Source organism: Triturus cristatus, chromosome 4_2, assembly GCF_964204655.1.
Source record: "Triturus cristatus chromosome 4_2, aTriCri1.1, whole genome shotgun sequence".
Lineage (NCBI taxonomy): Eukaryota > Metazoa > Chordata > Amphibia > Caudata > Salamandridae > Triturus > Triturus cristatus.
The window spans coordinates 646761789-646833877 of NC_140586.1; the positions used below are offsets into that span (position 1 = coordinate 646761789).

Below are 72089 nucleotides of genomic sequence, written 5' to 3' on the forward strand. Positions count from 1 at the left end.
CGCTGGGGCCGTCACCTCCTGTGGATTAGGTAAGAGCGGAAGGATGGCGCATCGGCACCGGGTATAGATCAGCGGCGCAATTCATACATGCAGGGCACGTCCACTGCGGGAGATCCCTTCTGTCGTGACCAGCGAGGGGATGAGTGTCGTCGATCCCGGGGGGCATAATCCTACCGAGAGCTTCGGGGCAGACGAGTCGAGGCTCTATGCATCCTGGGAGAGAGATTCTGCAGGTAAGCGGCGTCAAGATCAGTTTTGTTGGGTTGAATGTCGATTGCAGTAAATATGTGATAACTGATGTCGGATGGCTATGATCGGGGAGTGGCTATACCGGCTTTGCGAAAGTACTATTGGGGGGCTCAGCTAACAGTGGATAACCACTGGGTGCATTACCCTCAGGATGACCCGGCCTATTAAATGGACCGCTATAACATGCAACCAGGAGGATACTTGAGAGCTATTTATGGGGGCGACAGAATAGAGTCCTTTCTTGAGCCAACCTCCACCACACTGCAGGTATGGAAAGAGGCACTCACAGCTCTTGGGTGGAACAGTAGACTCACACAGATGACACCATTGTGGGATTCTGCTTGCTTGGGACTCTTGGCAAAGCAAGGCGTTTTTTTCAGAAGTGGGCCTTGATCGGGCTCTCGTGGCTGGGAGACCTGTGGACTAAGGGAGATGTCAAATCATTTGCGACACTCCAAGAATATCAGCTAGCACCATCAGAAACCTTTAGGTACCTGCAAGTTAGACGTGCACGGAGGGCAGTATTGCCAAAGGGAGAGGAACTTCCCGACTCCTCGCCATTGGAAGACAGATTATTGGATGACAGTCTTGAAAAGAAGGCAATATCTTTGATCTATCGCAAGCTCATGAACAATTCACTAGATCCCTCCATGCCCGCTAAGAGCAAGGCCTAGGACAGACGGAGGACGAGGACTGGATGGCGGCATTAGCTTCACCCAAGGAGGTAGCCATACGATCATGGTTTCGGCTGGTACAATAAAAAATATTCCACAGATCATATATTGCCCGCACAACTCTGATAAAAATGGGCAGACTGGACTCCACAACCTGTATCCGGGGGAATGAACAGGAAGGCACCTTCCTTCACAGAATATGGTATTGTCCAGATATATAGACATATTGGGAGGGAGTTATTTCCTGCATGCGAGAGGTTAACTCTATAGCAACACAATGGTATCTCCTGAATATTTGGAGTGAAACTGACCTTATAAGCAAAGAGCGTATCTGGGTGGCACTGGGATTTATAGAGGCAAAACAGAACATTGCTAGATTATCGACTGCTCCAATGGCTCCTAGGCTGAATGAATGGGAAAGTGACATGGATTGGTGCATGGTGGCGGAAAAAACATATTTGAGAGCAGAAGCTGCCCAGACAAATGGACAAGAGTTTGGAGGAGATGCAATGAATATCGATGCATGATATGTGAGCCAATACCACCATCAAGGCAAAGAAATCAACCAGTAACAGCCTGATATATGGGGGGGGCTTGAGGATGTGGCCAACGAGGTCCTGAAAATGTATGATCCTTTACATTAACACTGCAGCTTGGTGCTGGTTTGGCAGCATGTAACATGATACTGAATATGCATTGATTTGCCGATTGTCTGTTTGTTTTTATTGTTTAAATGTCCTTTTTTCTTTAAATCACCATGCTTTAACTCGTTACGGCAAACGCTACAAGTCTTCTACTCCACCTGTCTGTTGAACATTTGCATGGGGCACATAACACACCACTACAAGGATAAAGGAGGTCCCCTTCATAGAAATACCATTGCTAGTTGAAAAACACACACATATTTTCTTTCCTACTAGGACCATAAATGTCAGTTATTGGAGATCTTACATTTCTGCCCACTGGCGTGCTCCATCCACCTTCCTTGCCACTGATGTTTCCATCATCCACTTGGCCGGGAAGCCTAGAAATTATGGAAGGACTAGACAATCAGCATTAAAGCCTCCGCAATAACAATTTTTAACGGTGCATTGCAGAACTAGTTGCACTTGCGAAGGAGAGGGAGTTATTTTATGATACACTTCTTGATGCTAACTTGCGATACATAACTCACAGTGGCAAGTATTTTTACTTAACAGCTGTCTAGCAATCTAATACATAAAATAGAGGAAAATAGAATGTTATTGACACTTCCAGGAATTTAGCAAAAAAGGTAAGCAAAGTTGTCCTTACACAAGTCAAACGATGTAATTTTTAAACTGAGGCTTCACTTTTGGCACCTGATTTGGAGCTATCAAAACTTCCTTTGCACTAGTGAAAGGCAGAATATACCTTGGAAGAAACTATTTAAAATGTGACCATTTAGCACTCCTTATTTTTGTGAGCAATATAATATTTTATAAGACAAAATATGTTTTTAAGGTAAGTAATTAAGAATAAGATGCAGCAAAAAAGACATTGGAGCACATGCATCAAGCATTTTTGTCTTCGCATATGGGCCGATTCACAGAATGGGCCCGTTTGCGAACGCAAAAAATGTTTTTCAAATGCAGTAAACCCCATTTTGCGAATCGGCTATTAGGAAGGGGCGTGTTTAGGGCGTCCCTTCCTAATTCCGAATTGCATTGGTATGTAGGAATGTTTTGTGACCCAAATGCGGTTGCAAAACATTCACATTTTACCACCTACTTTGGTGGTAACCCATTCGCAAAGGGGAAGGGATACCCAAAGGGACCTCTTCCCGTTTGTGAATGTTTATTACTGCGTTTAAGAGCAGGTATTGGTCCCACGGACGACTGCCTACTCTTAAATAATGAAAAGAAAACTTTTCATTTTTGTGCTAGAAAAGCATCCCGTTTTCCTTTAAGGTTGCATTTTTAAAAAAGGCTTTATTTAAAAGCAATCACAGACATGGTGGTCTGCTGTGATTTTTGCGATTCTTAGGGGGTCGCAAATCGCGACCTACCTCATTAATATTCATGAGGTAGGTCAATTGCAACCCCCTAGGAATCACAAAAAGTGTTCACCACACTTTCATGCATGCCGTTTTGCGATTTTCTGATTGCGAATCGCAAAGATTCGCAGTTAGGAAATCGCAAAAGGTTTTTTCATGCATCTGGCCCATTGTTATATTCTTACACAATGACACGATGAAAATCTGCAAAAAAGGGATTCAAAATGTTGGCCTGAGATGTGACAAACAATTGGACTTTTACAGGGAGACTGCCGACTACCCAAGGCACCAGTAGTTTGGAAACAATGCTGGCAATTGAGTGAAGCTAAAAAGTAGGAACAAACTTTGAACCATTTTGAAAAGTTTAAAACCAGGTTAATTAAAAAAATTACAAAAACGGCAAAAACACTTTACATGTAGTATTCAGAAGTGCATTGGTAACAGATTTAAAATACGATTTTGGACTGGTTGCCTCCTTTATTGTCATAGCAACAACCCACTAAAATCTCTGGGTGCTTTCAATAGCTTTATTGGTAGTAAAGCATTTAAAAGCTTTAAGACTTTACTCTGTGAAGCCATTGAGGGTCAGATGAACCAAGTCACAGCTCCTAATGAGATTTAGGAAGCTGACTCATACTTGCTTTTGATTATGACATTTCACTGTGGCTGCATCTGGTAAAGGTGTGCAAGTAAGAGGAGTAGAACTGGGTACCACTGAAGAATTACCAAGGGTACAATCTTGCTCTGTAAAATCTGTAAGCTGAGAGAAGGATTTTCTTTGATTTTTTACAAATTAGATGGTGCAATACACAAAACTGTTGAGGGAATTAAATGAATTTGGTGATGTTCTCAAACATAGTAAATGTCATTGCAGGTTCAAGCTGGGTACCACGACAATGAAACAACATTTGAGAACATTTTATTTTCAACACCTTGCATATGAAATCCACAAAACTCAACAGGAGGAGAAAGACAATTGTGTGGTTTTAACCTTTATGGGTGTCAATAAACTACAAATCTGTATTCCTCTGAGGGGAATCAAAATACTTTCATCAAGGTCTCCTTCATATGTTGATAGGACTCGGCCACATCCTCACTAAGGGTCAGAAGTCGGTCTCTGCCCTTCACCCCAACAGTAGCGAGCCCCAGTGCTGGTGACCAATCCTCCTCATTTTGCAGGCATTCTCAAAGACTACAAACCATTTGCCAATATCATCACCATCACTAAACTTTGGGACAATCCCTTTAGGGATGTTAGGGTCAAAAGTTTCCTATTTTTCCCTATTACAATTAGCAAGTTCATCTTGACCCTTCTTTCCTCAAGGGCTAGTCTCTTTTCGTCAAGTTCAAACTTCTTTGGTGATAAAGCTTTTTCTCAAGGTTTACTACCACCTTACCAGTAGAGGGTCCGCTATAGTGAGTTCTAATAAGGGGATCTGGGAAAGGGTGGAGAGTCTTGGTCCAGCGGTGCCCTTTAAATCATAGATTTAGGGGTGTTAGGAGTGTGGGTGCAAGTAGCCAATGGGCTACTAGCCCCACCAGCTTATCTGCCACGAGGTGCACCTTTTTTACTCAGAATCCTTTATTCTCCCATTTTTTTTTTAAATGGCAGAAACCTTCCTGGTACAGACCAGGTAGTCCACCTTAGGGGTGTACATCTCCTGCTATCATATTTACCCGCCTGCTTGGGTGCATATGTGCCTGGGGGATGGCAGTTTCCTTCTTTGGGAGGCAGCCTGGATGCATATCATAGGTGGTGTAAGCTTTGAAGATCACCGCCTTGAAGTTCCGCTTCACTAGCCATGCCATCCTGCCAGGCAATTATTTCTTACTCCTGGGAGAGTTCACACCTCCTGGCAGGGGGTCAGATTCCTGTCTTGGCGGCAGTAGGTGTGGGCTGTCAGCCAAAGCACAGGAAAAGCTGGGGCAACCAGGTGGATAACCTCTAAGGTAGCCACCTGAATGTATGCCACATTGACTCTGACATGGGAATCATGTCAGGGATGAGGAGGCAAATAGTTTGATTCCAAACATGTCATAATTCAGTCATACCATAATGGAGCTGGCAACCTTGGGGTTCACGGTTGCCAGCCCATGTTATCCTACGGCCCTCTGATCACTTACAGTAGCCCTTAATGTAAAGTGCCCTCATTACCAGCTGTCTGGACTACGTCAACACACTAACTGCAGGCACCACCAGCGAACTCATGAGAAGACTCCAGACGATACACAGCATAGCAACCAGGCTGATTCTCAACCTACCTATAAGGACCCACATCACCCAGCACCTGCGAAACCTCCACTGGCTCCCCATCCAGAAAAGATGCCAGTATAAACTACTGACCCACGTCTACAAAGCCCTCCACAACCAAGGACCTGCATACATGAACCACCACCTGAACTTCCACCAACCATCCAGAAACCTCCAATTCGCCCACCTCACCCTCGCACAGACACCACGCATCTGCCAATGCAGCCTCGGAGGATGCTCCTTCTCCCACCTTGCTGCCAAGTCCTGGAATGCCTGCCGCCTCCACCTCCGAACATCACCCTCACTGACAAACTTCAGGAAGAGACTCAAGACCTGGCTCGTTGACGGGAACCCACAGCCCAGTGCCTGGATACCCTCACGGGTGGGAAGCTTTGCTATAGAAATACTGATTGATTGACTGAAAGGTGCTATTATAGGACATACCAGCTTGCACTTATATATCCACACCTTTAATATAATGCACTCTGCCTCCTGGGCTCAGGAGGCCTTCCTTAGGGGTGATTGGTATATAGTAAAACTAGTGCTTTGACCTTTCCAAACACAGTGAGGGCAAAGTCGAGTTGGAGCAGTTTGCACTTCCCCAGCAGTCTGCAATAGCAGACCTGCTGCCATCTGTTTATTTGAGTTGCTCGGTGTGACACAAACAGTGCTTCCGGCATTTAACTCCCACACCCTGGGTACCACTACTACCACTTACCAGGGACTTATATGAGGGTAAAAGCCCTTGCCAATTGGGGTTACCAATTTATATGGATAAGTTTAGGGAGAGAGCACTGGTACTGGGTCTGGTTAGCACGCTCCAGTGCAATTTCAGAGTTGTAAACCAGAATCTACTAACCTAAATGGTGGCAAAAAGAAGGGGGGGGGGGGAACTCCTGCAAAAAGCCTCTTTTCTTGCAATATTCGATTTGCAGTTCTGTGTAAGGTAATGAGAGGTTTAACTGTTAAGGTCCTGGGTAAGGCATCACCACCTCACACAGTGTGTGGGATCAGGGCATACAGAACCTGTCTAACCATTGCCTGAAACTCCAATCATGTTGGAGAAATCACAGTGGCACAAATTACATATTACAACACAATAAGGCCCTTTCTCCATGAGAAATTGGAACTCTTAACTCTCTGAATGAAGAACACCAACACATGCTGTCAGAGCAATCCATCAATGCCCCTCAAGAAAACAATCCAGGGAAAAACTAACAAAAGCCTGGTTATATACCTAGATGTTTTCACCCTGTGGGAGATCTGTAAGCTAAACTGGCATTCAGTGGCACAGACTGAGACTGGATTCATTGGCACAGGACAATCCAAATTCACTGCGCCGCAAGGTACAGCTCGGCAGATTGCTCCGCAGAATGATCCTATAAAGGATGGAGGCTACCGTAGAGCAGTAGATACAAATTCAGTCTACCAATAGACTCCGCCCATTTCCTAATTCAAGACCCATTGTGTACAAATGTGCTTTACCAAAGGAAGATTACTTTCTGTTAGAAAGTCTTGGCATTAGTGAAGGGCCTATGCTCTTAAAAGGTCTTTAGAAAAGGAGGCTTTTAAGAGAATAATAAAGATCGACCATGAACACGCTTTATGGCTAAGTGTTCATTTTCACCCATATTGGCAGAATGGTCTCGAAACTATACATGAGCTGTAGCGCATGTTATCAACTGTGGCACTGGATCAAGTAAACAATTCTTCCTAGATTGGGTCTCTAGCACTGGAGTACAACTTTAAAAAATGTATCGTCATTTGAACACATTTAATAAAGCAGTTGAGGCTATGAGCGAAGCAAAGTCAGCATAGGCGAACCTCATGGCAGCAGATAATGGTGAGATACGCGCATTAAGAGGTGAAGACAAAACAAAGATTAGACTTCTTGATCCTGGGAACTTATGTCATAGGCCAGTCCAAAAGTGTAATAAAAGAAAGGCAATATGAGGAACTTATAAGCAGACAACAAAATACAAGATATGGCAGTGCTTGGCTGGAACAAAAAGAAAAAACAGTAGAAAAGATGTCACTTAGGGGTCTATTAGGATGGCGGTCGGATGACCGCCGCCGGCCGGCGGTGGTCATCCGCCGGGCCGGCGGCAGTCATCCACATGCGATCACAACCCAGAAAACCGTCGGGCCCATTAGCATGGTGGTGACGACCGCGGTGGTGAGATTTACCGCCCGCCACTTTTCCGCTGGTAGCAGTGGGCACGCTTGCCTGGCAGGCGGAGCTGGACCGCTAAAATGAGGCCGGTACAGGGTCATGCTCGCCGGCATGTATATGATGCCAGCGGTAGCCAGCCTTTCCGTGGCGGTGGAACCGTCATGGAAAGGCATGCGGAGAATGTCTCCGGGGCCCATTGCAGGCCCCCAATGTGTTTGGGGGGGGGGGAGAGGGGGGGAGTGTGGGTGCATTGGGTGTCCCTGTACCAAGTGGCAGGCACTGTGCAGTGCCTGCCACGCAGTGCAGGGATAAGCTGGACATGCTTTTTTGGACATTGCAGCGGTGCTGCTGGCAGCAGCAACCGCCGCAATGTTAAATGCCACGATCGTACCGCCGCGGTCGGATTTCGACTGCGGAGCATACTAATTGGACCGGCGGTAATGCCGCGGTCCTAGCGGGTGGCGTTTTCGCTACCATAGCGGTCGGAGTGATTTTCCGACTGCCATCCTAATAGACCCCTTAGTATCTGAAAAGAAGAAATTTATGACGTTAACATAAGTCAGTGGTTCAAAGACTGCATGAAAAATATGTGGTGTATCGTGACAAACATTGTAAACAGTTTGAGCACAATTCACAAAGACACTACAGTGGAATACCTTTGTAGTACTCCTGAATATTTCCAAATTGCAGGAGTAAACAGTGAGCTGTCCAGGAACATTCCTAAATTACTCCTCTTGCAGTTTAGGATTAAGCCGGGTGTGCAACAAAATTACACGACTCCCACTCATCAAAATCTTTGTAATTCAGGCCTCTTGTGATTGGACTGCTGGTCCCATTAAAATGTGGAGCAAGACTCAGAAGAGCGGGCATAGGCAAAAAGTAGGATTAGGAGTAGGATCTGACAACCACAAACAGTCCAATTTTAAGTCCAATGTAGACAAAAGAATAACAACAATGATCTGGAGTTCATGGCACCACTGCTATTTATATATATTTTAATATAATCTCATTTTGAAAGACAAAATAGATTTTCATCTTAAAAACCATCAAAATCAACAATTCATAACAAAATTACAATTTGGTATACATAATCAGATTAATGTCACAATAGTTCAAGAGGTGTAGTTAAAGTGAATAAGTATATGATGATAGTTAGCGTTAAATAGTGAATTAAATACTTTTAAAAGTGGTACAAGTTGCATTCTGCACCATTTCTGAAAACTTTCCTAATGGTCAATTGTGGTTACGACACTTTCTTTAGTGGTGCAAGCTTAGGTAAGTACACTCTGATAATGAATCCATGGACAGTTTATAGTCAGGATATTATACCTTGCTATTGGTTCTTAATTTGTTTTCTGATGTAACAATTTACAACAGATGAAAGAATCATAGAACTATTCTCACCATGTACTATCCCTTACTGTTTACTGCAAATTGCTACAGGCTTAGATGAAAGTGCTTAGGTTCTATGATTTTAAATCATTAACCAGTTTGCTGCCCTTTAAAATGCGATGCACGTTCTGCAAACAGACGTTTTGGGTCTTCAGCGTGGTAGTCTCTGGTAGTAAAACGTAATATTTTCAGTTCTGTACATCATACTTAGTACAAAAATTTAAATCACCATGAGCAATTACGAAGTAGTGCAAACAGTGTATTTAACAAATTCAGGTAAAGTTTTAACAAAATGTATTTCTTTTATGGAAATGTATACATTGAACTGGAATTAGACTTCACAGAGACTTGTGGTATGATTACTTTTTTCTCAGCAATGGCAGGAATTCTAAACAATTCCCTGTCGCCATTATTTAAAGTGTTTTCAATAAAGGCAACTCATAGATGTAAACAAAATGTGTGTTCAAGAAGCTGAAAGCTTAGGAAAGCACAGAATCAGCCGTCTGTAAACCAGCCTCAAATAACAATAATTTTCTCAACCTATTTCATTTACTGTACTCCATTGATATATACTATGACATTCAAAAATATACATTTTCTGCTTGAACTGCCGCCCAAGAGGCAAGAATATTATGCAGCCGATTAATTAAAAAAAAATTCAATTACAATACACGTGTCTTTGATAAAGCTGTGTGAAAGGTGCATTATTCACATTATACGTATTATTTTATATAGCATACGCACATTCTTGTTAGCAAGTGAAATTGGCACTATGCTGAGAAATTGAATCAGTACAATAGCTCAATTGAGATTTCTACATGTATGTGTCATCAATTACAACTTCTACCACAATGCATCCATGAAATAAAACTTGTAAGGCTGTATGTTCAACTCGTTATTGGTCCTTAGACTGCATAAATTGGAAAGGTAACTTTTTCTTCAGATCATTGACATTTTAAAGCCACACTTTACTTGCTCATTTCACTTAACTCCCGATTATACCGTGTTGCTAAATTACCCTCCATGAGGCTTTACTCAAGTCCCAACTCCACAGGATGTTCCAGAAAATTAAAATAGATTTAAAAAGCAAAGAGTAGGCTTACATGCAGTCTGAAATGGGTAGATTACACCTAATCGTGTAACTTAGGTAGAAAACAGTACAAAATACATAACATACATAACCAAAATGAGCTACATAAAGCTAACTTAAAAAAAGCTTCAAAATTAATGGTTTTCTAGGAAAAAAGTAGATGCTGGTAGAACGTGGATTATTGTCTTTTAGATCCTTTGTTCAATAAAAGCTGAAAACGTCACATGTATTTTCAGTAGAAACACACCCATGCTAACAAAACACAATCATGTTAAAATACATTCAGGCATTTTGAAACTGTAGAGAATCCTCTCCAAATGTAGGTATAAACTGGTTGCAGAACATAATTACACTCAAAACCTCAGTATTTATACTCTCTTCGTATAAAACGAGCTGCAAGGTGCTGAATAATGTTGCCCTATTCCCATACTGCGCAAGCTCTACCATTGTTCCCAGCTAAATTCATCCCCCTTATCAAAGACGAGAAAAAAGCCTAGGATAGTTAGGAAAAGAACAGCGTTTCCTGCCAAGACGAGGCCACAGGCTCCCCATTGGATCTAAAACACAAGAAAAAAAGGCATTCATTACTTACGATGTGATGACTTATTGAGAGGTTCAATGCAATGTGTTATAGGTTTCTTATTTGGCTTGGCTATATATTGTGAAAGGAAATGAGCCAAAGCTTTAGGTCAGATAAATCTTGGGGACTGACTAAATTTTCATGTTAGTAACAAAGATTAGGGAAGTCCATATTAATTTCCAGTTTAATGAAAAACCAATTATGACAGCAATCTGGTGAATGATCTGGCTGGTTTAAGTGATCATTTTGGGATGCTCTAAAGTTCTCATTCGGAAGGGGAAAAAAGACAGTCACCTCTCGAACTGTAAATCTCCCAAATTAAGGTTGCCACTGCAGAAATAACAAGCAATTTACCTGTAAAATACAATTTCTTTGCAATAGTTTTTGAGCGCAATACAATTTTATGGTCACATTTTTTGCATTATTCTGACATGTGGTAGTTATTGGGACAGAAAAAAAAATCTTGAGGAAAGAAAATCATTTTGTGGACTAACCACAGACAATCAGTATGACTCCTTATGACGTCAGCCGTAAACCACATAATCCTACTATGTGACCAACATCTTCAGATTCTGTTTTCCAGAAAAGTGATGTGCAAGGACAGGATGCAACTTTTATTTGGTATGGAACTATCTACATTTTAATTTGTTCATGGGAACTACTCTTCATGTAGGAAGCAATAAGTTGTCTTGTGAATCTGGAATGCCTCAATTCATATTAACCACCTATAGTTACATCTGTAGTAGAATCTATTATTTTCATACTCGGACCCACCACACACACACACCGTTTTCCCCCAGCTCCCATATGGATAGTCAACTGCTAGGCCATGTTCCCTCAGAACAAGAACACAGGCATAAACTCCATGAGGCGAAGCGTAGGATGAAGGATTTTTATTATGATTTAGGTGAAATTAATAGTAATTTACAAATGCAAAAGACCTATGAGGAGAGTGAATACACAGGAAAGCTGTTGGCCTGGCAATCTAAAGAAAAGCAGGTGCGTAATAGAATAGACCAGTTAATAGACCCCATTACTAAAACACAAGTCAAGACCACCCCTTCCATTGGCGAGTTGTTTTTAAAACATTACGAGGGGATTTATCAAGCAACTGAAGGGGCTACACCTGACTCCATCACAAAATTTTTACAGACACTTGCAATACCTAAAATAGATGCTGAGGGAAAGAATTACCTTACACAGGATTTTACTTTATTAGAATTAGATGAAGTGATAGAGTCCTTCCCCAATTGCAAGGCTAACGGCGAGGATGGCCTCCCCATTGAATTTTTTAAAAAATTTGGGGGAATATTACGAAAGGAATTTTTGAAATTAATTAATAATCTACTTCAAGGGAGCCCCCCGCCGGATTCTTTCCATACAGCGGTGGTGGTCAGTATTTTAAAAAAGGGAAAAGATAAGGAAAATATAAACTCATATAGACCGATTAGCCTTTTAAATACAGACTACAAAATTTTTACAAAACTTTTAGCAAATCGATTAAATAAAATTGTAGGATCTCTGATAGCTCATGACCAGTGCGGCTTTATTGCGGGCAGACATCTCAATTCCAATACTACATTTTTATTAGAGGCACTAGATTATTTTAATACGAATAAGGTGGAGGCTCAAATTTGGTTTTTGGATGCGGAGAAAGCCTTCGATCTAGTGTCTTGGGATTGTCTGTTTGCAATTCTGAGTAGTTTTAATTTCCCGAAGGTTTTTATTTGTATTTTACAAAATTTGTACAAAAATTCTAGGGCACAAATCATCATCAATAACACCAATATTGGCTCCTGTGCGGTTACTAGAGGTACGCGACAAGGATGCCCCTTGTCGCCAATTTTGTTTGCATTATTTATTGAACCTCTGGCGATCGCAATCAGGAATATTAAAGCCGACACTGCCCCAATTTTAGGTATGACAAATATAAAATTATATGCAGATGATATTGCCCTTTTTATTGACTCTAAACCCTCAAGCCAATTTAAGATTTTGAAAATCTTCTCTGATTTTCAAAAGCTAGGGGGCTATAAAATTAATGTAAACAAAACGGAAATTATTCTACTTAACTGCACTATAGACACCTTAGCTCCTGAGTTCAGGAAGATATATAACACGGATCCAAAGAGATATCTTGGAATACTCATATCCGCCAGCCCAGATGATCTTTTTTCACTTAATTTTGTACCTTTATTAAATAAGGTGGGCTCTCTTCTAGACCGCTGGAATTTACTTCCCCTGTCTCTTCTGGGGCGGGCATCGCTAATTCGAATGTCGGTGTTACCCCTTTTCAATTTCCTCTTTAGTGCAATTCCCTGCGCAATCCAGGCCTCTTATTTTAAAAAAATAGAAGCTTTGATCTCCTCTTTTCTATGGGCAAAAAAATCTCCCAGATTAGCACTGAGCACTTTATATTTATCATCTGCACAAGGAGGACTGTCCCTCCCAAATTTCAGAGAATACTACTTCGCGTCTTTTGCACATTATAGTCACAGGTTTTTTTTTCTAGACTCCCATGAGACAGATAATTTTTTTATGAAAAGGATGTTGTTTGAATTGAAAATCTACAATCCGGTTAGAGCCACGAAAGATCCCAAAAAAGTTCGCTATAAATCCCTTCAGTGGATCTTCAAGGTGAAAACGCAGTTTTTTAAATTTTATGACTTGCCTATTTTTAGCAATAAGACAAATTTAATAAATCTTATTTTGGGAGATGCTCGCTGCTTGGACCAAAATGTATTAACTATTTGGAAAGAGAATGGTTTTGAGAAAATTGAAGATTTCCTCCTGGGAAATAGATGGAAATCTTGGGACGAAATACACACCCAGTTAACTCATTCGCACTTAATGCTGAACTGGTCCTTTATTAGAATAAATCTAAAACTCAGAGAACTTAATATAGCAAATTTATCCAATAAAGAAAATATTTCCACTATCTTTAATAACACAATTCAAAAGAAAAGGAGTATCTGGGTAAAAATTTTAAAAGAAAGCAAGGCCCAGGACCCTTACAGCAAGTTTTCTGAAAGATGGAAAAAGAGGGAAGATATTACAATCAGTCATCAGGTATGGGACAAAATAAATAAATTCAATAAAACCATTTTTCGCGGAGCAAATTTTAAACGTATGCAATTCTTCAACAAATGGTTAATATATAGAACCCCTTCCTTCCTACATAATATTTTCCCCCAAGTAGCCAACAAATGTTTCCGATGTGATGAAAAAGGCACTTGGAAACACATTGTCTGGGAGTGCCCAAAGATCCAGGTTTTATGGAAGGAAATAGAAAAATATCTTTCAATTATTCTTAAAATTAATATCGTATTTGATGACCTTATTCCCCTTCTAGGCTGCTCTCCTATTCACACCCAACATGATGAGTCCCTCTTTATAGCTTCCTTAATAGCTAAATCCCTCATATTACAGTCCTGGAAAACAGATTCTGTTCCATCCTTCCAGGCATGGAAGTTCAAACTATTTCAAATCCAAGCTAGGGAAAGAAGTTATTCTTTTAGATCAGTGGCTCTCAAAAAATATGATAAAAATTGGAGTGTGTTCGATTCTTAAAATTGTCTTGCTATTACTTTAAGGGATGTATACTGTTGCGAGAACATCTTTTAGCTTATATGTCTAGTGTGTTCATCTGGACTTCGCACGTGTCACTTTATACATTAGTAATTTCAACTGAGAAGACGTCCACTGTATTTAAATGCTGCATACTGTTTTCATTCTATCAAAATCTTTTGATTATTAATGGCAGTTTTTTTTTTTTTTGTTTTTTTTTACAATTTAAATGTTAAAATGATAATTTGTAAGAATATTGCTGCTACTTCTTTTCTCATACTGTATTAATTGGTCTTCACGGCATCTTATTTTCAGTTTCTCTGTATCGTTATATTTGAACTCTCAATAAAAAAATAATAATAAAAAAAAAGAACAAGAACACAGGCAACACCATGTGCAACTTGAGGCTTGTGCAAAATTAGGAACTCTGAATATGGACAATGATTCAAAATAGCAAAACGTAACTATAGCTGGATAACAATGAAGAACAGGGATGCTTTTCACCAACGAGTTCTGAATGACATCAAATACAGAATTAGAGTGAAGCTTAAATTGTCTACCATGTCACCTAGTGCCTTAAGGTTAAAATCATCCTCGTTATTCACTTCTTACCCAACTATACCTGCATGTTATGAATTGCCCACTCAAAGAATATGCCTCTTTCTGACTGATCACCCCGAATGTTTGGACTGATGCTGCAGTTTTTTTTTAATATTTGTTGCACTAGGTGTCCAGCTAAGCAGATCCCAGTACATGCGCTCTGACCCCTAAAACAGGTTTACAATTGGTTAAGGTCTAGTTAACTTACCTGAAAACCCCTAGTATATTGTATCCTGTGTATCTAGGGTTTGTAAGTTAAATGTCACTAGTGAACTGCAACACTTAATGAGCCACCACTGAAGAGACAAGCGAAAACATGACTCAGGCCTGTCACAGCAGTCTTTCCAGACAGTTGTAAACTGACATTTCAACTCCTTAGAATCACCCTTTTAACAGCCCTATACCTTCCTTTTAAACAGCAGTATTTCACCCCTAAAGTAGGCCTTCCCAACCCTAAGGCAGGGTCCATAGCTTTAAAGAGTAGGACATATGTGTTTATTGTTTTCACATGTCCTTACAGTGAAAAAAGCCTCAAACTCGTTTTTTACTGTAGCATAGCTAGCTGGGCCATCGGAAACACTACGTTACTGTATTACACTTAATCAATCTAACTTCAAATTGGCACTAGCCAGAAAAATACTTCAAACACACGATTTATATATATATTTTTTAAATAATGCGAAAGTCAAAATATGTTGAACATTTGCAGACACAGTGACTTTACAAAGTCACTATTTTCCTGCCTCATGCCTCTGGTACCCTTTTTAGAGTTAATCTGACTGTCACCTGTCAGCCTTCTGGCCCCTTGCAACAAAGTGTGAATGGCTCCCACAAAAAGGAGCAAAAGGGCCTTGGGTAAAAGGAGGAGTGACCTCCTCCTGACAGGATGGCCTGGGAGATGTGGCCAGCAGTTGCACAAGCTTCATCCATGGTCCAGGTGGTCAGCCTAGCACCAATCCCAGTGGAGGAAAAACCTGTTACGTAACTGGAATGCAAGGGGGGGGGGGTTACATTTCCCTAGACACACCTCAGGGGTGTGCCCAGAGCTCTGCCCAGGGGAGGAAAGGTTCTGCCATGTTAGAGTTTGGCATAACAGTGCACTATTGGAGCCAAACCCCCAGGACATTATGTCAAAGTGGGTAGGGTTGCCCCTGGGAAGTTTTTCTATTTGTCAGGGAGTCTACCCCATCCACAAGCTAGTTCTAGGCATAAATATGGCACCCCTGGATACCTTTATTGGACCACATCTGGACCTGTGGTAGACAGAAGGGCAGCACCTACTTTTGAACCTGTGAAGAGAGACCCCCAACACCTGGACCGGCTCCCACTTGTATCCAGAACAAAAAAGTGGACTCCAAGGGTCAATTGGCTGACTTTCTGTTAAGCTAAAGAGCCACAAAACCTGCAAGAATTATACATTTTGAAGGAACCCCTTTTGACCAGATCCAAATGGATTTGCCCTGGGCCATGCTGGTGGCTTCTATGAGATGGAGTCCTAACCCCCAAGTGGTACCCACAAGTTCAAGGACCCTTTGCTAGTGTTAAAATATAGTCCTCAGACCCTAAAATCTGCAAAACAGGACACTTAGAAAAAAAAAAAAAACAGACCTCTTCTGCCAGAGAAGCAATGGATACCAGGCCCAACAACGAAGCCGCAGTTCGGTAAATCAAATCGCCAGTCAGATTTCCTGCTCAAAGGATTTCAACTTCCAGAAAGAAAGTAGAGTGGCTTCACCATGGGCCAAGTAAAACAGCATCTGACCGCCGACGAGACCTTCCAGGGCACATATACCCAACTTAGCCTGCTCCGAGCTTTCCTGCCATCAACGGCGAATGCACCAAGTTTCATGCCAGAACAGAGGCTCACACAGAGGACCTGTGCTTCACCAGGTCACAGTTGTTGAGCCCTCTTCTAAGTCAGTTGTAAACTTTCCACATGGACAAACCTAGTCCCTGTACCTGACCAGCAGATTGTGGTGTGCCTTACTTTTTTACTTGGACCCGCTCTAGGACAACCAGATTACCGCGAGTGGTGCGCTGTGCGTTTAGGCACTATTTTGACTTAAAACCTCTAAATATCATACCCCTGTTTCTCTACATCAGATTATTGTTGTTTTGGTATCTATTTGTTCATTAAATAGTGCATTATTCTTTTTTTAAACTGGAGTGTGATTTTTTATTGTATTTTCAACTTTTTAACTGTTTTGGTACTGATAAATGCTGTACACATTTCTCCTAAGTTAAGCCTGTCTGCTTTGTGCTACAGAAAAACTACCAAACTCAATCACACCAAATTTGGCAGGAAGCTAGAACTTGTTCTGCAGAATGTGCTTTTTAGGTCTCGGCTCGAAGGCTGCGCTTGCGCAGTCTCGATCCGAGATTGAATGACTTGGAGAAGAGGGGCTTGAACCCGCCCCTCTTCTCCCCTGTTCTCCATTGGCTGGCCTCTTGAATGCTGGCCAGCCATTGGAGAAGAGGTCCGTCACTCCGATCAGGCCCCGTCCTTTTCGGATTCGGGGGCGTGTTTTTTTCAACAAATCTAATTATCTCCTCCTGCCAATGGCAAGAGGAGAACACGCCCCCGAATCCGAAACCGCCGCTGCCTTTCTCCGAGGCATTTCTGCTTCGCCTCGGAGAAAGGCGGCGGCGTTTTCTCTCCACTCACTACATAATCCCTACATAATCTCTAAGTAACGCAGGGTCAGGTGTCGGGCCCGCTTGTGTGTTTGAATGTTAGTGTAGTCCTTACTGTTTCTCCATTATAACCAGAGTTCCACGTTCCGGGTTCTAATGTCGGCAGTTGCTGTTTCTTTCTGTTGACCGCCTGACGGTTGATGCGTGGACTCTAGATCAACAAAGCTCAAATAAGACTTTTGGAGTTTGAATTCATCTGTGACAGTAAGAGTCGTCTTTCTTCTATTGCCGTTATTCCCCTTTGTTGTGTGTTTCGTCGCACGCTGCCTTTAACTCGATTTTGATTGGCTTGCAGCATATTTTGCCTCGGGATGTTGTCGTCACTTCCTTTTGCGCCCATGGTGCTCTGAGGCTGGTAGCAGATGTATGTGAGTGAAGCAGGAGGAGGCGGTAAAGTCAGGAGCTGTGGAGACGATTCTACCGGTAACCTAACCAGCGCCCTTAGTCGGCACTATGTCCTCCTTGTTGAAAGTGGACCAGGAGCTAAAGAAGAAGGTAGGAGCTAGAACCAGTTTGGTGATACCCGTGGGTCTGGTTCAGTAGACCGCTAGCTAGAGGCCGGATGAAGCATTGAGGGGCATAGAACCAGACGGGTGATGTAACCCCCAGGACACCGAGTTAATAAGGGGTGAATGGTTTGCACCGGTTGTTTAGAACTACGCTTAACAAGGGACTCGGTGGGTGAGAGCTCGCGTAGTGGTAACAGGTAGCCGACTACGGTGATTGGTTATGAAGGTGAAACGGTAACACGATGCGAGACGGGGAACCCTTAAAACTGTGTGGAATTAGTTAAATATTGTTGCTGATAGCAGTCTGAGGGAAGGATATAAAAACCAGAACGTCTTGGTGGAATGGGATGTATGTAGTTAACGGGGACGGAATCGACGTGGTTCTTTTATCTTCGAATGCAAAATTTCCTCGAGGGCAATTTGAAAGGCTTCGGGGAGCGGGTGGCTGGAACTGGTCTGTAGGTTTCGGATTTATGTTGACTTAGTCCAAGGTGGACTCGTTCTTGATTGTATGCCCACAAAAACGGAGTTTCGCATACCACGGTTGTAAATAAAAGTTTTTGGGGGTGTATGTTCTGTTTCACCTAAGCCCCTACGATTGTAGTGGATGTTATGTTTCAGTCTGGCATCTCCAAATAATCTTGTAACGTGTTCCGGTAGAGATTCTAACACCAAACTTGCACTTGAGCACACATCTCGTTGCAGGTGAAAATGCCACCCCGAGTGTGAAACACTCTTTTTAACAGACTAATTATTTCTGATCTGTGCCATAATCCACCGTTTAGATGCTTGCTCTACTTTACATTTCGTACTTCTCTTCTGTGGTTCCTGTTAAACTACTTTAGGTGGTGATGAAAAGCATTCACAGGTATGCATTGTGAATCAGATGACATGGTAACATAATGACAATACGGTTACGCCCAGCAGGCATTTCCTTGGCAGCTGCTTATCGTGTTTCATGCATACCGGTGGCCTTGTGTGTTTGAATGAGTTTTCAGCTGGTACCATTAAATATCACCAATACGAATCGTCGCAGGGCAACTTGACAAGGACGCAGAATTAGCCTTGAGCGCTGTCCGCGTACTATCGTGCGTGGAATATGAGGAAGAAGACCAGAGCCATCAACAAGCATGCAGTCAGCACACAGGTTCAGATCTAGCTTCTATCAGGCTTTCAAATAACAGTTCAGATTGGTAGATTGCCGTTAAAGAGCGATTCCTTAGCGGTGATATCTGTTTAAACTGGTAGGTTTAACATCACGCAGCCGAGCAAAACGCATTTGTTTAATGAAAAATAGTTTATTACTCCGAGTCTTGTGCTGTCACTTGGTTAACTGTATTTTCTGTTGCAGAATCATCCCATGTTTAGATTTGTATGCCATGCGGCAATACCAGTTACAAACATGTCATAACGAACTGTTTTTCGCATAGCATCCTCCTTACCCCTCTCTGGTCATGTTCCACCCCCTACTGCATGTTAGTGGTACATATCCTTCAAATAAAGGTATTTTCAGGGGCATAGCCAGAGTTTTTGAGAATTTAAGGGTAAAAAGAATTCTATATCTGGACGGTTGGGTCCACGAGAGACGTGAGCACCAATAGGAAATTAGAGCGCTTTGACTAACCCAGGGAAGTTTTGTTTTTTTTCCCCCTTGGGCTATCCCACTCGAGTCAGCCCACGTTGGATCGAGCACTCAGACTGGCTGCCAGCGACATCAGAAATAAGTTGCTGGCAGCCATTGCAGGAATGAAAAGAAAAAATATTATATATATATATATATATATATATGGGCTGGTGGGAGGAGCTGGTCCTCGCTAGACATTACCCTATACAACTAAAAAACAACATTGTCAAATGGATCAGATACATTGACGATCTGTTTATTATCTGGCGTGGTGACATTAATGAAGCAAATGTATTTGTGGAAAACCTTAATCAGAACAATCTGAACCTCAATTTTACAGCAGATATCAGTCCGATATCAGTTAATTTCTTAGACGTACAAGTCTATATCAATGAAGGTCAGATACATACCACACTACATAGGAAATCAACAGCTGGTAATTCGATACTTCATGCCAGCAGCGCACACCCGCAACACCTTATAAACAGTATTCCTTATGGAGAGATGCTGCGTCTTAAACGCATATGCAGCAATCCCACTGATCTCAAACTAGTGCAAGATTCCAGCAAAAAAAGATTTCTGGCGAGGGGATACTCTCCGAAGATTATTGATAATGCCATCGGGAAGAGCAACAACTTAGATAAAGTAACTCTGTTTCAAAACAAAGAAAAACCTAAAACAACGGAGGACCAATTTAGATTCATTTTGAATTTCAGCAGAGAGGGCAAAACCCTCAAAAATATAATCAATAAAAATTGGCCTATTATACTAGGCGATCCAATTATTGGTCATCTACTCCCCAAAAGAGCTGCTATAACATTTAGCAGAGCTCCATCTATGCGTGATGCTCTAGTCAGAAATGACTTGGAAAATCAACCACAAGTCACTTGGCTCAGCCAAAGAAAGGGATTTCATAGGTGTAAATCATGTAAATCATGCCAACAGGGCACCAATACCACCGCATTCAGAACACCTTTCAACCAAAATGAAATCCCTATTTCCAAACACTTAACTTGCAAAACGGATCATGCCATCTATGTGCTGGAGTGCCCCTGTGGACTCAGATATGTAGGAAGTACCATCCTCCAGGGACACAAGAGGGTACTTCAGCACATGAGAGCAATCAAAAACAAGGATCCGTCTTATCCTGTTGCAAGACACTTTGAGGATTGCCACAAATCTGACCCCACTCTTCTAAAATATTTTCTGATAGACAATATCCCTCACAAGAAAAGAGGAGGAGATCGAGTGAAAGCACTTAGGCAATTAGAGACCAGGTACATCCTAAACTTGGATACTAAGCATCCTAACGGCCTAAATCAAACTGAAGACCTATACACCTGCCAATGAAACCTTACCGGGTCTCCTTGCCTCTCCCTCTTTCATTTTGACTTTAAGGCAACCATAGCTTTACTTACACTTTGTTATACGTTAAACATGTAAATTTACATACTCTACATGGGAAAACTTAAAAAGCATAGAATATTTGATGGAATACTATGTCCATATTCTGTATTCCCATATGCCGCTTTGTATATATTTTATTCTCAATCCATTCACATACACCTCGGGTTTTTTAGAAATTTCTCAAAATTTTGGAACAAGGAAGTATCCATTTGCACTAAGCACTTTAACAAAAAAAAAAATTTCACTTGCACAATTCTACATGCACTTATCGAGTCAAACGTTGGCAGACACAGCTCTATAAAACTGCATTGAATCCACTGCAACGTCTATAACAATTAACCTATTGAGACTCAATAACAGGGTATTTACACCTGGATGTTGCATCTGACAGATGTCAGTATAAGGTTTCCTTTTAACAAATCAGAGATATTTATTGGTTAATTTTAATCTTATTTATTGAAATGAGGTTGTTTTTTTTTAATCATGTCTGATCGCTAGGGGACAACATGTATATACTTCACATCAATGTATATATATCAATTGGTTGTAAATATAATTTAGCATTGTAAAACAATTTTTAACATTGGCTATTTTGCACATTTATGTAATAATAATGTGAAACCGGTCAACATTTTAAGGTTTCATCTGTGACTATAACCCAACTGAATTTTTGCGTGCATGTCACTTTAAGTTAAAAGTAAAAAAATGCAATATAAAGTACCGTGAGATGTATGGGCGCGTCATGTGATCAAGGTCCTTCTGGGATCGAAACGCGTCATGCCGACTGTGTTTGCCGTGGCTGATTAAATCTTGGATGGTAACACGATTCTTGTGGTCTGCACTCTGGTTTGTGACAGCGAAAACGACGACTGTTTACGGAGACAAGGCGATATATATATATATATATATATATATATATATATATATATATCCCCATCCAAGAATGAATACGCACTCAACAAATGAAGAATTCTTCTGAATTCTTTATTTTAAAAGCCAAATCTGCATTTGCATTCAGTTGTACTTTTTACACGTTTCAGAGGACCAGCTCCCTGATCACAGGCTTGAATGCAACTTCACAGCAAAACTGAAACGGCACCCTCCTCTGCATACTAATTGCTTATATTGCGCTCCATAGGGCCTTACAGGCGAGTGTAACACTTCATGCATGCTGGGATTTGTGGTGCCGCTTTAGTCCAAACTTTTCCCTTCGGTGGGTTCTGCTACGTGACATTTGCATTCTCTATTGTTCACAGACCTACAGTGGGCCTCTGAAATACAAGATGCTAGGTTAATTTAAATTTTCTCCCCTTGTATTCTGTTCCGTTGTTGGGCTATGGACAGTGCCAACCTCTGCAGCCTCACATCTTCCTTCCGTGGTGGTGCAGCCTTTCTGGCAGGACTGCCAGCAAATTCATTTCCAAGGTGTCCAAGAATGGTGCTCCGAAACGCATAAGGCAGAGGTACATCCGAATGAAAATGCCAGTTTTGCTTTTAAAATAAAGAATCCAGGAGAATTTGTCATCAGTTGAGAGTGATTATATATATGTGTGTGTTTACAAAACTCATGTGCTTCTAATGCATCATAGATGTGTAGAGGTATTGAACATGTTACAAATCTTTGTATTGAAGTGTAATTCTGTGTGCAGACGACGACTTGTGCCTAGTATGTTCCACACATGTTTTTTGCAGTAGGGCAACATTCCACATAGTAGATACCAAGTATTTTAAGTAGCATAGTTATTAGACAGAATCACCGTAGCAGGACAATTTCTAAATACCATAACCTGTGCAGCAGGTACTAACCCATGAACATGTGCTTGTGAAGGCTGTAGATAGTATCATCTTTAGTACCTTCAAACCATGTTATTTTAAGGCAATAGTGTCTTTATTGACAAGTGCCGCATAGAGCGTACACTGTTCTAAATAGATCCTTTTTAATACTCTGGTGTATTTCTCATGAGAGTTTCACTGTCTGCAAACAGTGTGCTACAGAGTAAACTCGCTCCACAGAGTAAACCCTGTTTACAGTACCCACTTTTCTACTCATATCCACTTCATTTCTCAATGTAGGTCGATGTCTGAGGGGTATGCTACAGGTAAAAACGATCCTTAATCGAGTTTTCATTTTGGAACAGATATTGAGTATCTTGAGGAACTTGTCTTTCTCTGAACAGTTGTATACATATTGAACACCATGTGTAATGAGAATTTCCCATATATCTGTGGTTGATTGTTAATGCGAGCTAGGCTTCCTGTGAAGTGTATGGTATAGGGTCAATGTTGTACAAACGTGTGTTAAGGAAGTTGTATTTGTGATGGCATTAATGATGCTTCATATTTTGAGCTATTTTGTGCTTACTTTCAGGCCCCAATGCCATGCAAGTTTATAGAGCAATGTGAAAACACAAAGCTTGGATGATGTAATCAGTGAAGTCATAGAACATGTGATATGTGAGGTCATGAGAAGGCATGGTGGGGGCACAAGCAATAGTTCGCCATAACTAGTGAATTTCTGTAGTTTTCAGAGTTCAAAACGTTAATGTCACTGACATTTCCCCCTAGGACATTACTTTAACCTATGGTGATGGATATATATATATATATATATATATATATATATATATATATATATATATATATATATATATATATAAACACCACAAGATGGAAGACTTCCACTTGGAGGCTGCAGCCGTGAAAAGCATATAATGGAGAAGTAAAAGCATGGAGAAGTAAAAGCACATAATGGAGAAGAACAAGTGGGTATGACAGGCCTGCAAACTTGAGTCAATATAGCGCTTTGGTGAAAAGATTAAATAATTAACAGTGAAAGCAGCGTCAGTAACATAACATAATGTGTGTATTTGTAAGGCGCACGTTCACCACTACGGGTGTCTTGGCGCTGATTAACAGATGTTTGTTGTTACCCAACTCAATGGTACTCAATTTATCGACCTCAGATGGGTGAAAGGCGACCTCAGATGGGTGAAAGGCTTAGTGGACCCGCCGGGATTTGAACCAGTGACCATGAGGTCAAACACAGGCCCCTGCAGTAGACGCATTAGTCCACTGAGTACATTGGACTTGAACTTAAAACACGCTGTTCTCTGAAACGGAAATGTCTGTACTTTTACCATGCATTCTAATGGAGAATATGACTGCGGTCTTTAAAACACGTGGTCAATTTAAAAACACTCGTGATCAAGGCTCAGTCAGAGCAGAAAGGCGTTGGGTTAGTGAGCTGCCTGTCGCATATCTTCCATGTGGATAAAGTGCTGGAAACGTGTGCAGTTGGCATACGTCTTTAAAGGTGAATATATATATCGCTCTTAATGCCTTCCCGCATCCTCCCCTCCCTAAGCAATGTGCTATGCTCTCCGTCAGAGCAGCCTGGAATTCCATTACACTACAACTTTTGTTTCCAATTGTCGCCACATTAGACTATGGTATTCATGCTAGCATGGCTCAGTGAGCGACACACAACAAACGTTTTTCGGTAAATGAATTATTTGCAAAGACTGAAATGAACCATGCAGCTATTAATGTGGAATGAATGAGTGGCGAGTGCTTGCAACCGGCCCGAATCCGGTTTAGGCCTTGCTTTAATGATGCTTCTTTGACTTTAATAGCGCACTAGCAATTTTCAAATGACAAGTGAATATCTGTTGTAAACATGATCAACAAATAAATGGGTGAGAAGGAATGTAAACGAAAGGCATTTCATTGACCAAATGCATCTTGGACTTCTGACTGATGGTACTGAATGTTGCAACTATGTGCGTCACCCACACAGATGTAATCAACGACCGTTATACAGTATTTTTAGGCAACTGTAAAATTATTGCGTTGTACCACGATGTCACCAATATTTTTTTTGTTATACGACTCACCTTGCGATGTTTTTATTACGGAGACATCACAATAAATAACATGTATACTTTTCGGCTGTGTTAAATCGGCACAATACCTTCACGTTTTCATAACTGGGTTTTTAATCGGTAAATGTGTTTATAAAGCTGCAGCGCCCTCTGGTGGATTATTAGAATAAATAAACAAGTGAATAGAACTGTAAAACAAAATAGATAGGCCTTGTGAAATACAGAACTCACCAATCCAGCCCGTGCAAGAACAATAGCAAACCCAAAGGCAGAAACGACAATTCCCGTTGTGAAGAAAGAAGCCAGCTCGCTGCAGGCACTGCTGGAAGCATCCGTATCGCCATTTATCCTCTTGGAAATGAAATATGGAATTGGGCTGATGACGTAGAAGAGCAGAACAAACATCGGCCAGTATACTCTATGGAGTGAAAGAACCACATATACAACACAATTAAACATACAGCTTTTTACATTTTGTTTTCTTTTTTTATCTTCAATTTCACCGTCAGTAATAAAGCCACATTAGCTATGTCGTCTATTTGCGCCCCACCAGACTGATATACGCAGTGGTCGAAGTGGGTAGAAAAAAAGTAGGGGAACTGTGGGCGGAGAATCAGAGGGCGGGAATAACCGGAGGATCGGATCAGTGGGCGGAGTTAGAGGTGTGGCCAGGATTGACAAAACATCCCAATCTTTAGTATTTGTTTGGCATTTCACTGACCCGTTACATCTTGTTGTTATGTAATTCAACCAATGGATACACATGATTATTTAACGATTAATATGAGTTATTGACATTAAAATAAATTCACAAAGTGGGATATGTTTCTAATCACAGAATGTCCCAAATATGCTTAAAAGTGGAAGCACGAGCCATTTGTTTCTGAGCTATGGATTTTCTGTTGTCAGAAATACACACAGAGAATCAATTTTACGTGTGTAAATCACTGTATGGGAAATGTTACATAAGACAAAGGAATACAAGGTGTAGGAGTCACAGGACAACCATATTAGTAGGCAGTATAGTTTAATAGTGATTGATCTGGAGAAACACAAACTCAGAATTCAAAACTTAATACCATGATTGGGGGTTCACTTTAATAATCATTATTGATTTGTATCCAAATGAACACTTTTTGCAACATTAGGATACTCAAAGGCTTAGGGGGAAAAAAATAAAGCTCTAGTTTATACCTTGCAGTTTGTATACAGCTCTAAGATGAAAGTTAATAGCTCACTGTTCTTTGTTAGGATTTTAACTTATAAACTGCAAGTAGCAAAAGGATCTTACTGACAAAAGCAGTAACCCACTGACCTATTTACAATATGTGCACTTTGTGATGGGCATGGTACATGTTCTTAGCAGCAGGCACATTAACCCTCTGCACCATCTTTCCAGGAGTCAAAACTTCAACTAGACAAAACTCTGATCTCGCTCTAGTAAGACGTTTACTCACCGGAGTTATCATGACATTTTTATTATTGCCGAAAATTGCTGTAGGCCAGGAAGGAGGCAGCAAGTGCTTTTAAAACCATAATTTACAATGCCCCCACTGAAAGTCAGCACCCGTTGCGGTCACACCGGTCGCACCACCCTAGAGCCAGATCTTCTCAGGGGTCCTGTGACCTCACTGTTGCTCTAGGGTCTGCTACTTCGTAGGCCTGCCTGCAAGACTGGAGGTGATCTTCAGTATGGATTGTGGTGGGCAGGCCTTCAAGGTGAACCCGCATTTGCCACTGCTAGGGTCCGCCTGCTGGTGTTAAGACACCAGGGCTTTTCCGGTTTTGCGGGGCCTTCTAAGGTCTAGCATGGGAATGTGCTCCCTCAGGAGAGTGGTCTGGGGAACTGGTCATGAAGGCTGAACCTGGTTGCCCAGTTCCTAAATTCGGCAGCTCTGCCCCCAGTGCTACATCCGCTCCCCCGCTGAACATCATACTGCCCCACTGAGAGAAATTCACACTGCCTTCAACTACAATCCAATTTGACCTGCTATAAACAACTGGATGCGACTCAATTCAAATAAAGCACTAGGCAAGAGAAATATGCTCCCAAAAGGAAAAAGTAACGACATCCTGGAAAAAGCAAACACTCATTGGGAATGAAAGATTAAATAAAGCTTGTGAAATATCAGCAGGAACAACATGGTGAACTTAACGCTTTTACACTGACTATTCAGAAATCAGTGAGTGCTTCTGCCTGAAAACTACAGGGTACAGAAAGGACCCATTTCAACGTCCACTGCTTATTTGCTTACAAAACGTAAGCAGTATGGTTTAAAAAGACCACATTCGTGAACACAAAGCCGCCGTACGCATTTTGTTTTCCAATCTACCCATCAACCAGGTATTGCAGTACCTCCAGGTTTGGCGCACTTCCCCACCGGGGGAAAACAGCGCTTCACTGGCAAATTCAGTAAAGTAACGCTAATGTTTTTGGGGTTTGAATAAAACCGATCTGGCCACTTTAAGAACACTCCGTCTTGCTTTATTTTGTTATTGATTTTTCATATTTTGAACCTTTTATTTCTGTGGCTGCACTTTGGAATAGAAAAATGTCAAAACGGCATGTCCAGCAAAAGTGGTTTTCTTTTTTGCATCCATTGCACAGGGGAACAAATGAACGACAGGAAGAAAGAGAGGGTGAGAACCATTTCTTGAGTCACGGTTTTCGGTAAGTGAGGAAGAGTTAGACAGACAGAGAGGGAATAAGGGTAAGAAAGCGGGGGGGCAGCTGCCAACGGCAGAGCAGAAGTGGACACCTTCCTTGTCTTGTCTTGGCAGGAAGCAGGAGATGAGACCTTTTCCCTTCTCTGCTCCCCTCCCGTCCCCGAACAGCCACTAATGCCAGCCTTCTTTGCAGGCCTTGGATATTTCTTACGCCCAGGGACGCATGTTCTAAATAAAAAAGTAGTGGAACGGAATCTATATAATTAAAGAAGTAGGGGCATGCCGTGCCCTGCTGTTCCCGCCCACTTCGACCACTGGATATACGTATTAATGAACGGATGCTACCACCCTCGGTGCAACAGTGGTGTAATCATTGTATATTGGCCCACATTTTGAGTCAGGAGGCTCGCCCTGAGTTTCCGCTCTCCTCCGGCTAACTTCTACGTCCATCTGGGAGCCCGATTTTACTGCACTAGCCCAGGGGGCCCCACAAGGAGGGTCTGCAATACAGATTTCTTACCAATTTCCCTGCGCGTTAGCAAGACCAGGTAAAAGAGCAGCTGCCTGTCTGGTTTATTTAGTCTCCCACCAAGCTCTGGATCAATGCCAAATAGAATTAGGGTATCCGTTACCTTCACCTGCTGCTGGAAGACCACAGACAAAAAATGACTGACATACTGCCAGAATAAAGAGAGCTTTGGGCATGTGCTAAAATGAGGCTCACCATCCCCTTCAGGAAACTTACACTTTGAACATTTTCGTATTTGTTTGGCAATTTTGGCCACCTTTTTTGACGACCAGTAGTCTATGCTGCGTGAAGAAATTAATGTGCTTTAGGTAAGCAGTTTTAACTATTTATTCAATACTTTGAGAGATTCAAGCCAAAGATCTTCAAGAAGTGGGAGATATGGTTCATATCTGCCCAGATTAGATAGGGTTGTCCAACATTGGCATTCTCTGCGTCAATTCATTCCCAATACCAGTGTGCTACTTCTTTCCCGCATGGTGACTTGGAGACCATATCATCCTCAATTTCCTCACTCTTCTGTCCTCCCCATACTGGAGCTGACCACCATGAAGCAATTTGCAAATATTTAAACCTAGAAAGTGAGCCCCTTGTTTTATCGAAAATCTCCTGCTAGGACATTAACAGCAATCCAGCTCTGAGATCTCCTCCAAGTTCAAAGGCCAGCCACCCTAAGGATAGTGAGGCTATCTTTCATACATTCAGGTGTTCTAAGGGAGTCCCAGATCGGTGAGCTATTATACTAATAGGGTACTCCAAAGATTATGCTTAAGCAACATCATACATACAGAGAGGGCCGTTGTAAGTAACTTTAACCTAACTTTTTTGAAAAACTTGGGTTTCCAATATTGCAACAGAAAATCTTCCTGTCCATGATTTATATAACATAGCTGAACAGAGACACCCTAAAGTCGAATACTTTGGGACTGAGCTTAGCATGCAGAAATGATTACACTAAAAGGCATAAGCGTACACTAGTAAGTCCGGTAATGCAAAGCCACCACTCTTTCAATTGTTCCTATGTTTTTACCACAAAAGTCTAAGTATCTTATACCCCCAGATAAAGGAGCTCACTACCCCCTGCAATCTGTTTATAATTTTCTTAGGGAAAATTAATGGTATACAATTAAAACAAAAAGGTCAGTTTTCGGAGAATCACCATCTTTAAAGATGTACTCGACCATATAGCTTTAGAAGGAGGTTCCTGCACTTCTGCAACAGTAGGCTGATTTCTTTAACCACTCTAGTGTCATCAAACCTCAGGGTTGTGACCCCTAAGTATCTGATTTGATGTTTCAAATTACATGCATAACCTCCTTTACATGATGACATAACCTCTGTTTTATCCTGGTTAATTTGGCATCCCGAGAGCCATAAAGCCTAAGAATTGTGATATGTGGACCTGCCAAATATATAAGGATATCATCCACATATAGAGCCAGTTCTATGGCAAAAGACTGTGATATAAAGGGAGTGATTATAGAATCCATTTGGATCATCTGTGCAAAGGGTTCAATGTAGAACGCAAAGGAGTGGGGAAAGCAGGCGCCCCTGTTGTGTACCAATACTTTCAGTGATTGGTAGGGATAACTTCCGTTAGAGAAAACCCTGGTCGTTGGCGAGTGATATAGCTTTTGAATTACACTAATCATAATTTCAGAGAATTTAAAGCATCTGAGGACCTCCCATAGAAAAGTCCAGTTGACCCAGTCAAATGCTTTGGCCGCATCTAAAGTGACATTTGTAAGTGGATGATCTAAAGTTGTGGCCATATCCATGGCACCTGTTAACAGGTGGGTTAGTTCATTCAGTCACCTTCCCCGAATAAACCCTTTATGGTCATTATGTATTATTTCCTGCATGAGGTTGGCTATCTTTCCTGCAAGATTTTGTAGTCTCTCTTCAGCAATGATCTAGGCCTGTATATAGGCCTGTATGAACCCGCTCAGTAACTTTCTTGGTTTTAGTATCACAACAACTGTTGCCTCAGCCCGAAAGCAGGCGGCCGATGGCCATCTAGATAGATGTGGTTGAACAGGAACAACATAAAAGGAGCAAGATCTGAAACAAATATTCGGTAATACTCTGCAAGTAATGCATCCGGTCCCATTGCTTTTCCATGGGACAGTTTTTTTTCGGCAAGCCAACTTTCGATATGTAGGTGATCCGGCTGTAGATTTTTGTAGTATACCAAGCTCAGGCTATTAGCTAATTCCTCCACGATCTCTGCTGTTGTGTAGAGCAATACTGCTGTTCCCGCCTGCTCAACTGAGTAAAGTAAATACTAACATTGTCAGATCTTGTTTTCCACACCAGGAGCTTCCAACAGTTTTCCCCATTGTCAATTTTTTTTTAGCTTTCTCGCTTTCCATTTAACTAGGCATTTCTTATAGAAATATGTCTTGCATTCATAGTATACCTGCTCAAGCTCACACCTTAGTACCTAGAGTTACCAGCAGAGAGGGTAATATTTTCTTGTAGTCCCCTAGTTTTTAAAGCCTAGGTTGGCAGGAACTCCTCCTCCTGAATGCGTGCTTTCCCATGGTTAAATTCTGCAACTTTTATGAGACCCCCTCATGCATGCCTGTGGACCCCAAGTTTTCTTTAAAGTACTGCTGGGTCTGCAATGATAAATCATGGGTTATCTCTTGATACTTTAACAGAGTTCTATCCAGAGTCCACCATGGTCTTGGCCTCTGTGTCAGAAAGGCCACTGATAGGGTGACTGCTGCATGGTCAGATATAGAGGCCGAATGATAGCCCGCGGCTTATACTTGATCTAAAAAGATATTGTCTTTGAGGAAGTAATCAATATGGGACTTGGAACCATACTTTTTGCTATGAAAGGTAAATACTTTGTGTGCCAGGGACATTTCAACCAATATCCGTGAAACCAAGCTTCTTCTTCATATAAAGGATTTTTTATCTCATTTTCTTGATCAAGCTCCCCTTACATTGAGACCTTCTATCCAAGGCCTCCTTAAGAACAACACTGAAGTCACCCCCTATTACCACTGCTTCAAAGACTCTTTGTTCCATGGGTCGATACCGGACTCCCTAAAAGCCGGTCAAGTCATCCCCATCTTAATAAAATCTACGCTGAAGCCTGCCTCTCTAAACAACTTTAGGCCTATATTCAATATCCCACTCCTACCTAAAGTTCTGGAGAAATGTGTGCAACTTCAACTGAGCCAACACATCACCAACTTCAACGTGCTGGACGATTTCCAATCCGGGTTCAGGCCGGTGCACAGCACTGAAACCACCATTCTCCATATCACGGATGATGCCCTCCAAGCCCTTGACCAAGGCAAAACCTGTCTCCTAATCCTTTTTGATCTATCCTCGGCTTTCGATACGGTCAACCACGAAAAACTTCTCGAACGCCTCAAACTGTGGATGGGACTGGATGGCTTTGTGCTCGAATGGTTTAGACCCTTCCTCCAGAACCGCTCCCAGAGATTCTTAATCAACGGTAACCTTTCCGCTCCCTCTCCGATTACGGTCGGAGTCCCCCAAGGATCAACCATGTCCCCTACCCTCTTCAATCTTTACCTTGAACCGCTATCAGAAGTACTACGCAGCGCCAATATCTCCTACCACATGTATGCTGATGACACCCAGATCTACACCAAAATCTCTTCTCCGAAAGAGATTTTTTTCCCCTGAATGAGGCCTTGATGTGGACTTTTCAGTGGCTCACCTCTAACCAGCTCAAACTAAACGCTCAAAAAACAGAATTCCTTCTAATCTGCCTACCCAAAACCAACCCTGACATTCTGGCATTGACTAAGTCGATCACAGCCCTAAACTGCCCACCGACCATAGTGGCCTCTGCCAAATCCTTTGGAATATCCCTGGACAGCAGCTTGAATATGCGTGGCCACATCAACTCGATGGCCAAAACCGAAAGGTTTCAACTGAGCTATCTAAGAAAACTAAAACCTTTCCTTGACATTCCCGACCTAAAAATGGCCGTCCAGGCACTAGTCATCTCCAGACTCGAATATGGATGCTCTACCCGTTCTGGCCTACCCAAGATCTCCCTGGCCCCCTTAAAAGCCTACCTCAACGCTGCCGCCAGACTCCTGACGGGTTCTAAAAAATTCAACCACATCTCACCACATCTGAAGGCTTCCTCTTGAAGCCAGAATCCAACTTAAACTGGCATGTATCACTCACAAGGCTCTATACACTTAGGGCCATATGTAGGTAGGGACACATTTACCACTTCATAAATACCGAATTTTACCGATTCGGTATTTATGAAGTGGTAAATGATATGTAGGTAATTGGTCGGTAAATATTACCGATTCGGAATAATTCGGTAATTACCGAATCGGTATTTACCGATTCGGTAATGAGGCATACCTTCTGGGAAGGTATGCCTCATTACCGAATCGGTAAATACCGATTCGGTAATGGGGGGGAACACATGCAAGGGTGGCAGGGTGTCACATTGACACCCTGTTGCACCCCTGAAACGGCCATGTGTGCACATGTGGCACACATACATGCCCTAAGGGCATGTATGTCTGCCACATTGCACACTTCTAAGCGCTTTAAAACGCTTAAACACATCCATTCATTATTTACCACCAACTAATAGTTGGTGGTAAATACCGACTCCAAAACACACCCACACACTCCCCCTACATCTCATTTCTGTATTCGGAATTTACCGAATCGGTAAAATTACCGATTCGGTAATTTTACCGATTCGGTAAATTACCGAATGCAGAAATGAGCCCCCTACATCTCAAAAGCCAAAATACCGGTCGGTAACGGTATTATTACCGAAAATCGGCCGTTACCGACCGGTATTAGGCTACCTACATGAGGCCCTAAATCCCCTGCATTTCTCGCCCAGAAACTAGTGTTATTCGGAGGAGCCAGAAACTCCCGGTCCTCCAGAGACCTCTTGCTCCAGCCTCCGCGCTTTCGAAAGGGAAAAAATCCTACAATCGTGCGTTCTCTGGGGCAAAACCAAAAATAAGGAACTCATTCCCGTCCGCCATTAGAAGAATTCCATCTCTGGCAAGTTTTATAAAGGAAGCCAAAACCTTCCTAATGGGCACATTCCTTTCCTAATTCTTGCATTGCAATCACCTCAGCGACCTTGTTTCTATTCTATTACTACTACACCTTGGACTGAACAGATGCTATCCACCCGGCACTCCACCCTTATAATCTTGGACCTTCGTTCTTGTAAAATGTATGTACTTGTTTTTATCCCAAATGTTCAATCCCCTACCCAAGTCTTATGTGTAGACAACCTGTAAACCCTGTAAAGCGCTCCGATACACTAACGGGTCAAGTCCGCGCTCTATAAAACACAAATATATATATATATATATATATATATATATATATATATATTTTTTTTTTTAATCAAATATAGGGGGATCTTCAATGAGTGGGCCCTAATAGCCACAACGGAGAAAATCTAGGCTACCAACTACCAATTTTGCAAGTAGCCATCTCCCCATTGTATATGTCCAATAATCCAACAGTTTCAGAACTGTTTTTTTATAATAACTGCTACACCCTTTGGAGCTCCAAGCTGTCCTAAGTGATGACATCCTGAACCCAAGAAAGTTGAGAAAAACAATCCCAACATTCTCCTCTCTCAAGTGGGTCTCCTGTAAAATAATTGTCTGAGCAGTCATGTCCTTAATGCACTGGATACCAGTCATCCACTTCCTCTTTAATATTCCATGATAGGATTGTTACTGTATTATATCCATAGGATCTATACCTCTCGCTATCAGGGCGAATCCTGAGACCCCCCCACGCTATGTGGTGATGATATAGGATGCAATTTGGTGAATTGAGGATTCTTTTTTCCACACATGCTCCCCACCCGAGCGCACCCTCCCTGAAGAACCCAACCCTTTAGCGATATCTTCTCGCCGTTAAAATGGTTGAGCAGAAGGAGAGATTAATGAAACATGAAAGTGAAATTATTATAATAAGAAAAAATAGACAAAGGAAGCAGGAGTGAAGCACAAAAATTCAAACCTGCCTGAAGAGCTTCATACAAGCGAGGTTACCTCACATATTACATTAGAGAACGTTAGACAACCCTCTGACCTCCGAGCAATATGTATTTGTTTAGAAAAAAGGAACATTACCCTACCAAGGACAGAACCCCCCAAATTACCCTATGGTGAAAAGAAATTGCAGGAGAAATGGTGCTTAGGGATTCAATCTTCCCGATCAGCTTGTCTACCTCCTCTACCCCTCCTATGCATCTCGTTACCCCACATTACTTTCAGCACTGCAGGTAACAAATTAAACAGAGACACCCAACCCCCACAAATCAGCCATTTTGCCCCCCAGCACCCGCGATCTCTGTGCTGTGGGTCGCCCAGCATCAGACCTGAACAGATAATTGAAGTGACCATACTGAATAATCTTCTTCTTTAAGGCTGCACTGAGTATTCTTTCTGTTAGCGTATACGTATGGAGATTAAATGGTATCTGATGGGGGGGGTAGTCGTACATGTGGTGCTTCACCTAAATGAATGTAAATGCAGTCACATCTTACAGATTCACAATTAGGAGCATTTGATAACCACATTTAATGAAACAGTGTACAAACAAATTTAAGAAAGATTGCTCCTGTCAGGCATGAATTGGCAGGCTATTCTACAACTTGAGCCTCATGACCGGAAATATTCCATAATACTATCACATTAGATTTACCTGAAGACCCAGTGGCTTTACTGAACTCCGATCACTAATTATTTTTCACAAGGCTGGAAACATATCGCTTAGCACACACCAGCCAACATGATTTTCTGGTGGGCAGATTTAGCAGTAAAATGGGACTTGGTTCAACTCCAATCAGAACAACAGGAATAGTCCAGCCTGAACCACCAAGCCAGGTTCCCACTAGAAGAGAATGCAAGCAGGATTAACTCTGATGTGCTGACTGATGGTCGTTCCGGACATGAGTCGCACAGTATGCAAAAAAAAGATAAGCTATGGACTGAAATGATGCTCTGGCAATTCATTCATTGTGACACTGGTGAACATTTCACTGAAACCAAAAGTTAACAACGACAATCAATCAACCCTCACAGGCTTTGTACCATTTCGCTGCATTCCCCCAAAACCTGAAAGTACTTCTCTCACCAGATAAGAGTATTTCTAGATAAAATTGACATAAGAATTAAACGGTTTACTCAAGCAATTAGCACCTGCCCGCCTGCCCCGTCCTTTGCCCCCTTCAGATTGTTTTCAAAGTTCCTAAGATTGATTTCAGGTTCAAATTCTTTCCAACCTATCAAGTAATATAAATGTCCCCTTGATACTTGTAAATGAAAGGTTTCTTCTACCCCAAATTCAGCGGCTCCCCCACTTTTTCAATGGACCATGGGTAAAGCAATTAGAGCGAACGCTGTGGGGAGATGTCTTAAAAGTGGAGCAATGGAAGACAGGATGAAACTACTGAAACACAAGCACTGCTAGTTTCACTGCCTAAAGGCCAATAAAACATGATCAGAACAAAAAGAGCTATTTTTATAGGACCCTAGAATCTAAAGATTATTAGTAGATTTCAATCTCCAAACATAAATGTGAGCTGATGGTCTGCAGGAATATGTATTATCCCTTTAATTTTATTTTGCAGACTGCAGCCGTTTAGAAACAAGCTCTTGCAATTGCTGCAAATAGTTCTGGCGAACCGCACTGGGCACTTTGGGATACGGATGGGTTGACGTTGGAGATGATATAAACACAGTAATGGTAATACCACTTTAGACACATGTGGAGCACTAGTATGACTTGCTGTTGGCATGGAGGCAATGATGCCCGCTAGCAGAAAATTACTAATGAACTATTATGGCAGTAAGAAACGGTGAAGTTACTGTCAATTGTGTTAAATATTACTTGATGTTGCTGTCACTGCAAATGTATTATGTTGAAACGAGTGCTTAAAAAGCACAAAACTATCTGTGACATCAGAAAAGTCCTGCATGGGCAGTCAGCGGCACCAAATGTTTTCTAGGAACTCACTGCCATACTCTCAAACCTTCATTGGTGCTCATTATAAAGTACTAGCTGAGAGAGGGAAAACGAACAAAAACTACTACAAAGTGGTGTTTGGACATCCTTTGTAGGCACCTATTATTAAATATTTGCAAACCTAAAATAATACCATTCCTGTGCAGCACTATATGATATTTTGGGTTTCAGACATTTATTTTTTACTCTGCATCTACATGATGTAGAGCAGACTGATGAAGTTAATTCAATGCAGTACTGTGATAGGTATACTGTCCCTTTGGCGAAGTGTTATGATGGCACGCTAAGCATTCGCAAAGTAAATATATTTCAGTTTGGACAGATTCTGTCAATAAAGGTAAAAAATGTTTAAAATGTACCACATGCTTCCTGGCTAAATGCTTTATTTATAAAATGTGTCCTAAGCATTACAGCAGACAATTTATCTACAATGTATCCAATAAGGGGAAAAAAGCCATCTGTATGTGTTGGCAACTTTCTATATTAAACCAAACTACGAAAAGCCAACAGGTGTGGCTTATATTTCGAGTCCTGGGTAAAACCTCCCAAAAAAAAGTCTGCTGCAAGGTAAAAACAAAAGAAAACCAACTGCTTTCTGTATACACTGAATCTACGGCATAATGTTTTAATGTGCAATGAGCAGATTTGGGATATAAAATAATCCCAAGCGTTGCAAAGTAGGCAATCCAGAAAAGGCAGAATAATACACCAACCAGCCAACAGCATGAGGTGAGAGGAATGCTGCTCTGGGCGGAGTCAAAGCCCACTTAGTGTATATTTTAAAAGAACTGCTATCAAAATAACACACTTCAGATACACAAAACATCATCATCGTCATCTTTATTCAATCTCTCAAAGGGCAGATCATAAAAGGTACATACAATAGGAAACAAAACATGCAATTTAAAACATGTAGGTTAAAATAAAAGCAAAAAATTATGATAATTTGCAATATGTAAAGTGACGGTGCATACATTTTAAGTCCGAGGATATCAAAGCTAAAAAAAAGGAATAAAATAAGTAAGGTAAAATACCAGGGACAAACTTTCACTCTACAGTACAGGACCCACAACGCTATTACATTTATGATTGCATAGCAGGGGTGATACAAAAATTCCTTGTGAATGGCAAATATAATTGACAAAAGAAGACAAAGTGTAAAATTGTTTGGCAAGAGTGCTCGACATATGGACGAATGCAAATGGAATCCAAGGAATACTGACCTAGGGGAAAACAGATTAACCAATGGAAGGAGCCTAACCTGAACCTTGCCAGCAGGGTTCTCTCATACACATAGGACACATATAATAGGTATGGAGCAGTAGTTGGGACTGTTTGGATAATGCAGTAGTCTCGGAATGCAGGTTTAGCCACTTTCGTTTGTTCCCTGGTTGCTTGTTTATGCTTAAAAAAACAATTTTGGACCCAGTTTCTATCTTTACAATTGTCTCGAGTTGCTCGAACAGGTGTGCACATCGCAGCACCGAGAAACTCCCTTTGATAAATTGTAACCATGGGATGGCCGCACCACGGTCGCAAGTTAAACAATCTCTTATGACTGACTGATAGAATTCAGCTTCTTTCTTGTACCAGATAGAACACCAAAGAGCCAAGGGTGTCTTGAACATATCCCAAACCTAGCTACAGATGCAGTGGAAAATGCAGGGTTGCTGGAGGGGCACCTATTAGCCGGTGACAAAATATGTTCTCTTCTGTCTGCATAGCAAGGGCATCCCTATAATCCCAGATACCGATTCCATATGTCAGAATTGGCAAACATTTAGGATTATAGATCTCTGCGATCGGTGCAATAGGTTTTTTGCCAATGGACATGGCAAGCGCAGAAATAGTTTGGATAAAACGCATGATCATGTTTTTAATACAGGTAGACCAAGTGCAGCCATCATCGAAGTCCAAACCCAAGTAAGGGAAGGGACTAACCATGTCTAATGTTTTACCAGCAATGTTGAGAGTGCATGTTTTCGTGTTCCTGGAACCACAAACCATTGTAAAGGTCTCCTTAAGGTTAGTCTCCAAACCCAGCTCACTCATGAAACTAACATAGCTGGAAATAAGCCTCTTGAGTCCTTGGCCGTTCTTGCCATGAGCACCACATCTTCAGCATATAGGAGTGCTGGAACAGGCTTTTTCTCCAAACAAGGAACGTCTGCCCCAACGGAAACCAGGGTTTTTTCCAGATCGTTTGTGTGAAGGAGAAAAAGAATTGGAGCAAAAATGCATCCATGGTGCACCGCCACTTAATACTAAATGGTACGGTACACAAAAACATAATACAGCCAAGACATGAAGAACAAGCACTTTGTAATAAAACCACATTTACAAAAAATGTCCTAAGAACGTAAGTTTACAAATGTTTATCTTTTAAATGCAAGTATTCAATAATGTAATTGTTTATGTGATCTAAACCACAAAAAAATCTTACCCATAATTCTGCAAAACACAGCCAAGCATCAGGAACGTTAAACCTATGGCTCCACTGAAGGATAAGGCAACAAGTGCTAGACAGAACAGAATCAAAACAGGTTTCTCATGAAAATGATACAGTGCATGATCCATACATTTTAACAAGTTTAACAACTTTCCAACAACCAATCAAAAAAGCATCTCTGAAACAGTAAATCCAATAAATGACCTCCATGCAGTTTCCTGCGTAGGGGGTTCTGTACTCAGGGTAACCAACCACGGCCTACATTCTTGGAAATCAGGCCTCCTGGTAATCTAGACTAAAATCCCCTAGTGGTGGCCTGAAAGGACTTCTCTTCACATTCACATATAACAGATGATTTAAGCATCTTTTTGTGCATATCTATTTTTCAGAAATAAAAAGCACTTTAGATTAACCCATTCACTATGATTTCGACAGACCTTATAATAGTCCATACTTTTCAGGATGGGTCTGCACTATGCCAAATACTAATAATGAAAGATGCCATTATGCTGCACACAAACTAAGAGCAGAAGCAACCATCAGAAGGGTGTAGGGCTTTTCATACAAACTTACGTTAACACTGATGGTTTGATAGTATATACACTTCTAGTGTGAGGGAATCTCTTTACAGCTTTGAGGTACTAGCTAAAGAGTTTGGGGCAATCTCATGGTATGTTAGTAATCAAGACAAGACAGAGTAAATGCTCTGGAATCAGGGCCTGCAAAGTAACCTGGTGAAAAAAGAAATAAGGTACCTGGGAGTTTGCATATACCGAAATGCGGATGGGATTGTAGATAATGTATTATAAAGTGTTTAGCAACATTAAGGCTACTCTCAAAAAAGGTGGTAAAATCTATCCTTGACTATTTATAGCAGAGTCAATCAACTTAATATTTTACCAAAAGTTTCTTTTCTGTGCAACTACATTCCTCTATCAGTTGACAAAAGATATATACAGAAAATACAGGGAGATATTTACAGTTCTATACAGGCTTTCAAAGAGGCCAGGATCTCTTGAAAAAAATTAAGAAGTAAACTAATGATGTCCAATTGTATTACATGGCATTTCAGTTTAAGTCATTGAGGTTTTTGTTACACTTCCACGAGGGAGGGATAGACTCTTATCAAGCACAGATGTTGAGGGCTATTTTCGAGACCCATGGGGTAGAGAAAGGATTCCTCTACAAGTTTGGAGTCACATAGTACTTTAAAAAAAAAAAAAAAAAAAAGTGCAGTTGAAGGTGTTAAAAATCGGAGGCTGGTTTAGGGTGCAACCTGGGAAAAAGATGGGCTATGCCATATTATTCCACACTATCTCCAATATGGGACTCCCCGAGTACTCCGGGTTAATTAATGGATGGACTTTGTTCCCCGCTCCAGGTTCTAGGGTTGAAAGATGGGGCAACTTATTTGAGTGCGTTGGGAGAAGCTCAAGATAGTTACGGGCGGCAAGTTAACTGAATTACCTTCAATTACTTTCCTGGACATCGGCCCATAGGGAGATCTTTGAAGAGAGACTCAGGATTTTTAGCTTACTTTGATGTTTCAGAAAAACACTAAATACATCGCTGAATGGTATGACCTAATGTGGCAAGCAGAGGATGAAAAAAGTTCACCACCTCACAATTTTTGGGACGGAAGATTGACTGATGCAGGTATAGAGGAAGTCTGGCATGCATCTTACAGTATGTGATATGATATAGTGAAGTCGGTTGCATTCAAAAGGCATCATCTGTTTACATTAGATAGGGTATATTGGGCAAAATATATATTATCTAAGCCTCCAGGAACGCAAAATTTTAGATGTAATAAGTGTGATCTTCTAATGGCAGATGATTTTCATCTCTTCGTGGAGTACCCAAGAGGGAAGGTTTTTTAGGATAATGCTACCGAAGTTTTGAGACAAGTTATTTCGGTATGCCCTCTGCTCGTTTTCTTTGGATTACAGCCAGAAGAGACGGTGGATGTGGAAAGTAGCATCATTTTAGGTTCTACCTAGCACTATTAGCCAGACGTATGAGCTGCAGAAAATGGGTTGAACCATTGTCTCCCGCCCAGAAAATGGATAGCACTGGGAAAGAAGACTAGCATCCTCGGCTCGAAATACCAGTCTTAACAGAAAAGAAAATGACCGGTCTCCAATCATTAAATGGTTTAATTCCTGGTCCAATGATTACAACACCTTTACTCTGCTGATGAAGGTTAATATTTGCAGAGTATGACGGCCTGAGAGCCCAGCCATGAGAGCAACGGTTTTCCATCGCTTGGTGGTAGGACAAAGAAAGAAAGAATGGAACGAATGGTTGGCATTTCTTTTTTTTTTTTTTTAAACCCTGCTGTAATCATTCATTATTAGGTGTCCCGGTTTCATGGTATTTCAGTCTGAATTTATTCATATATTTTGTGTCTTGTCACCTGTATTTATCCATATTATGTGAAAAAATAGACCCACAACTGGTATATTTTGACATTTATTTAACGTGTAAAGGTACACTAGTACTTGGGGAGCCTGATGCTTTTTGAGTGTATAGGAAGTAGGGCTCAAGTCTAACCTAGGACTAACCTAGTTAGGCAGTTTGAAAGTGACATCGCGTAACGTGACATCGCCTTGCGTGGCATCGCGGCACATTACATCACACGTGGCATCACAGGAATTGACATCACCCGAAGTGGCATCACAAGCCCGCGACTTTACAGGAACTGGCATCACAAGAAGCGGCATCAGATCTTAAGCTCTCAAATATATGTTTAGCAGGTCTACCGTGTGTACGTTTGAGCGCTTTGAGAGGATAATAGCACAGTGAGCTATGGTATATGATATGTGACTTCTACACCTTGTAACCCCCCAGTTTTATGTGATACATCCTGTACATTCATTTACAAACATATATAATTTATTGTATATGTAATATGCATGTCTGATGTAAAGCGCTCTGACATCTTGCATTGTGATGAGTAGGCCTATACAAGAAAAAATAGTGGTACTTAAATTATTTCAACGCCTCCTCAGGTGAAGTAAGCTCTATATAAATGCAATTGGCTTTGTGTAAATCCTGGGAAAGACCAACAGATCTGACATTCTTACAGTGCATGCAGATCTCCTAAACAGGGACTGAACAAAGCGAAAAGCTGCGACTCAAGTATGTGTGAAGTGCTAACAAGGTGTGAGCCTTTGTTTCTCTTCTGCTGCATTTGCACCTAGGTGTGAGGCTCCTGACTGTAACCAGCCAAGAGAATCACGCAAAAGGAGGCCTGATGACCCCTCAGAATCCGCCTTTGTTATGGGCCCAGCAAGAGTCTAAGATAAGAAAGCCCCGTCTCCGCCTGCACATTGTTGCAGATGGAAAGTCGACAACGTGCAGGCTCTGCTGAAAGTGTCCCGGTGTTTGGAAATTACACCGGGAAGAGTTCAGCACATTGTTCTGTGGGGCCCAAATAAATTCTTGCCAGTGTGGACGGCGTTCACCCTGTGAAAATAGTGGGTGGACGCCGTCCATCCGAGTGTACCCCCGACTCATACCCTGATAGGAAGCCATACATAATTTATTTTGGAGTCTTCCAGTGGTTATGCAAAATAGTAATTTCTGTTTGCAGTACGTGGGTCCATGACCAGGGGAACGCAAGAAGGGTAGAGACTTAACATCTCCCCGATACCCTGAGAAAGCTGCAATTTACATGTTTATTCAAGAGTTAGTGGGGACTTTGATCTATGACAGCTTGTAATGCTGTCACTTCGTTACTGGAAGTGATGCCATATTAGCATAACATTCACTTAAAAGTATGTTTCAGTCAATGCTGAAATGTAAAACTTTTACACACACACACAAACATGCACAATAAGTAACGTGAATGTTCATGTAACAACCATACGTCTATTTACTTGTTTCTCATTGAAAAGCATCAATAAATTGTACAATAAATGAGTCTACAGTAAAAAAAAAAAAGCATCGATAAACGCTGCATTTGCTATAATAAAACACAAGCGTAGGACTCCAAACATCGTGTTAAGCGTGCATACTCCTGCACGAGCCAACCACTAAAGACGGATAAGTTACCTTTCATTCCAGCCATTGTAACGATTCAGTACATACGAAGGTACAGCCTTTGTTAGCCACAGTATCTCTTCCTTCTACAGGAAAATACAGAGGAGAAGATGTCCGTCTCCCGTGACACGCAAAAGCACTGGATACTTTCACGTAACCACGTCTCGCGGCTAGGCTGTCGTTCTCCGAGTTAGGAGCGAATCCGGCTGTTGTCATAGAGCGCCCATTGGTTGGAGAGACGCGAAGGGGCTGACCCAAGCAGCAACAACAATAGAGCGGAAGCTGGAAGTCTAGAGTGCTCCAGTCAGAAACAAACCCACGTCTAAAGCGAGACTGAGACGCTACTCCCTCCTCCCTGGAGATTAGCGTCTATCTTTAATCCATAGCCTTCCTTACAAAGGTGGGAGTTATAACATTGAATGGAAGGGGTTTGTACATTAAGCGTTATGCTTCAGAAACAGACATAGTGGAAGAAGCTGAGGATTTTACTTAAAGGAGGGTAGGAGTGTTTTAAAGTTTAGGAAATATGACCGGAAGGCTGGTGGAAATCGGTGATATATTATTTAAATAAACTGTTTATCACTGTTTACTCCTCTTCCGATGGACTATGCTCATTGCATTGAAGGGTGAGGTGAATAGGGTGTCAAATGTTGGCTTCCTAATGAGGACCAAGAATTGGTAACCAACACACAAATTAGTAATCAAATTTAAATATACCATCCTCAATTGTAATGTTGCCCCTTTCCTTATCTGATGTTGCCCCCCCCACAGATGACAAGGACCGTTGATAAGGGTTGAGGGGTTTATTCTCAAATACACAACTCCAGCAGGAGCGCCGGCACGGAGCTCCGTCCGCTATTCAAATCGGCGCGCTAATGCCGAGCCTAAGATGGCCGCCGCCGGAAGTCCGGTGACGTCACGCCTAGCGTGCCGTCGACTAGACCGCAACACCACATCTCCCTCCTTTACAACACAACAGTCACAGTCCCTCCTAAACAATAGAACAGTCTTACTTGTGGTCTAGGCTGAACTCCTCGAACCTTCGTGGGAGCATTATTCTCCTTCCGCAGCGTGTCCTCCTGCTTCCTGCGCCTGCGGTAGGGGTGTTGCTCCCCTCACTCGGAAACGCCTCCCCACTCGCATCTCGTGGCTCAAGCCCGCTCAACTCTGTCTCTCGGTCACTCAGTCCCGGAGTCTCGACTTCCCCTCCTCTAGGACTCCCGGTTCCTTTGGGAACGCTTCCTGCTTCTCCCTCTGGTCTCCTACTTTCGCTTTTCCCCGCCGGTGTGGCCCCGGCTCCTGCCCCGCTGTCCAGCTCCATGTTCTGCTCAGTCTCATTGGCCCTGGTACATCTTGCCATCCGATCTTGTGCCCAAATCTTCCCGTCACTCAGTAAGGCTGATGTGGAATAGGGTTCCACCACTTGGAAGGGGGGCGTGAATTTGCTGTCCCCTTTCCTCCCCGGTGTTGGCAGTTTCACCCTCACCCACTCTCCTCTCTCCAAGGCGGCTTCCTTGGTGCTATGCCTTGCGTCATAGTAGTTCGTGTATACGGCTTGTGCTTTCTCCAAGTTTCTGCGCACCACTGCCGGTGACCAATGACTCTGTACCGTGAGCTTCTTCCAGGCCACATTGTCTCGGGTGAACGGTTCTCTTCCTCTCAGAATGCGGAATGGGCTGTAGCCTGTGGACGAAGGAGTTATCCGGTACGCCCATAGCATACGCTTGAGTTCTTTCTCCCAGCTTGCTCCCTGACCGATTGCCGCTTGCACTGACCCCATTATTACCCTGTTGAATCTCTCTACTGCTCCGTTCCCCGCGGGGTGGTAGACCGGTGTGCGCCTGACGGTTATCCCGTTTCTGTCCATGAAGGCCTCCCACTTGGTCGATGTGAACTGTGGGCCGTTGTCACTGAGGATTCCTTTGGGGATCCCTTCTCTGATGAACACCTCCGTGAGGAATCCCAGGATGGTATCTGTCTCCGCATTTTCATCCACATGGACTTCTGGCCACTTCGAGTACCTGTCCACGACCACGGTGAGGTACTTCTGGTTGCCACTGGCGTCTTGTATGGGACCTAGGACGTCTATGGAAATCTCTTCCCACGGGTTTTCCGGGAAGTCGAAGCGTCCCAGCGGTGGACGTAGCACTTTCTGCGTCTTGTCTGCATTGTTGCATTGCTCACACGTTCTGACGTGTCTTTCCACTGCGAGGTCCAAACCTGGCCACCAATAGTCCTCCTTCACTCTTCCCTTCGTTTTCACGATGCCCAAATGTCCTTCGTGGGCAAGAGCTACCACTCTAGGTCTCAGCGCCATCGGGGGTACTACTTTGTTGCCTCGAAACAGGAAACACGGGTTGTCCCCCAGCAATAGTTCTTCCCTGACCTCCCAGTACTGTTTTAGTTCTTCTCCGAGTAACCTCTTCTCCGGCCATCCCTGCGTCACGTATGTTTTGACTGCCTTCACCTTCTCATCGGACCCGTACTCTTCTTCCCATTCCTGCTTGCTGATTGCTCTTTCGTGATCGCCCATGAACGCCACTGCGTACTCCGCCCAATTCTCTGCGTCTTGCACTTCTGCCGATTCCTTTGCCGCCGCCCTGCTTAGGTAGTCCGCCACGCGGTTCCTGGTGCCTGGGATGTACTCTACATCGTACACGTAGTCGAGGAGTCGCAGCGTCATCTTAGCGATTCTTGGTGTAGCGTGCTCATGGCCGTTGGACGTGAGCACTTTTACCAGGGGTTTGTGGTCTGTTCGTAAGAGGAACCGTCCTCCCCACAGGAACTGCCGGAATCTTTCCACTGCCCACACGACAGCCAGCATTTCTTTTTCGATCACGCTGAATTTGCGTTCATTGTCGGCCAGCGTGCGGGACGCGAAGCTGATTGTCGCCGTCACTCCTTGTGCTGACTGTTGAGTTAGCACTGCTCCTAGGCCTCGGTCGCTTGCGTCTGTGGTCAGGGTCGTGGGAGCTGTTGGGTCGAACCCTTGGATGGGTATAGCGTCACATATTTCTCTCTTCATCTCCTCGAACTCCATCTGTTGTTCCTCCTTCCATGAGAACGCCGTTTTTTCTTTCAGGATCGACCTCAGGTGGTGTGTCTTTGACGCAAAGTGGGACACGAACTTGCTGTAGAACTCAGCCATCCCTAAGAATGTTCGTACTTCCTCCTTGCTAGCGGGCGTAGGTGCATCTCTGATGGCAGCTACGTTGGATGCCTTGGGTTTTATGCCCTCCTGACTGATTTCGTGCCCCAGGTAAGTGACTTTTTCCAGTCCAAACTTGCACTTGTCCCACTGGGCCGTAAGCCCGTTTTGTTCCAGTACTGTCAAGACACCTGCTAGCCTCCGGTCGTGTTCTTCCGTGGAGGCGCCCATCACCAAAATGTCGTCCTGGAAGAACTGGATTCCTTCCATCTTGTTGAACAGACGGTACATCAATTTTTGGAAGACTGCCGCTGCCGAGGCGAGCCCGAACGGCATCCGTAGGAATTTGTAGCACCCGAAAGATGTTATGAATGATGTGAGGTGGTTGCACGATTTGTGGAGTGCGATCTGGTGATACGCAGACGTTAAGTCCACAGTGGAGAACCACTTAGCGCCCTTGGTCTTGGCTAGCATCTCATTGATGCGGGGAAGGGGGAACTTGTCCACTACAATGTTCTTATTGAGTTCCCTGAGGTCCACACATAATCTCACCTTCCCGTTCGGCTTCTGCGCCACGACTAAGGGGGCCAACCATTCTGCATTATCGATGGCTTCGATGATCCCGTTGTCCTCCAACCTCTGCAGTTCCTCTTGTACTGCCTCCCTGGTGCGGAACGGGATGTTTCGCACTTTGTGGGACACCGGTCGGGCTCCTTCTTTAAGGTTTATTTTGTGCGTGAATTTTGTTAGCCTCCCTATGTCGTCTCTGAAGACTTCGGGGAACTCCTCCTTCCACTGCCTTGCTCCCACTCTGGGGTCTTCTTCCATCATGAGCACTTGTATGCGGCCTCCCGGGTTCAGCTTTATTCCCAGCTTCCCTTGATCCTTCCATCCTAACACTGATGGCCCCTTTTCCGCCACGTACAGTTTTCCTTCACACGTTCTGCCCTTGAACTCGAATGTTAGGGGGCAATACCCTACCATGGGTATGGGTTCCCCTGTGAATGTCACCGGTGGATGTCCGTAGGACGCAGTCGGTGTGTTGTGACAGGTGCGAAGTCCTCCTCCCATATCTTCCTCTTTACGATCGTGTAGGGGGAACCTGAGTCTGCGACCATGGTGACTCCTACTCCCCCGATGGTCATGTCGCACCTCGGTTTCTTGTCGACCGCGCCGTCGATCCCCAAGATCTGGTCATCTATCATCAGGATCTCTTCGTCGTCCTCCTGGCATTCTTGCTCTTCCTCCTTGTTCATCTCCTGTGCCACGTACTTCACTTGCTGCCTTGGTGTCTTCCTTCTGCATACTCTTTCATAATGACCCATCAGACCGCAGTACGTGCATTTAGCCCGGAACGCTGGGCACCCTTTGTCGTTGGCGGCATGTCTTTCACTGCCGCATCTGTAGCACGTGTTGGTGCTCCCTTGTCCCTGCGTCTGCTGTTTCGCGCCCCGGGTCATGGGCTTCCTGTGCTGGCGTGTGTTGTGCTGTTCCGCCGTCGTCTGTCTCTCGTGGCTTTTCCGGTCTTCTATCCTGCACACTGCTTGTTCTGGGTGTCGGTCCTTCTTTGCTGTCTCCGCACATCTCTTGGACATTTCTGCCTTCTTCACCATGGCTACCACCGTCTTAAGGGGTTCGTCTCCATTAGCCCACAGCTTATCCTGGATGGACGCGTTCGCCGCGTGCATTACTATTTGGTCCCTAATCAACTCTTCCTGGAAGGCTCCGAATTTGCACGTTAGGGCCAGCTTCTGTAACGCCGCCACATACTGGTCAATCGTCTCCCCTTTCTGTTGCGCTCTGTGGTAGAAGTTGTACCTGTCGACGGCTACACACACGGTCGGGCGGTAATAGGCATCCATGTCGTCAATCGCGTGCTGAAACACATTATCATCCGCCGCGGGCCGCACCACCTTCACCAGATCGTCGTAAACCCTCTGACCTGCAGGGCCCAAATGGTGTAGCAGTATCCTCTTCCTGCGCGTGCTCGAGAACTCAGCGCCGCTTTCCTCCTCCAAAGCGAACAAGAAATTCAAGAAGTACGGCTTCCAATCCTCCCACGGCATATCCGGAACCCCTGCTTTCGTGAGGAAGGGTATCGGGTTCGGCAATCCCGTCGATGTGGCACTCATCTTATTCCTTGCCTCCGTTCGCCGCGGTCTTGGACTCGAGCTTCTCGACCCCCGGGTGTTGTCGGGGCTCCCTGCGTCCGGGTCGTCGTCTCGGTCTGTGGTGCCGCCGCTCGCGTGTCGTCCTGTGACCCCCGCCACGATGTGTGCGTGCGCCTCGCCACGTGGACTCTCCCTGGTGCGGTTCCACGCTGCTGGGCTGTCGCGGTCCGGAATCGGGCTCAGGAGGGACCCGTCTGAATGGCTGTGCGCCCTCCTCCTCTCTCCGCGACACTGCCGCGCTCCTGCTGGTCAGGGGTGGTGACCGTGGGTGTCGATGGCGTGCAGACCACGAGGCACTCACCCTGGAGGCAGCGCTGGGCCGTTTCACCTCCTCGTCGCCATTGTAATGTTGCCCCTTTCCTTATCTGATGTTGCCCCCCCCACAGATGACAAGGACCGTTGATAAGGGTTGAGGGGTTTATTCTCAAATACACAACTCCAGCAGGAGCGCCGGCACGGAGCTCCATCCGCTATTCAAATCGGCGCGCTAATGCCGAGCCTAAGATGGCCGCCGCCGGAAGTCCGGTGACGTCACGCCTAGCGTGCCGTCGACTAGACCGCAACACCACATCAATACCATGCTATAAAAGTAAAGGATGGCAAAGGGAAGTCCAAACCTTCTGAAGAAGTTTAGATGGGCCAAAATAACACGTACCAAGAGCTCAGCTGTTGCAATACAGAACAATAATAATACCTGATGTTCTGTAAATAATCTATGACTCATGGCTGCCAAGGTTTCAGATTGGTATGTGTGACATTTTCATAATTTAAGAGTAATTATGAGAGACATTTCTTCGACTATGAGTGACATTTTCTTGCGAGAAAAATCAAGCAATTAAGACGAGGGAAACATAAATAAATGCACCCATTTGAGCAACGTGACTGCACCAGCAAAAGCTTATTTTCACAGTATAGCAAGTCTATGCAACAGTGTGAGATCATGACTTATTTAACTTTTGAAATGTGTTATACATTACACAGGCAGTTGGTTAGAGAGCAGGCAAGTGGTGCTTCTATCGTGTGCGTTCCTTGAAGATCAAGCTCTTTGGCTAAAAAAGATCTTGCAGCCTATTGCACAGTGTAAGGCACTTAGGCACTGTCAGAGGGAAAGACAATGCGAGGCAGGGTTTTAAGCGGGCTGCTTCCCCTGTGTCTCAGACCTATTTAGTAATTAAAAATGGACATCGAAAGGGCTCCCTACCTAGCTGTTTATTCATGTCCCTAACATTACTGGTGGCAAACTGCAAGTTTACTCTAGGATGGATTATTTCCGGAAATACTCTCTCAGTCACTTACTTCCCGAGGCAATCCGGCACCACATCAACAGGCAGGCCCCTGCGTGGCAGTCAGCCGGCAAAGGCTTGTTGCAAATTCTATTACAGGACCGGAGGCTTCGTAATATGCTTCTCTTTCTATTTATTGCTACTCACAGCAGCCAATGAAAACTTGTATTATGCAAAACAAACTACATTTCCCATGATGCATGTACTACCTCACTTCCTGCAATGCCCCATAAGAGCCAGAAATACCGAAACCTGTCCTCTTTCTTTGCTGCTCACGCAGACAGTTAAGTGCTCTAGATTTTATGTGGCTTAAATTAGATGATGTGTTTATCTAACGCTACAGCATACGCTCATTCTGTTGTTAATGTGAATACGCTTTGCTTCGCGTGTTGAGGGCATGCCCTGAGGGCGCTGTGCAACTCCTGCTGAGGCAGATTGCTCGCGTTCAGGCGGCCCGGTGGGGCTCTTTGGCAGGCTTAATAGCGCGTGTTCGCGCTCTCAGTCAGTATCTTGCCGGGCGTTCTGCCCGCTCTGTTGCTTGCGCTTCTAGCGCGTTTGTTCCCAAGGGGAACTGAAGGCTTCCCGACTCCTGGGCAGCGCGTCTAGCGCACAGATTACAAATTTGCATATCAGGGATCCCGGTACCGCTCCGCCTTCGGCGGGGTATCCCAGTGTGATTTTTATGGCGCGAGGCTTCCCTAATCAGCCGGTGCGCTTTGGAGCCTATTAACTTAGTTTTTTGGTCTAGTTTCCACGTGTGTAGCCCAATTGGGCTATATTCTAGTAGGATTGGGCTACACACGTCGCTACTGCCCGTTTTTCTTTCGTTTTTGTTTATTTCACCGGGGTTTTTCACCACAGAGCATTGATTACGCCTGGCTGGCTGCAAAAACGATCAGGGCTTGGAGGGAGCACACCTCCTTGGACATATTGGCTCTATTTGGCTCCACTACGCCCTGTGGGCTGGAATAATTGGTGATACAGCTTTGCTGAGGAGCTAGGTACCTTTCCTTCTGCTTTGTGCTGTGGGTTGGCTTCCTCCTTTTACTCCTCCTTCCTTCTGGCCTTATGAGCAGGTACATTTACAAATTTGGCTCAGCAATGGAAAATTGGGTCCATTATGAGGAGTATGACACCCTATATGAAGAGGAAGTGGGTACCCCTTCCATTGAAGAGAACATTGTTGAGGCCCTGGACGCCTCGGTCCAGGAGTCAGTCAACAAGGCCCTGGAGAAAGCAGGTCCAGGAACTGTGCAGCAAGCGCTAGCTGCTGCATTGAAACCTATAACCAAACAATTGGAGAAATTTGCGAAGCGTCATGGCTTCACTGCCCCGGCGGGTGTTCCCTCAGAAGGTTCGCAGCCTAAACCTTGGCCCCACTCTGCCTCTTATTCTTCACTTCCTCGTCCTGATACTGAGAAGGATACGGTCCAAGATACCGATACAGATCCTGGTACTACCGACACTGAAACCCCAGATGATTCCCCGCCTAAAAAGAGAACCAAGAATGTGGAACCTCCACAGACCACCCCTACTCCTTTTACGTTCAACCCCGCTGACATTGTCCATCCCAGGTCATCGGATTGGCTTCCAACGTCCGAAGTGGCGGCGTACTTGCATGACAATCTCCGCAAGAGTTTTGACAAGGAGGTGCGCAACAGGCTGCGTTTAGAATGCCCGGACATTTCTGACAAAGTGGCGGAAACCCCCGAAATAGATTCCAGCCTTCTGACTTTCCTGAAAAAGTTTGCAAAGGACCCAAAAAAGGGTATAGATCGCGCCTGGCGAGGATGCCAGGATAAGCTTTTGGATGTTGTCGGCCCTCTGGGCAAAATTTTGGAGATGGCTCTTGAGGCACAAGAATCGGGGACCACCATAGATTCCCATGTGTTGGTGGGATGGACCCAGAGAGCCATATGCCTCTTAGGTAATGCCAACTGCGCCATTTCCACAGAACGGCGCAAATCCATACTCATGCGAATGGATTCTAACCTAACTGAATTGGCAGGAGTGGAGCCTGGACCTTTGGCGGACGGAAACCTTTTTGGAGACAGTTTTGTCAAGGATGTGGCCAAATACGTAGGCACGTTCACGACCTTGGATAAGGCGCAATCAGGTATAAAATGAGTTTTCCAGGCCGGGGTTTTCAACAGGGACGGACGAGGCCGGGACGCTCGTTTGGCCGTCAGTACTCACAAGGTCCTCAGCGAGGAGACATCGGTCGCGGCAGGGGAGAGTGGGACTCTACCCGCGGAGGTACCTTCTACCCCACCAGGCAACGCTTCAACAAGCGACGCTTCAATAGAGGATCCTACCGGGGGGGTTCCAGGACACCGAATCTACAGGTGAGTGCCCTGGATCTATTCCTTCTACCATTGGAGGGACGTACTCAATATTTTTATCACAATTGGGTTCAACTATCGCAGGATGCCTGGGTTTTACAAACGGTTCAGGGTTTCCATCTAGATTTTTTCCAGACTCCCTATCAGGCCCATCGGCCCAGACAGCTTTCTTTTTCCCGACTAGAGTGCGATTTTATAGATTCCGAAATCGAAGGATTGCTGCAGAAACGTGCGATAGCGCCTTGCGACGAGGGCCCTCACGGTTTCTGCAGCAATATTTTTCTGGTGCAGAAGAAAGGCGGAGGTTACAGGTTGGTACTCAATTTAAAGGACTTCAACCATTATATGACTTACAAGCACTTCAAGATGGAAGGCATCCATCTGCTGACGGACCTCTTGAAGCAAGGGGATTGGTTGGTCCGTCTGGACCTGAAGGACGCTTACTTGTCCGTCCCCATATTTCGTCCGCACCATCGATTCCTTCAGTTTCAATGGCGGAACCGGTGGTACGAATATTTGGTCCTTCCTTTCGGACTTTCCTCGGCACCGTGGTGCTTCACCAAGGTCCTGAAGCCAGTGATAGCTTATCTCAGGGAACAGGGGGTTCGCATGATTGTCTATCTAGACGACATTCTCATCATGGCGCAACCTCCAACGCTGGCAGCTCAGCAGTTACGCATGACGATTCGTATCTTACAGAACCTGGGGTTCGTGATCAACGAGCCCAAGTCTGTTCTGTGCCCTACACAAACGATAGATTTTCTGGGGTTCGAGATCAATTCTCAGACGGCTCAGCTCAGTCTTCCACGTTCCAAACTTCGAGACCTCAAGAAGGAGCTATGCTCCCTGCTGTCCAAACAGAAGGTCTCACTCAGGTTGATTGCCCGGATAGTGGGCCTTCTAGCGTCATCCATTCAAGCAATATTTCCGGGTCCCCTACATTACAGGGCCCTTCAGAGGCTCAAAATTCAATACTTGCAGAAGGGTCTCTCCTATACAGACTTAGTTCCCCTTTCACAAGAAGTACGCGAAGAGATTCAGTTGTGGCTCGCTCATGTGGAGGCGTGGAACGGCAGAGCCATTTTCGGCTCATTACCAGAGGTTGTCATAGAATCCGACGCCAGTCGTTGGGGTTGGGGAGCGCGCTGCGGAAATATTTCCACAGGGGGACATTGGTCCCTCGACAAGCTAAACCTTCACATCAATTGCCTGGAACTTCTTGCAGGGCCGTTTGCGATCAGGACACTATCACCCAAACAGGTCTCGTGCTGCATCCCTCTTCGGATGGACAACATCTCGGCGGTTCAATACATCAACAAATTAGGTAGCACAAGGTCCTCAATGTTGGTGGAGATAGCGAAAGACTTTTGGCACTACTGCCTGAGTCATCAGATCTCGGTCATTGCCGAGTACATTCCGGGTCAGTCGAATGTCGTGGCGGATTGGAATTCACGCCATCTCAAAGACTACAGCGACTGGCAACTCCAACCTCAGATGGTTCAGTGGTTGCAGGAGATCTGGGGTTTTTGCGAGATCGACCTGTTTGCCTCCAGACTGAATCGCCAAATGACAACGTTTTTCAGCTGGAGGCCAGATCCCTTAGCTCTGGCGACAGATGCCTTATCACAGGATTGGACCCCGAGTTTGAATTATGCGTTTCCACCCTTCATTCTCTTTCCCCGCATGTTCACACAGGTGATGCGCCAAAAGGCAGAAGTGATTTTGGTAACTCCCTTGTGGAAGTCGCAACCTTGGTTTCCGATACTGATGGAGGCGAGTTGCAACTTCCGCAGGAGGATGTAGCGATCACCCATAGAACAAGGCCTCCCTACACACCCATGCCCGGTTTTCGCTACTTCCACAGTTTATGCCCCAAAGACTACGACTCCCAGCAGGCCATGGGGCGCATATCCATGCCTGCAGTACATAAGCACTGCCGCCGGGGGTGGAAGGTGCTTGACAACAAGAACGTATCAGGATTGTAATGGCGGATGGTGCTCCCCGCCGGAATTCAGCTTGAAGCATTTCCGCACTTAGTCCCGTGTCGGGCCGTGTCCCGTCTCCTTAGAGAACCACGAACAGTGAGAGAAGTGAAGAGTCCGAGTCCCGTCTCCTCACAGGAACCGTGAGAGAAGTGGGAGAGTCCTTGAAAACCGGAGTCAGGTAACACGGAGATCGCTCCGTAACATTCCAGCTTCACCGAGTTCCTTCCCCGTGATTGCAGCAACCTGTGGCTTTGAGTGCCTTCCATGTACAAACATTGAGTGCAGGAGGAACGAGAAGTCCAGTTCACATTTCCCCGTGCGCGCTTAGACAGAGCGCATATTTTCGAGACTGTTCCCGGTTGGTGATTATTTCATTTACTGGAGTTAGAAAGGGCCAGATAGGGACGTTAGTATTCACTCGCACGCTTGGCAGCAAGACTATGGGCAGAAGTTCGTTTTGTGTGTAGTTTGGCGTGAAGTGTCTTGTATCCCGCTGCCATTCTACTATGTCCTAGGGTACCCTCGTTTTGGTTCCTTTACTCCGCGGTTTCATTTGTTCTGTTTTCTTTCCTGTGCAGTTTGTCCTGGCCCTGGTCATAGTGAGAAGTCATCACTGTCCACGCTAGACGAACAAAGACTATTAATTGGAATCCTTGCGGTGTCAAGGACCTTAGCCATTCCGGCTCATTCAGAAACCAGCATAGGATTCCAGCCCTTCCTTGAGTTTCCCCTTCCCTGTATCCCCCAGATAGCGCCTCACGCAGGAGGGTTTCCTATTCCTCTGTTGGGGGCGCTGTTCACGGGAATCAGGGAATAATTAATCGTCCCTGCTGGAGCACTGGAATTACGGTTAGTGGCGTTTTGAAATACTGTGTGCTACTGACAACCTGACAATTCCTGACAGTTTGTCAAGCCCACGAAAAGACGCACAGCCTGGACGATGGATACCAATGTGGTATTGGCTTCCCTGTTGGAGAGTCTGACGGCTCTGCAGCAGGAGGTGCAGACCTCCAGAGTAGAGGTGCAGACCTCCAGAGTAGAGAATCACAACTTGCATAAAGAAGTAAGCTCGTTACGAAGGGAAGTAGCGGGTATTTCACGTAGAGGCCCTGGGGAGGGTTCATACATTCGACCAGCTACTCTGCCCCCTCCTGTATCGTCTATACACACTCCCAACCCTGGCAGTTCGGGAGCGGGGTTTTTTACCACAAATCCGCATCCACCCACCACGTCGGATACTGTACCTACAGTACACATAGTACAAAACACTAGCATCCCCTTGGCACCCCCGGAAAGGTTTTATGGGGATCCGAAGAAGTTCGAAACATTCCTGAATCAATGTCGACTTCATTTCCTCTGCAAACCCGCCGTGTTCCAGGACGAAGAATCAAAGACGGCCTTTATGATGTCGTATATGGGCGGAAACGCCGCCAGTTGGACTATTCCTCATATGGAAAGAACCGATCCAATCCTCCATAACTTCCAAGGCTTTTGCCAAGAACTAAGGAAACTGTTTGATCGGAAGAATCATATGATGACCTTGGATCGCGAACTTCTCACCTTACGGCAAGGATCTCAAGATCTACTGTCCTACATCACGTCATTTAATCGGTTGGTGGTTGAAACGGAATGGCCCCCGGAGAAAAGAATCACTCTGTTTTACCAGGGGTTGAGAGGGGAACTTAAGGACGTCCTCGCTCAGGTTGTACAACTGCCTCAAACCTGCGAAGAGCTCATCGACCTGACGGTGCAGTTAGATCATCGCTTGCTGGAACGCAAAGGGGACAAGAATAAGAGTGAAACAAGAGCACCTTATCTGCGTCCGAGAACAGTCCTGGACGACCAGCCCAAAGCCCTGGAGGGAACCGAACCAATGCAGTTGGGAGGAATTCGAGGCCCTCTAACCCAGGAAGAGAGAGACAAACGGAGGAGATTGAAACTATGCCTCTATTGCGGTAAAGGGGGCCACTTCATAAGGGAATGCCGAGCCCGAACCTCAGGAGACAGCAGAAACTCTAGTCCGCGAGGGCTATCTACTCCCAGACGAGAAGAGCCGACGGAAAACTAAGGGGCCCAAGTCAGGATGAGGTCTCTGGCTTGAGCACGTCACCTAACATGATCTCGTCGGTGTTAGCGAACACCCAACAATCCGCCGTGGCACACCTCAATATTGCAGTGACTTTATGGATTGCCGCCCAAGACAAAGTTCAAGTGGACGCTCTGCTGGACTCAGGCGCCACTGGTAATTACATCGACCAGGAATATGCACTCAGAATGGGAATCCCATGTGTAAAGAAGGACTTCCCAGAACTGGTGAAATCGGTGGACGGAACACCGCTTTCTTCGGGTATTGTACGATTCCGTACCCCGACCCTCCGCATGGCCATAGGTGCGGACCATTATGAAGACATCCACTTTGATCTGATAGATGCACCACAGTTTGGGTTGATTTTAGGAATGCCTTGGCTGACCTTGCATGATCCTGTAATCAGTTGGGCCGCACGAACAATCGCCATGTCATCTGTGTACTGCCAAGAAAATTGCAAACCAGTTGACGTTTATCCTACAGACTACGAGAGTACACCAGCGACATACCTTGCTACCGCCTGCACTCCAGAGAAATACTGTTGTTCTACGGTTCTGCCTGACGAGTATCGGGGGTACCATACTCTGTTCAACAAACAACAAGCAACACGGTTGCCACCTCATCGACCCTATGATTGTCGTATCGATCTGATACCAGGAGCGGCCATTCCGTGCAGCCGAGTGTACGCCTTAACGGAACCCGAAACACAATATTTGAAAACCTATCTGGAAGACAATTTGGCCTCTGGGTTCATCAGGCATTCCTCGTCTCCCGCATCCTCTCCTCTTTTTTTTATACCGAAGAAGGATTGCGAGGAGTTACGAACGTGCATTGACTACCGTGCACTCAATAGGGTGACTATTAAGAATCGCTACCCTCTGCCCTTAATCCCGGTGCTTCTGGACCAATTAAAGGGGGCACAATATTTCACGAAGCTCGACCTCCGAGGAGCCTATCACCTCGTGAGGGTTCAGAAGGGGGATGAGTGGAAGACCGCCTTCAGAACCAAGTTTGGGCTCTTTGAGTATCAGGTAATGCCCTTTGGGCTCTGCAACGCCCCCGCGGCTTTTCAGTTTTTTATGGACGAGGTGTTGCGAGTGTACTTAGACACGTTTTGCGTTGTCTACATCGATGACATTTTAATCTACTCCTCTACCCTCACGGAACACATCACTCAAGTAAAAAAGGTGTTGGAGAGACTCCAGCAACATTCCTTGTATGCCAAACTTGAGAAATGTCTCTTTCACGTTACGGAAGTGGCATTTTTGGGTTATATCATCACCTCTCAGGGGTTTCGCATGGATCCAAGAAAGGTGGAAGCGATCACCCAATGGCAAACCCCTCAGAACGTGAAAGCAGTGCAGAGTTTTCTCGGCTTCGCTAATTTCTACCGGCGATTCATAAAGGATTTCTCTGCAGTGATTCATCCCATCTCCAGCCTACTGAGAAAGCATGTTCCGTTTGTTTGGGGGAAAGAGGCAGCACACTCATTTCAAATACTGAAGAACAAATTCACGCAGGCCCCCGTCTTGCGCCATCCAGATCCACAACTCCCTTTTATTCTGGAAACAGACGCTTCCCAACATGCCTTAGGAGGCGTACTCTCCCAGCGACACCCCGAAAGCGGCCAACTTCACCCAGTGGCATTTTACTCTAAAAAACTCTCTCCCAGTGAGATCAATTACACCATCTCTGACAAAGAATTGCTAGCGATCAAAAGAGCATGTGAAGAATGGAGGCATTATTTGCTGGGTGCCCTTCACACCATTGAAATTTACACTGATCACAGGAATTTATTGTTTTTGAAAACGGCAAAAGCCTTGACCCCTCGTCAGTTAAGGTGGACCCTGTTCTTTTCGGACTATGATTTTGTGATCAAATACCGACTGGGACCTCAGAATGGGAAAGCAGATGCACTCTCCCGTATCGGGGAATCAGAAGACACAATGGCTCACAACCCGACGCCACAACCGTTCATACTCACTGAGGTCGAATCTCCCCGACAATCCCTAGCACTGCTAACTTCCCCGGATTTCCTTGACGACGTGAAAATTTCCTTGACGGATGTAGACATCCCTACTTGGATCCAGGAGGAACCGGAACACAGATCGGAAAGAGACGAATTGGTCTATCATTACCATGCTTTGTACATCCCTCACAAGACACAACAACACCAAGTATTGGAATGGGCTCATGATTCGGTACTGGGAGGGCATCTAGGAATCTACAAAACCATTGCCTGTGTGGAACGCTCCTTTTGGTGGATGGGGCTACGCCAGGATGTCAAAGACTATGTAAAGAATTGTGTGGTGTGTGTACAGGGAAAAGCTACCCACAACAAACCAACGGGATTACTCCGTTCCTTGTCGACTCCCCCGTCTCCCTGGCATACCCTCTCCATGGACTTCATTGTTGAAATGCCCCCCAGTGAAGGGAAAACAGTAATCCTGGTGGTAGTCGATCATCTTACCAAGATGGGTCATTTCATCGCCCTCAAGGGGTTACCCACGTCATCTGAACTGGCTTTGATATTTCTCCAACATGTGGTCAGAGCACACGGACTTCCAAATGTGCTTATAACCGATAGGGGAACGCAGTTTACTTCTCGCTTTTGGAAATCCCTCTGCAGAATATTGAATATGGAAGCACGACTGTCCTCTAGTTACCACCCCCAAACTGATGGCAAACAGAACGCCTAAACCAGACATTAGAGCAATATCTTCACTGTTTTACCATGCAAAACACCTTACATTGGCCCACATTGTTATGGTTGGCAGAGTTCGCCTACAATAATGCAACACATTCCACGTTGGGTTGTTCTCCTTTTTTTTGTGTTTATGGTCATCACCCCAATATGCTCCCTTTTGAATGGCCAGCTCAGTCCCCGGTACCCAGCATACTCGAACACCATGCACATCTTTGAGCGATCTTGATAGAGGCCAAACAGAACATAGCCATTGCTCAGGCGGCCCAAAAGACCCAAGCAGATAAGAAAAGATCAAAAGAACCCGAGTACCAAGTGGGGGACAAGGTTTGGCTTTCAACAAAGAACTTACATTTAAGGGGTATAAATAAACTCAAACCCAAATACATAGGGCCTTATGGTATTGAGGAATGTATCAATCCGGTAGCCATGCGATTGTCTTTACCTCACTCCTGGAAAATCCATCCGGTTTTCCATGTGTCCCTTCTTCAACCTTGCTTACCCAGTATGAGATTACCCAGGAAGCCATTACCCGTCGATATCGATGGGCAAGAGGAATACGAGGTAGAGGAGATCCTAGATTCCCGTTTGGTACGCAGGCGAATACACTACCTGGTGGACTGGAAAGGCTATGGGGTGGAGGACAGAACTTGGGAACCGGAAGACAATTTGCATTGCCCAGAGTTGCTGAAACGCTTTCATGAGGCTTATCCGGGCAAACCAGGCCAACCGCCGAGTCGTCGGTCATTGAGAAGGGGTACTGTAGCGATCACCCATAGAACAAGGCCTCCCTACACACCCATGCCCGGTTTTCGCCACTTCCACAGTTTATGCCCCAAAGACTACGACTCCCAGCAGGCCATGGGGCGCATATCCACGCCTGCAGTACATAAGCACTGCCGCCGGGGGTGGAAGGTGCTTGACAACAAGAACGTATCAGGATTGTAATGGCGGATGGTGCTCCCCGCCGGAATTCAGCTTGAAGCATTTCCGCACTTAGTCCCGTGTCGGGCCGTGTCCCGTCTCCTTAGAGAACCACGAACAGTGAGAGAAGTGAAGAGTCCGAGTCCCGTCTCCTCACAGGAACCGTGAGAGAAGTGGGAGAGTCCTTGAAAACCGGAGTCAGGTAACACGGAGATCGCTCCGTAACATTCCAGCTTCACCGAGTTCCTTCCCCGTGATTGCAGCGACCTGTGGCTTTGAGTGCCTTCCGTGTACAAACATTGAGTGCAGAAGGAACGAGAAGTCCAGTTCACATTTCCCCGTGCGCGCTTAGACAGAGCGCATATTTTCGAGACTGTTCCCGGTTGGTGATTATTTCATTTACTGGAGTTAGAAAGGGCCAGATAGGGACGTAGGTATTCACTTGCACGCTTGGCAGCAAGACTATGGGCAGAAGTTCGTTTTGTGTGTAGTTTGGCGTGAAGTGTCTTGTATCCCGCTGCCATTCTACTATGTCCTAGGGTACCCTCGTTTTGGTTCCTTTACTCCGCGGTTTCATTTGTTCTGTTTTCTTTCCTGTGCAGTTTGTCCTGGCCCTGGTCATAGTGAGAAGTCATCACTGTCCACGCTAGACGAACAAAGACTATTAATTGGAATCCTTGCAGTGTCAAGGACCTTAGCCATTCCGGCTCATTCAGAAACCAGCATAGGATTCCAGCCCTTCCTTGAGTTTCCCCTTCCCTGTATCCCCCAGATAGCGCCTCACGAAGGAGGGTTTCCTATTCCTCTGTTGGGGGCGCTGTTCACGGGAATCAGGGAATAATTCATCGTCCCTGCTGGAGCACTGGAATTACGGTTAGTGGCATTTTGAAATACTGTGTGCTACTGACAACCTGACAATTCCTGACAGAGGATCCCATGATCCCCAACGATGCTCCAGGGCCCTAATGGAGAGATGCACCCGATGGTAGTATCGGGGCAGTTGTCCCTGATGGCCTGGAGACTTTCCGGCAACGTTGGCAAATGCCAGGGGTTTCGGAACAAGCTGCAGGGTTTATCAGCCAAGCGTGGGCCCCCTCTACCAGGAAACGGTATTCTTCAGCCTGGAGGTGTTGGGTTCGTTGGTGCGTGGAACAACACGTGGATCCCGTGGGGGCAGACTTACCCTTTGTTCTAAATTTCCTGTCTGAAAAAGCTTCTGAGGGATTGGCATACCGTTCTGTTAACAATTTCCGTTCGGCCATTTCGGCGGGCCACGCTCAAGTTGAGGGCAAACCCGTCGGGATGCATCCTCTAGTATGTTAACTTTTAAAAGGCATTAGAGTAGCTAATCCACTCAAACCGAAATACTCTTCTTTGTGGGATGTCTCACTAGTTCTTTCCTTATTTATCAATGGCCCCATAACAATATCCTGGCAAGGAAACAACTATCATCCAAACTGGCCATGCTTTTATGCCTGGCGGCTTGTAGACGTTCTTCTGACGTCAAGGCGCTGGATATTACAGGTAGAGTATTTACTCCTGAAGGAGTTTCTTTTAACATAACATCTAGGACTAAAACTATGTCACGCAGCGTAGAATATCATGCTTTTCCTGATAATGCTAAGCTTTGTGTGGTTCAATGTCTTAAGGCCTATGAAGAATGTACCAGGTCTATTAGGCCTGATGGTGTGGTGCAATTGTTAATTGCCTTGCAGAAACCTTACAAGCCTGTCACTGCGGCTACTATCGCTAGATGGTTAAAAATGTTATGCAAGAAGCAGGTATTAATACTCAAGTCTTTGGCGCACATTCTGTGCGAGGCGCCATGGCCTCTAAGACATTTATGTTGGGTTCTACTATTCAAGATATCATGCGTTCTGCAGATTGGTCTTCTGAGTCAACATTTAAACTGTTTTATTACAAGCCGGTAGGTGATATATCCTCTGTGGTTTTTAATCAGCGTTAAACTAGCATAGTACGAAGCCTCCGGTCCTGTAATAGAATATAAAATTAGCTAGCATTCGCGCCAAGAATTTTCAATTCTATTAAGGACACGGAGGTGAAGATTATCCCACCCGGTTGCATTACAGTATTGTAATTATTACCCACCGGTTTGCATTTATATTCTCATTACGCAGAAGTTACGGGTTGTTCCTTTTCCTTTTTCAGGAGCAGGAGCAGAAAAGAAAATGGATTTAATGTAATCCTGGTTGAAGACGACGTTAACCCCAGCTGGTCTGGTTCTTCCACGTTGGAAGCTGTTGTTGGATTTTTTGGTTATATTATTGGACTTTAATGTTCGAAGCAAAGAAAGAGGACAGGTTCCGGTATTACTGGCTCTTATGGGGCATTGCAGGAAGTGATGTAGTACATGCATCATGGGAAATGTAGTTTGTTTTGCATAATACAAGTTTTCATTGGCTGCTGTGAGTAGCAATAAATAGAAAGAGAAGCATAATCCTCGCCTCCGTGTCCTTAATAGAATTGAAAATTCTTGGCGCGAATGCTAGCTAATTTTTTACTCCTGGGCCAGCGCTACAACCAACGTCACCCTTGCATGATTCTGTGGTCATGATGTGGCACTGGGTTGTCGGAATCAATCCTCATTCATACCGCCGTGATGGGAGCAACGAGAAGGAGCTGCGCTGTCATTCATTTGCCCTCACTGAGACAACCACAGCCAAAATGTTTTGAAATTCCGACTGCTCACACTGGCGGCGGCAGTAGGACTGACCCCGTTCTTTTGTGCTGCCTATTAAAGTAGCTCTCACTTCAATTCAATTAAAAAAATACTTTTATTTAGTCAGTAGAGTCTATCAAAGTGCCTAAAATTACCAATAACCTTAGCATGATAGTTGTTATCACAATTTTTCAAAGGTCTCCATAATTTAACAAGTAATACATAATTCATCATCAATGCTCACTGGTAAAAACAGTTAAAATATGTTTCAATGATAAATGGATAACTTAATAAAACATTCAGGGATGTGGAATTCCTATAGCCTGATACCCAGGACATATTGTTTGGGGTCAAGGGCAACAAGTTTTAATGTGCATTTTGTCCTTGGGACAAGAAGGCCAACACCCTGCAGCACAAACCCTTTGGCTACCAGTTTGCAGTACCACATTATAGATCAGGGAAGAGCACTGTCTGCAGTTAAGGTGATATCCTTGTCCATATATTAATGATGTTCAAACTTGTATTTATGGTTCATTAATTGAAAGCCTTTATTATTAGGGTGGGGGCTCTAAGTAAATGTTGTAAGCTGTGACTGCATTACTGACTGTGGTTCCAGTATAAAAATGTATACACACATTTTCAAAGTTTAGCAATATGAAGCTATGTATAATACTCCCAGAATGCTCTCTGATTTTATGCAAATATTTGCAGAATCTTGAAAACAAGATTGATGATTCTTTGCTTTCAAAATAAAATGTTCATCAAAAATGAAAGGAGGAAAAAAAACATTTAGCTAAACTACTGTAAATTGTCAAGTACCTTCTCTTTGCAGCATCATTTAGTAACATGTGTTGATGCATGCTAATATTTACCCAAAATATTCATAATGGAAAATCAGCGTAACCAGTTTTAATAAGATTATGTGAAACAAAAATAAACAAGCATTGGCAAAGCCAGTAAGTCTGAAATTGGTGGTCAGCTTTTTAGTTTTGTCAATTGTTTTGGCATGGTGTGGGAGCTGCGGGCCCTCATCATTATAACAAACATTGGCAAAAGCAAAAATTGTTTTTGGTCTCAAAAAGCACACACGGCCACAGTAGTTACTGGCCCTGAACAAAACTACTTTGTTTGCCGATATGCTCCTTCTGAAAGAGCAGAAGGCTGTCACTCACAGTGAAGTCCACAGATACAGAGAGTGAGAGACAGAGTTTTAATCAAACAAAAGGTCATGGTTCAGGCCAGACCAAATTAAGGGCCCAATCATTTAAGAAAGTCTCAAAAGCGCACCCATGGTATATGTCCTTGCATTAAGTGCAGCTATACGGCTCTTGTGAATTCCCAGGAATTCAGAAGTGGGACAAGAAAGAGTACTCCTAGAAAAAATATTTGTGAACTGCATCTTAGTATAAGCAAATATGCATGTGTAGGTTTGCTCATGCAAAAATCTGAGTGTTTGCAAGTTCACTTTCCCTCCAAACACTTTTTTCCCCAGCTCTGGAAGAAGGGTTACTTCTGCCATACATTTCCAACATTTCTGAGTATGGGAAAAGATTAGAGAAGAGTTGTTGATAACCCTTAAAACATGCAAGCTAGTAGGTTTGCACAGAATCAAAAGGGCATTCTAACTCTGGAACTATTGCTTACTAGTACCTTCAGCCCCAGTATGTAGATCTGCGGAAACGTGGCAACATAAGGGGATTGCAAGTATTCAAACACTTCTATGGTATGATCCCTGGCATAATCAGAGGGGCTATATCAAAGCTCTTATATAATGAGATTGCTGCCATAATCCGTTGCCGCACTACATGGCACCGAAGGGACAAGTGGATTTTGTTACAGAACAAGTACATTTATGAAGCAACCTGCCCCATGGACAAGTAGATATTTTAATAAATTCCACACCCCTGAAAATACCTTTGGTTTAAAAGAGAAACAATACCGTCAAAGCATAAGAGATTCATTGATTAAAAGTACAAATATTCAGAGAACCTCCACTTCTTCGTTTTGGGAGTTTATTTTTAGTTGCCTCTCCACGCATCCTAAAAAGTTTACTAGTTTTGTGATCACTTGCGGCTGCTCATTGTTCAGTAGAAAACTAACAGCAGATAGTAATGTCCGTGTCCCCTCCTTGATCCATATGATCCTGAGAAATCTTCTGCGCTCAACCAGTAGTATGGGACATATACAGAGCAAATGAGTTATTGACTCCTGAAATAGGTTGCACAACCGACAAATTGTTGAGTCTGATTTGTCCGCCCATGGTGGAAGTAGATCTATAAATGCAAACGTTCCCATCTGTATATGCAGAAATGTCTTTTTATGATAGGTGGAGAATGGTTTGTTAATATATGTTTGCGGGTCTTTTCTGTCGTAGCTACCGAAGACCAGGTAGGCGTGTTTTCTTTCAGTAAAATGCACTTTGATCCGATTTCCATGATATCATTTTTACATTTCTATTCAGAAGTGTTTTAAACTGTAAATGAGGTAATTTCAAGTGCCATAGCTACTTTGATTGAGTCTGAACCAGGGCTATGTCTAGGGCTTGCGCCTAGATATTTGAGTGGCTCTCACAATTTATGTGTCTTAGTTAGGAGCCAAACCATTGGGCAGGAACTCCTGTGACATCACTAATACCGTGTGGTGTCAGGCCTGGCCGGTAGTATGTCCTGTGTTAGGTAGCATACATTATAGCGGAGAAATCTGCAAACAGATCACAAGCCAGCCCCTCAAGCCCGCCAGGAGTAGTGCAACCACATTCTATCACACTACACCTTATTCATGGTGCATTATAGCAGGCTCCCGCTTGACAGCTGAGGAGGCGCTATAATGCATGACTTCGCATTTGAGTGTGGTGGTCTGCATCACCACACTTATGCGTGGTACTTGGCAGGGCTGATGACTATCCCTGCTATACATCAGAAACCCAAATATCGTATGCACAGTAGAAAGAGCATTTCGTAAATTTAAGAAGGCTCAGGCAGTTAAGGTTTCTTTTTGTTATTGTATTAAGCAAATTAGGTATTCAAGACATCAACATTTCGAATACTTAGTCATGAGTCAGTCTCAGTACACAGATACAGATGTAACTACGCATAAACAGAGTACAAAGAATAATGAAATCTCAAGTCCATAAGGAAACAATTTTAAGTAGGTAAGTTAGAATGGGTCAACCATAACAGGACATTTGAGAAATCATTGGTCAGGGCAAGGAGTCCAAGGAAAGTTCATTAGGCAAAGGGTTCCTGCCACCAGCAAGGGCAGGGAACAGTTTGCAAGACTTCTCCTAGCATATGCCTAGGATCAGGTCAAAATCAGAGATAGGGAGAAGCAAGTGTTAGCAAGCACGAATGCTAGCAAGTCCACCAGCATAAGCTCAAAGAGGCAGCAGAGTTCACCAAGGGAATCAACAGCAAAGAAATATGGAATGCATCTCCCTGAACCCACCGACGGGATATGCCTCTTTGCTCTCTGCATCTGCCCCCTCTTACAGGTTGGCTTGTAATAATATAGTTCAACAAGTCCGAAGGGGACATCAATTGTCACACCATAGTCTTTCAATCCACATATAATCATCATCCGCTCATAATGTATAGAAGTGGCAATTTCAACATTCTTTCCCATGCCGTTCCTGGGAATCGGTTGTCCATTCTGTTGACACAATTTTGTTCACAAATACTTATTTTTTATACCAATCATTTTTATTGATTTTCGTAGCATCATTATCAGTGCACAGTTATAACCATACAATAACTAGTAACTGCAGGGTGTCTCCGGCCGTAAGTGTCCATATGACGCTCCATAGGTGGTACAGCTGCTCCATGTCCAGCCCCCGGGAATCACACCCCCACCCCTCCAATATCCCACCCCTCCCCCCACACCCCCCTCCACCCCTCCCCCCCCCCTGGCAGCTGCAAAGCGTCCAAAAAAGTCAATACCATGCTGGGGAGCGCCGGGCCCCCTCGGGTCCCCACCAGTGTTGCTGTGGAGCCCTGCCCCTCCCCACGCCCGGGCCCCGTCAGGTCTGGAAGAGACGTATAGCTCTCAAAGTGGGCGGATACACTGCTGCAGGTAGGCACTTTGATAGGTAAGACAGCAGGGCACCCCAAGACTCCTCAAAAGGCTGAGGGATCATCCCTGAAGCACAACGCCAGGCGCTCCAACGAGAGCAGGCGCCACAAGCGGGCGTGCCACAGCGACAGGGCTGGAGCGCCCTGTTTTTTCCACGCCGCCGCCACTGTAAGTTTAGCCGCCCCCACGCAGAGCCACCATATAGCCTTGTCATCCCTGGACACTCCCTCCCAATCCTCCCCACGAAGCCCTAGTATCATGTGGGCGATCTCCCCGGGGGGTGAAAAGCCCAAGATCTCTTTAATCTGCGCTAGAATCTCGTCCCAAAAAGGACGTATGCTGGGGCAGTCCCACCAAATATGTTTGAAATCCCCTAGGAGGCCGCATCCCCGCCAGCAGAGTGCAGAGGTCCCCGGGAAGATCCTAGCCAATTTCGTGGGGTATAAGTACCAGTCAAAAATGGTTTTGTAGTGTGCCTCCCTCAGGCCCACCGACAAGTTATGTCTAGGTATGTCGCGCCACAGTCCCCTCCACTCCGCTTCTGTTATCTCTCTCCCCAGGAGGTGCTCCCAGAACCCCATGTACCTGGCCCTGGGCGTATGTAATATAGTCAGCAGCATCCCATAAAGAGTCGAAATTGCCCCCTTCATAGAACCCGCCTGAGTCAGCACCAGTTTCTCCATATCAGTGAGATCCCGGCATCCCGCCTCCCTCATCGGTGTCGACGTGGCCCAGTGTTTTAATTGCAAATAGTGGTAGTGCTCACTATCGGGAACCCCAAACTCTCCCTTACAGTTCTGAAACGGGCGGAACGACCCCTTGTCAAATAGGTCGGCCAACTTTAGACAACCCCCTTCACGCCACCCATCAAAGGGACCCTCGTCACTGGCCGGCGGGAAGGCCGGATTAAAGTGTATCGGGGTGTATGGCGAAGGGAATGTCGTCCACCCCTCTCTCCGCGTGACCCTATCCCATACCTCCGACGTAGTGCGGGTCGGCGTGCTAAGATAGGCATTCGGTGGCCTGTCTCTCCTCGGTTTCCACAGCAGATCCCAGATAGACCTGCCAGCGATCGCGCGGTCCATATGGAGCCAATGCTTCTCCGATTCGCGCGCCGTCCATTCTACACAAATACTTATTCATCACTGTAGCTTCCCGTGTGTTAGTGTCAAAGTCCAAATCACACAGTAGTGTCCATTAGAGATTGCAACAAGCATCGGTTTGATTCCGGAATGTCCATGGGAAACTACAAGAAAAGTTGCATGCGTTAGAAGTATAGCAAGTTTCCTTCTCACTAACACCATTAGGAAAATGCAGGCCTAAAGAATAACGATAACTAACACATTTAAAGACAGTGCATCATTGGAAAATGGTGCAGAATAGATTACTGGCTGACATCTAGGACTATGCTACCCTGGCGGCTTGATACTTCTCACTTGCCACACACCCTCTCAGACCATGCACCAGTCCAACTGATCAGTAGACCTCCCCACGCACTCCCAAGCGCATTTTCCTGGCGGCTACCTCCAAACGCACTCAGAGATCAAGTTTTTAGAGAAGGCGTACGCACAGCCATTTAGGACTATTTTGCGTATAACACTGGCTCGGTCAGTTCCCCAGCCACACTTTGGGACGCCTTCAAAGTGGTTATCCGAGGCGTCTGCATAGCCAAGCAGCACGGTGTGCTCAAGGCTATCCGAGGAATGATCTCGGTACTTGAAGCAGATATCTCCACACTTGAAGCTCAGTTTCACTACTCTAATGACCCGACAATCCTAGCTAACATCCGCAGCAAAATGACGACATACTAGGAAGAGGTAACTAGAGAGGTCCACTTTTTTAGGCAAAGAAACCAAGGCACGTCAATATGGCGTGGGAGAACAGCCTGGCAGAATACTAGCCTGGATGCTCCTGAAACCGCGCGCCTCCTCCTATATATCTGGTCTGGTAGACTCGGGGGGCCAACGCCACTCTTCCACTCCAGACCTGTTACACACCACGGTCGACTTCTTCACCCAACTGAACTCCTCCCAATCAGCCCCATCCCTGGACCTGCAGGCCTATTTCAACACCATCATGCTGGTGTGGCTCTCGAGTTCACACCGGGAATTCTTGGACTCCCCCATCACTGCCAAAGAGGTGCGTCAGGCAATTGCCAGCCTCTCTCCGGATAAGGCCCCTGGCACAGAAGGGCTGACAGCAGCCTTTTACAAAGAATACTTTGACATCTTAATTCCTCAGCTGATGGAGGTATATCATGACGCACTGGAGGTGGGTGTCATGCCGCACGGTCCGAGCCCTTCGACGCCACAGTATTTAAGGAACCTCGAAGCAAGTAAACGCGCTTAGCGTTCTTGCTTCAAGCTTCATTTCCGTCCCACTCTTTGTTGCCTGACTTCCGGTAGAGCATTTCCTGCTTCTGCTTTCGTTCCCGTGTGGGAAGACGGCTTGCCGTATCATTGCCGCTGTCTCCTCCATACGCGGCGTTCCGTCCTGCGGCCATCACCACCTTCGCTAGCAGGTCGGACACTGCCTCTCTCCCCTTAGTGCAGAGAGAGAGGTTCCTTCACTGTTCCTGGCTTCCCGCGTTCGTTTCTCTCATCAGCGCTGGGCTACGCACGCTGACTTGTCTCTCGCTGTTCAAGCCGGGCTTCTTTCATTTCACTCCACATGTGCTAGGGAGTGACTAAGGGGCATATGTATCAACATCTCCATTTGCAATTCTCAAATAGCGATTTTTAAAGAATCGCTATTTGAGAATTGCAAAACGGGATGTATTTAAACAATCACAAAACTTTTGCGATTTCTTAAAATTCCTTAATTGCGATTAGCAAATTGCGAAATCGCAATTAAGGAATACCTTCCCATTCATTCCTATGGGCCAGGAGACCCATAGGAATGAATGTGAAGTAATTCCCAAATTGCGATCCGCAATTTGCTAATCGCAATTTGAGAATAATTTCAAAGGTGCAAGGGTGTCATGATGACACCCTGATGCACCCCTGAAATGAGCATGTGTGCGCATATGGCGCACATACATGCCCTAAGGGCATGTATGTGCGCCACGTGGCACTTTGTAAAATTAAAAAAAGTGCATTTTGAAAGGAAATCGCAAATTACCACCAACTAGAAGTTGGTGGTAATTTGCGATTTCTTGAGGATAATTCACACAACTTGTGTTCGTGTTACATATCATTTAAGAAATCGCATTTTGCGATTTCTTAAATGCTTACGCAAAATTAAGAAATCGCTAAATTAGCAATTCCTTAATTTTGCAATGAGATATTGGCTCATACATCCCGATTAGCGATTGTTTAATCGCAAACGCTGTTATTTTGCGAATCGCAGCGTTTGCGATTAAAAAATCGTTTGATACATATGCCCCTAAGTCCGCATTATCCGGCCCTTACAGTGTCCCTTGTCTACCTTATATTTCCACCCTTTTTTCCCTGCTTGTGGTGCTCAAACCAGTGGCTGACTCTGCCCTCTCCATCGGCCAGGCGTTATTCAGTGTGTGTTCATCCTGGTAGTTTTCTGTTGGGCTGTCCACACTAGTGGAGGTTTTCCCGCACCTATTCCCATTAAAGAAGGTGTCCTGTTGTTCCCTTGGGATACTTGCGTGGATCACTGTGCTGGCTCTCCTTCCAACAGAATCACGGTAACAGCGCAATGCGCTGCTTTTTTCTATAAATGGTGTATGGTAAATGGGAAAGGGGGAACTCAGTGTGACTTTCTATTGTTTTGGCAGATTGTGCTATATGTCTCAGTTGAACAACTACCCTATTATCCATAGCAGACTCAAGGCGAAGTACACTCCGGGGAGCCGCTAGTCCTTCAACAGAATTACTGGGGGTGAGCTGCACATTGTTATAGCTGAGGCTTTAGTACACAGTTCCTACTCCCTTCTAACCCTGTGCTCTCTATTGTGTAGGATGTTACATTTGACTCCTTGACGCCTCCCCTCTGCACGATTAGAAGTAACCCCACAGTGGTAGGTGAAGTCGAGAGTCTAGTCATACCAGAGGGTTGTTCTGACAAAACAGTAGTTAACACAGTCTTTCTTTCACAGTGTGCGGGGTGTTGCCTCCTTTCTTCATGACCAGACGCCAGTTACGCCATTGAAGTTCAAACCCACCTTCCCTTGTTTTGTTTCCCTGTTTTCCCCTGGCGAGTCATCCGAGCTCTAGAGTGTGATAGAGCCGGAAGACCGCTGGGGAAGACTGAGGTATTCTCATCGGGTTCCTGACGCTCCTGCAGAACTTCCTGGCGGCCCTTACAGAGGGCTCACTCCCCCCTCAATGCGGGAGGCTGTAGTTTTTACGATGCTCAAGCCGGACAAGCTAGCAGACCAATGCAATTGGTACAGGCCCCTATCACTCATTAACATAGATAATAAAATATTAGTGAAGGTTTTAGCAAACAGGCTGCCGCTTCTGTTACCTGTAATGATCCGGCCTGATCAATCCGGTTCCATACCGGGCCGTTGCACAGCACACAACCTCCGGACCATGTTCGCAGTAATGCATTATCTACATCCTCACACCACAGCACTGGCAGCCCTGCTCGATGTGACCAAGGGCCTCGACACACTGGAATGGGAATTTTTGTTCCCGCTCCTGAGCAGAATGGGCCTCGGCTCCACTTTCCTCACACAGATACGCCTCCTCTATACCTCGCCCACCGCATGGGTACACCTCAATGGGCAGATATTAGAACCCTTTACGGTCAACAGGGGCACGTGGCAGGGTTGTCCTCTCTCTCCCCTGCTCTTTGCCATAGCGATGGAACACCTAGCCACATAAATTCACCAACATCACGTGAATAGAGGAGTGGGCTTCACAACCAGAGGCCTCCCCGTGCCCTTATATGCAGACATCACTCTTTTCGGGAGTCAACTAGAACACAATCTCTCCCCACTAATCCGTGAAATCATTCGCTTAAGAGGCCTCTCCCGAGTTCAAATAAACTAGGCCAAATCAATACTCCTTCCCTTAACTGAAGCCACAGCCCCATTCCCCGTCGAGTACCCACTCCAGTGGGGCACTGGCCCCATTAAGTACCTAGGTATTTACGTCAGCAGGGACACAACTGAGTTATGGAAAGCCAATTTCGGCAAAACAATAGCGTGGCTTGAAGATTGCATTCCCCTATGGTCCAAACTCCCACTATCACTGGCGGGCCGAATCGCCATCGCAAAGATGGTTGTACTGCCGAATTTTGTTTACTTATTCATAAATATTCCTATCCCGTTTACACAAGCCTTCTTTGAATGGCTTTGTTTCAACCTCATCACACTGGTATGGGCAGGCCAACAATCTCGGGTCAAATACGAACTGCTGACCTTACTGCAATCCCAAGGCAGCCTAGGTGCACCAGATCTACAATTATATGCACTATGTGCCCAGGCACACTTCCTGCATTATTGGACGCATCCTACACCCTTCCAACCACACGTTGCAGCGGAGATGGATGCGGTCTCACCGTGGCCACTCTCGACTGCCCTGTTCCTCCCATAAAAACGGCCCATTTCCAAATTAGATACATCATAGTGTATGAGGTGGGCTGGGTTGGCACACCGCGCAGGTGACCCTCTCCTTTACACCCCATCGATTCTGGTAGTGAGACACCCCCTAATACCCGCATTACATGATTGGAGCGCATGCAGCTGGGCTAGCAAGCTTAACATTCACATCTTTGCTGGCCTCTTCCCAGAGGACCCCTGACCCCGCAACCTACCTCCAGCTCGCCCTGGGACACTTTTCTATATTTTCAACTACGGGCGACATGTAGAGAGCTATTCAAAACATTCCCAGCCCCCCCCCCAAGTGACCGTCATAGCCTTAGATTACATATACACTACTACTTCGCCAAGGAAACTAATCACATCACTCTACAACAATATACAACACACCTCACCTGCAACATCCACACCTGCCCGAGAAGCATGGGGGCAGGATCTCACCCTCCCACTCGCAGATGCACAATGGGCATTTTGCTGCAGCCAACTTCAATTGCTATCTCCAAACTACAGGCTACGTCTCATTCATTTTAATTTCCTACACTGCACCTATCGCACTCCAGTGTTATTACATTGAATGGGCATATCCCCAGACTCTCATTGCACACGTTGCCATGCGACTTCAGCAGATTTTATTCACCTCGTCTGGCAATGCCCCTCTGCCGCGGCATACTGGGTGGAGGTCTTTGAGGTAATAGAGAAAGTTATAAGCCCATCGCTGTTCCCCTCTCCCCTGACCGGACTGCTGGGCTACGTGG

The 72089-nt window shown here is 44.7% G+C and overlaps 1 protein-coding gene across 1 annotated transcript; it reads right to left on the reverse strand.

Annotated features, from left to right (window-relative positions):
- Window positions 1-8339: 8339 nt before the first annotated feature.
- Window positions 8340-42630, reverse strand: LEPROT (leptin receptor overlapping transcript). The gene is made up of 4 exons (XM_085602359.1): window positions 42435-42630; window positions 38373-38448; window positions 24937-25123; window positions 8340-10400 (listed from the first exon to the last, which is right to left on the reverse strand). Exons 1-4 carry the CDS (start codon window positions 42448-42450, stop codon window positions 10284-10286), a joined length of 396 nt encoding a protein of 131 aa, XP_085458485.1. The 5' UTR covers window positions 42451-42630; the 3' UTR covers window positions 8340-10283.
- Between the last annotated feature and the right edge of the window lie 29459 nt (window positions 42631-72089).

What these genes read in the sequence shown, in the direction of transcription:
- LEPROT (XM_085602359.1), bottom strand. An exon ending in TGTGTTTTGCAGAATTATGG is followed by an intron (nt 25,124 to 38,372) that starts GTAAGATTTTTT and finishes TTCACTCCATAG; the next exon opens with AGTATACTGGCCGATGTTTG. An exon ending in TTCTTGCACGGGCTGGATTG is followed by an intron (nt 10,401 to 24,936) that starts GTGAGTTCTGTA and finishes CTTGTGTTTTAG; the next exon opens with ATCCAATGGGGAGCCTGTGG.